The 58,131-nt window shown below is 46.7% G+C and overlaps 2 protein-coding genes across 4 annotated transcripts; one reads left to right on the forward strand and one right to left on the reverse strand.

The window, feature by feature from the left end:
* Window positions 1-5,589: 5,589 nt before the first annotated feature.
* LRIT1 (leucine rich repeat, Ig-like and transmembrane domains 1) lies at window positions 5,590-13,571 on the reverse strand. Its single transcript, XM_021700112.1, has 4 exons — window positions 13,450-13,571; window positions 10,585-11,051; window positions 7,624-7,929; window positions 5,590-6,563 (listed from the first exon to the last, which is right to left on the reverse strand). Exons 1-4 carry the CDS (start codon window positions 13,569-13,571, stop codon window positions 5,590-5,592), a joined length of 1,869 nt encoding a protein of 622 aa, XP_021555787.1.
* Window positions 13,572-16,222: 2,651 nt separating this feature from the next.
* Window positions 16,223-27,276, forward strand: RGR (retinal G protein coupled receptor). Of its 3 annotated transcripts, none has more exons than XM_021700097.1 (7): window positions 16,223-16,301; window positions 18,793-18,949; window positions 20,087-20,220; window positions 22,887-23,040; window positions 24,454-24,571; window positions 26,593-26,706; window positions 27,145-27,276. In XM_021700097.1, exons 1-7 carry the CDS (start codon window positions 16,223-16,225, stop codon window positions 27,274-27,276), a joined length of 888 nt encoding a protein of 295 aa, XP_021555772.1. The 3 variants fall into 3 exon arrangements, with proteins under 3 accessions (XP_021555772.1, XP_021555774.1, XP_021555775.1); XM_021700099.1 differs by having other exon boundaries at window positions 20,099-20,220; XM_021700100.1 differs by lacking the exon at window positions 26,593-26,706 and having other exon boundaries at window positions 20,099-20,220.
* The last annotated feature ends 30,855 nt before the right edge of the window (window positions 27,277-58,131 follow it).

Genomic DNA, 58,131 nt, shown 5'->3' on the forward strand with positions numbered 1-58,131 from the left:
CTTATCCTGGATCTCACAACTTTCCCTGAATGCTGTGTATTTCACACGATAAAAATTAGAGACTTGTGTTTTAAGGTGAGATGTATGTGATTTTGGATACTTGCTCTGTCACTTCTTAATCATTCAACAAATATTTATTGACCATCTTCATACACTTTCTAGGTGCAAGGACTTCACTGGTGGGCAAAACTTTATAGATCCTGTGCCATGGGATGTTCTTTCTAGCTTATGCTTCCTTGTCTTGAGATCTTTGGAAGGTCACTTAACCTCCACGAGTCTCAGTTTCTCCTCTGCAAAGTGAGGAAATTAATAAATACTTTATAGTGTTTGTAGGAAACTTTGAGGCTATATAAAATAAAGTACCTAACATACAGTAGTTAGGTTAATTCCCTTCCTACACCAACAGACTCTTGAAGAGCAGCAAAGTCTACTTCCCTATTACTTGGGGTACTTCTTGGTGAATATTGACATTCCATGAGCTCCCCTAAGACTCATGATATACATTATATCCTACAAAAGGCCTCAACGAAGAAAATCCGCTTAGTAGTTAGCCAGTGATGGGGAAATGGGTCACCAACTAAGCTGATTACACTCCAGGCTTTCCATCCAAGCCAGATATATTTGTTCAAGTTTCTTGTCTAGCTCTACAATCTGGCTAGATCTCTGGAATTCTTCTCAAGGTAAAAATCAAAACAAAGAGAGTGCAATGAGCACAAAGCTTGTGCTAGACATGATGTGCAGCCTAGCCCCCCTTCAAGGAATGGGTTGATGCTCAGCTGCAAAGATTGCTTGCATGAGATCATGCCCTTCCCAAAGCAACCCATATACAAAAACTGAGGGTGAAGAGGACCCAAGGGCCTAGCTAGTTTGGCCTGATGGGGGGCAACTCTGATCTTACTCCAGAGACTTGCACCAAGATTCTGTCAAGCTAGCTCTATGGAAAAAAAAAAAAGTGATTCCTGCCAAATCTAAGTTGGCCAAGATTTTGTCAAGCTAGCTTTTTGGGAAAAAATGTGATTCAATTCATTGCATCACAACCCACTAGTAAATTTTCCTCACCTCAAAATATAAGGACGTAAAGTGATCTCCATTCCCACAATTTCTTCTCTGTTCATCCTGTGTTATCTTCTTCCAGTGAATCCAGCTGAACCTAACCTTCCATCGGTTTGCTGAAAGCTTGAGAAGAACATCCACTGGCATGTCATCTATGGAATTATGCAGGCCATTTCTGCACTGCTCCTTCTCCTCTCCTGGCCCCTTCATCTTCTGGTTTCCTTATTTGGCATATGGGCACAGGGGTGTAGCTGCATTGCCAATTAAGGCAAGAGACTGGGACAATTAAATCTGGGTTATGTCATTTACTTTGAATAACTAGTGGTTAAGTGGTGTCCCTAAACTCAAGAGATTTAACAACAAGGGGAAGAAGTTTGAGAATATGACACCCTCATCTCCCTGCAGGATGTTTTCAGGAACTTGGCTCTTAGAGTTATTGATAGAGATAGTCGTGGGAGAAGGAGTCACTCTGTTTATGAAACAATTAGATATAAATAGCTTCTGGTGGTGGTTCCCTGGCTAGTTTTAATAGAACCTTAATAAGATGGTTTTCTATCTATTCATTTGGAAAATGCTACCCCAACATTAATAGAGCTTCGGGATGGCTTAGAGAACTAGGTGACATATCAGGAAGCAGACACGCTATCTTTCCTCTTTCTCAAGCTGGTGTTCTTCCTTCACTCCTCCCTCTGCTGTCAACCACATATGAGATGTCTTCCTGGCTACCCATGCTCTGTGACATGCCTGTGATAGACACACAGATGACTACATTCCCAAGCTCTCTTGAAATAGGCAGGCTATGTGACTGATATTCTGGCTAATGAAATGTTAGAGGAAATAATGTTTTAAAAGCCCCTACATGATTCTCTAGTTTCTCTTTCCCCTTGTTACAGCACCTGTTGACATTCCAGGTGGTGGAGTCTTCACCAACCTGGGTCCCTGAGTGAATAAATAGAGCAGAGCCCTCCCTCCAACCACATTTCCCACAGACTCAAGAGACCCTGTAAAAACAGGGTTAAATCTTTCTATGCTAAGCCACCAAAATGTGGTAATTGTTAGTATAGCATAAGCCTAACCTATCCTGACTACAATGCCTTTGCAATTAAATACCATGTTCAAGTACTTTTGAGTTTATTTTTGTCTCTACTGGATTACATGATAGTTAAAGCAAAAATTTCCAGCTCTAAGACCTCTAAACACACTGTTCACTGAGTTCCTTGAATGATAGCCTAATTTCAGTAGCCTAAGTCCACTTTCCAGGATGCAATTTCTGTTACTTGCCTTTTGTACCCTGCAACGTACATGTGTAATTTGAGATAAGTGACATCAGACATACCCCCTGCCTAGGTCAAAAGGAATATAACCATGTTGCAGTCAGAAAAAGACATGATGGAGATGCCACAATTCCAATCAATCTCCAAACAAGGCTTCCAAGGACAGCATGCGGTAAGATCACCATGGTGTAGACTGGACTTCATCACTGGGAGACCAGAAATTATTTTCCCTGGACTCTAAGCAGATTTTCAGGGACCAACTTATACTAACCAGACTCATATACCAAAAGACCAATATATAAACCAGACATCATTTTATTTTTTTACAATGGGAATTGATTTTTTTCTAGTTACATGAGTATTCATGAGCATAAACCAGGATGGTTCTTCTCTACAAGAGCAAACCAAGGAAAAGAGAACACACAAAGGAAGACTGACAGATGGATATTAGGAGGCTGACCATCTTGGGGGTCATTCTATCCAAACCACCAAAGTAGGTCTTAATGAATCATTGAAAAGTTTGAATTCTCTCTCTCTCTTTCTCTCTCTCTCCCTCACACACACACATTCAAGTGATATTGGATAAATACTAACAAATTCTTACTTTCAAGTTCCTGAATTTTCCTCAAACAAGGTTTAATAAAACTGGATGTTAGTTGCCTTTGGGCCAATAATTTCTCAATCTTGAGTGGCTCAGCCAATCACTTAGAGGAAATATTTTCACCATTTCAATAGGTGGTTGATTTCACCTATTGCACTTATATTTGTTCTAATTTAGGGAGTGCCTGTCAGTCTCAAATATCAAACAATCAGACTTGAGTCTTGGGTCTCAACAGCAGAAATACCTTGATAAATCTGCATCATGGGTTGGAAAACTACAGCCTGGGAGCCAAACCTGGCCTGCCACCTGTTTTTGTAGATCACATTTTATTGGAATACAGCCATGCCCATTAAATTACATATTGTCTGCAGCTGCTTTCACATTCCATCAGAGGAGTTGAGTAGTAGTCACAGAGCCTAAACTATTTACTGATTTTCTCTACAAAATATATGTTTGTTGACCCATGATGTAGACAGTGGTTTTGTCATCTTCCAACCAAATAATTTCTCTTACCAATGGCTATGGCCCATAAGTTATAGTCAGATGTACCCTCCAGGTGAAGGGCAGAAAATATCCGTATATGGAAATTCCATGCTCATCTGGACTGGTGGACTTATAGTTCTTATGGTTTTCAATGACTTGGAAAAATCCATTTCCATAGTGAACCTGCTGTAGATTACACTGCAGAGACAACACTGAATAAAGAACCTCAGCCTGGCAGAAAGTTATCATAGACTTAGACCCTCCAAGAAAAATCAATCAGTACTTTCTATAAATTATTCAACTCATCGGGCTTCAGTTTTTTCATCTGTAAAATCAAGTGGCTCAGCCTCCATGATGGGTTGTTATAAAGATCAAATGAGAGAAAACAGGAAAATATGTTGTAAGGTCATATGTTGCAAGGTCTTTTGTAAATATGAGAGGGAGTACAGTAGCTTTAGAAATCACTGCATTGGGGCACCTGGGTGGCTCAGTCAGTTGAGCGTCTGACTCTTGGTTTCGGTTCAGGTCATGATCTCAGGGTCCTGGGATTGAGCCCCAAGTCGGGCTCTGCACTCAGAACAGAGTCTGCTTGTCCCTTTCCCTCTGCTCCTCCCCCTGCTCGCTTTCTCTCTCTCTCTCCCTCTTCTCTCTCTCTCATAAATAAATAAAATCTTCAAGAAAAAAAAATCACCCCATCACACTGTTTCATATCTGGCAAAGGTTAAACACAATATGGGGCCTCTTAGTTGATACCAGCAAAATAGTTGCCTTGGATCACTTGCTGTCCCCAGATTTCTGCAGTTGTTATCTAAAGGCCTTGGTACCAAACACCCTGGATGCTCCCCTTGTTAGAGCCCAGTCCTGCAGACAAGACACAACATTGACCCTTTTGCTGGGAACATTCACCTGCACTTGTGCGCAGAGACAATATCTCAGCACTTTCCCAGTTTTAAGCAAACTGAACAGGAATCCCACTTTAAAATGGCTTCTCAAATAACTGGGAAGGCCCTGAGACACCCTCAGGAACCCAGGTAAGTTTCAGTCAAATAACAAAGGCTGCTACATGGGGACAGAGGTGAGCTGTATGCCCCACAGCATTGAATGTCCTGTGCCACCCACCATGAAGGATCTCTCAGACTCAGATTCCTTCAGCCTGACATTCTGAGAGTAAATGAGCAGGAGTCTCTTTGGCATCATCCAAACCTCTAGAATTTATTGAAAATCAAATGATTATGTAGGCAGAATGGCACTCAGAGAAAAAATGTTGGAATCCCTAAGCGTATACAGTGAGAGCACAGCGTGTGTTTCTGCGTGTATATGACTGTACAGATGTGGCTAAAACATAAAGAGGTTGCGTGTGTGAGTGTCTACAAGCCAGCATAAATGGAATCCAGATGCCAGAGAGAGGAGTGGTAAGGACTGTCAACTCTGGAACCAATTCCTGGTCCAGATTCCAGAGCTACTGTGGACAATGTAGTAGGATCAGACCACTGCTCGGCACACTATTTCCTGCCCCGCCATCACCTCCCTGGGGGAGCTGTCCTTGTCTGCTCTGTGAAAGTTGGCTTTGGCCATGGGACTTGCTTTGGCAGATAAGATAGGGGCGGCAATGGCAGTGTGCCAGTTCTAAAGCCGAGAACTTAAGAGACGTCGCTTATTTTTGCTCATTCCTCTGGTATCATCCGACCCCTCCAAGAAAGAAGTCTGTCCCAAGTAACCACTGACCCTCCATCCTGGGCCTCAAATAGAACTCATGGAGCAGAGCCACCCCGGTCAACCCGCAGACCTGTCATTGTGTGAAAATAAGGGCTTGTTGCTGTATACCACTGAGATCTGGCTGTAATTTGTTATACAGAAAAAACTGACAGATACAGGCAAGTTGGTTAGTCCCCCCGTTTCTTCTCCAGGAAAATGGGGAGAACACGTAGGGCCTGCTGCGAAGGGCTGCGATGAGAATGGATTAAGCTAATGTACATAAAGCACTTGGAACACTTCCCGGCACACCGTAAGTGCTTAGTCAGTTAGCAGTCGTGGCTGCGTGTAAATGTATGAGGAATCAGGTACCCGAGCCGGCAAGAGTGGGTGAGTGTGGACTCGGGTGTCCGGGTAAGCAGGTGGGAGGAGAAGAGGGAGAGGGGACGGCAGCAGGTGTGCGGGCATCTGGAGGGAGCGCCCCCCTCAGCAGAAGTATTCATTGATCCGCCGGCACCCCCTGGCGCCCAGGACCTGAGAGTCGGTGCTGGACCAGGCCGAGAGGAGCCTGTCGGCCTCACTGAGGCTGTGCTGGGACAGCTCCTCGGAGCCGTCCTCGCTGTGGCCCAGCCTCTCCAGGTTGACGTAGGCACCCGCGGCCTCGGCAGAGCCCCCCGTGGGGCACTTGGTGCAGCGCCGCTGCAGAGCCCCGCAGCACACGAGCAGGGTGAGGGGCAGGGCGATGACGACAGCCACACTGATCACCACCACGTTGATGAGCCGCTGGGTGGCCTCGGCGTCTACCACCTCGTCCGTGGAGAAAATGACACACTGCTCCTTCTGGGGCACCAGGTCCCGCACACAGACACATGCCACGTACTTGGTCTTGGGCACCAGCCCATGGATGGTGACGCTGGTCTTCCCAGGCGGCACAACCACCCGCCGCATGCTGCGCTGCCCAAAGACCGCATAGAGGACACTGAAGGTGGTCGTGTTGCCTGCCTGGGGGGTCTTCCACACCAAGGTCACGCTCTCGTAAGTGTCTCCCACCACCTTGAGAGACCTCACCATTCGGGCCTCCTGGCGTCCTGCCTGCCCACTTGAGCGCCCTCCTGGGATCCCCATCTGTAAGTGCTGGAGGGTCAGCTCCCCCTTCATGTTGGGCACAGGGGACCTGGTGGCCAGGACAGCAGGTCTGGGGATGTCAGGGACATGCCTGGCCACCATCTTGTTGTACGCAGCAGCTTCTGCCCCCTCACCAGTACTTGTCCACAGTGCCCCTGGGCTCCCACTCCGTTCCGTGGAAGCCTGAGGTTCAGTGATGGCCAGGGAGATGACAGTCTCAGAGACTCCCAGGAAGTTCTTGGCCTGGCAGATGTAGTCTCCAGAGTCAGGGGGGGACAGAGCAGGCAGGCCCAGCAGCGTCCAGCTCGTGCCATCGCTGGAGACTTCCTGGTGCACTGCAGGGAAAGAGGCATAAGTGGGAAAATGAATGGGCTCATCGGCCCCTAGCTTCCTGCCAGGGCCAAGTTCACAGCCCTTGGACTGTGCATACTCTTGTGTACGCAGCAGACCTTGTCATCCCAAGAAAACACTGAGAGTCATTCAACTGTTCTTAGACTAGCCAAGGGGATCAAGATCACCGGGGCTCAAAGTGGGGAGACCTAGGTTCAGGCCAAGTCTAAAGATGATCTGCCTTCTAAATCTGAGGTGGTCAAGCAATATTCTTCAGGACCCTGGAGTCCTACAGAACGGACTCCTCGGGGCAGCAGACAGCGCTTGGGGGGCGGGGTGGGGGTTTAGGTGCATCAGGTGAACATGAGGCAGAGGCCCAGATGGAAGTTCATGACCACCCTGTCCAGACCCACTGCCACCTCAATCCCAGCATTTTCAACTCTGTTTTACATAATGGAGATCCTGATCCAGTTTTGTTTGTGAGTTGATTTCAAACTCAGTCTTAGAGCAACACTTGCCAACCTAATTGAAGGAGACGCCGAAGAAAGTAACGAGAGACATGAGGTTTTCTGGTCAGGCGCTAAGAAATGATTGCTCCTCAACCCGCTTTCTGCCCATAGGTGGGCCGTGACTCCTGCAAATCCCACCAACCCGGGCCAGAGATGAACCATCTCTGTCTACACAGCAAAGGACCACAGGCTCTGCACTGTAAGCCAAGCATTTAGCCTCTCAAAGTCTGTTTACTTACAAAACAAGAAGGATAATCAGGTTGTTCTTTAAAGTTCAATGACACTGTGTGCCTAATATACTTAACACATGAGGAGCTCAAGTGATGGTAACTCATATGGTTAATTACTCCTCGTGATACTGGCTTAACAATTACAACTTGGACACTTACTCTAAATACTAAATATACTAAGAGTATCTTCCACCAAAATGGCAGCATCTTGTTCCTCCCAGGGTGGGCCCGGATAGAGTGGCTCCTGGAACATGTAGGACAGGTTGAGAGCCACTGTCCCCCGACCTCCCCCGACTCAACCTGCCCAGTCCCTGTGGCTCACACACCTGTGCCGTTGAGTGGGTGCCCGTTGGCTCTCCTCCAGCTCATCTCTGGCCCAGGGATGCCAGTGGCCCCACAACGTAGCAACACCGCACTGCCCAGCGGAGACCTGACGCTGGTCACCCCTGGGCGGAGCTCGGGACTCTGGCACTTCCTCAGTTCCAGCTGGCCGAAGTCCACTCCGGCCAGGCTGCGTGGGCTGGCGCACTTTAGCCTGGCCTCTATGAAGGCCAGATGTGGGGCCCAGCCTTCCAGGAAAAGGGCCAGGTCATAGAGGCGGCAGTCGCAGGCCCAGGGGTTATCCTGCAGCCCTGCAGGGGAGAAAAGGGAGGCAAGCGGTGAGCACTCGATATTCAGCTCCCCATGGCCAGCTCCTCTTCCCCCTCAGGGAGGACAAGGCATGTCCTGAGCTCAGAGTCAGCAGAACTGGCCTTCAGTTCGAGCTCTTTGCCTCGCTAGTTGTGGAACTTTAGGCTGGTTCTTAATCTTGAATGATAGCAGTACTTCCCTTTCAGAGCTGCTATAAGCATCAATAAAGATAAATCACACTAAGCATTTGGGTCAGCCATGCAGCATGCTGACAAAATCGGCAATTCCTGCTGCCATTCTTGGACTGATCCTTTCAGGCTACTGGTCAGGCAGTGAGTTTCAGCAATACCTGCCATATGCCAAAATCCATTTCTCAAACTGTTTCATGACCCCTGACCCTTGACCTCTGTCCTCCCAGCTTATGTGACACTTTCAGCATCACCCCAGCAATGAGGGTGACTGTTCTGGGCCATGGTCCCTTTGGCACAAGCTCAAAAGGGGAGGAGTGAGGAGGCCAGGAAATCAAATCCTATGTCATATCCAGCCCTCTTTACTTTAAAATTGAACTTCTTTATAGAGATGAAAGTAGGTCACTGTACCCACCCTGCCCAAGAACCTTCTACAGATAGGGGGCTATCATGTGTCCTCACTTCTACGACACAATTCCTTTTTATATGTTTCCATTTCTGAAATATGAAATGAATGCATTTAATGTGGTGTCTTTTTATCCTCCAAAGACTGTTATTAAATTCAATAGTATGTCTGAGAATCAATGGCTTATGATTTATTTACATACATATATTTGATACAGTTGGAAGGGGAAATGTCAAGGGTTGGGGTTGGGGGGTTAGATTCATCTGCTTGTACATCCATGACTCTCAGGTCCTTCTGAACACTAGCTGGGAGGATGCCAGCTCCTTTCCCCACCCATCCTCAACCCATCCCTCTGGTAGCTACCCTGTGTCACTGATTAAATGCATTTAATGATACATCTGCACCCCAAGAATCATCACTGCCCCGTTGTGGTGGTGAGCTAGCTGGCTTTCACCTGTTGTAACAGAGTCCCCAAAGAATTAATGCAAACAGCAAAGTGAAATGACAGGGAAAGGTTTACCCCTTAAACCGGCAAAAATTAAACGTTCCAACCCTTTTCATTATTAGCCTCATGAGGGAAGAGATTTTCATCTATCTTCTTTTCTGCTCTATCCCCAGCACCTAGAACTAAGACCCCACATTGATAGGCAATATACTTTCAGAGTGAGAACACCTGCATGGGTGGTCTCATGGACTACTGATGGGTTGTGAGAACTGGCCCAGCCACTTGGAGACTATCAGACTGATATCAAAATGTCTAATGTGCACACTCCATTACCTAGGATTCCCCTTTTCAGTTCCTATCCTAGAGAAACATTTGTCTGCGTGCACAAGGATGCATTTTCAAGAATGTTCTCTGTGTCATCATAAGTGTTAGTAAAATAATGGAAACAATCTAAAGGTCCATTGAAGGGAGAATGGCTAAATTAACTGTAGTATAACTCTACTATGGAAAATTATGCAGTTTACAAAAAATGAAATTGATCCATTTGCAGTAACTTAGATCTCCAAGACATATTTTTGAGTGAAAAAGTTAGTGCTGGTTAATATACACAATATGCTCTATACAATATGAAATTTTATGCAAAACACAGGCAGAATTTCTATGTGCATATATATATGCATGTAAATGCATTCTAAAAGATAGGGAACATGCAAATAAACATAACAGTAGCTACCTGTTAGAAGGGGGAGTAGGAATTAGAATCAGAAGAAGGAGCAAAAGAGTCTTTAGCTTTTTCTGTAAAGCATATATATATTTTAAAGGGCATTTAGTTAAATTTTATTTTCAAATAACCAGTTTTTTCCATGTAAATAGTATCCTATACACTATCCCTTATCAGATGAGAAAGTCTGCAGGGTGGATGGAGCTGAAATGGGGCTTGCTGTTCCCTGCCCTGCTTCCAGGCAGTAAGACCTCTAAATATTCCCTCCTCCTGAGATTCTCCTGGGCCTTAGGGCAGGAGCTGCCCCAAACCATTCTAAGATTGCTCCAGCCCCTGGTACTGAACCCCCATGAGCCAAGGCTCCAGGCACATCCTGCTAGGAGGTCTCTCTTCTACTACTACCCATCCACTCCCTACCACCCACCCTCTGCCACCATCCCCTCATAGGACAGAGGAAAGAGAACCAGTCTATCTGACATGAGCCTTAGGCCCAAACCACTACTTACTAACCCCTAGACTGTGTCTGCCACATGTACCTACCGTGAGCTAAGGGCTGTCTTTTTACCCACAACTCCAACCTTTTGAGATAGATATTATTATCATTCTCTCTTTACAGAAGGGAACCAAGGCACAGAGAAGCTAAGCAATTTCCCCAGGGACACACAGCTAGTAAGAGGCAGCACCGGGATTTGAACTGGCAGCAGCTTGAGCTCCAAAGCGGCCAGTGTGTGCCTCTCACCCAATCTTCACTCGAACCCCCAAGGCAGGCGTGATTTCTATTTTTCAGGTAAGGAACAGAGACTCAGAGAGGCTTAATAATTTGCCTAAGACTCCCCGCCCCCCTCCCCGCCCCGAAGCTCCCCAAGGTGGCTCCAAGTGAAGGATGCCGCCCCTTACCTAGCACCAGCCTGGTGCGGTGGCCGGGAAGGAAGGGCCCGGTCTGCAGGTGAGCCCAGGTGGCCAGCAGCTCCTGCGGGAGCCTCATCAGCTGGTTGTTGGAGAGGTCGAGGAAGGTGAGGTTCCCCAGGAAGCGCGCGGCCTCGGGCGGCACGGCGGAGAGCCGGTTGGCCTGCAGGTCCAGCAGCCGCAGCTGGGGGGCGTCCTTGAGCGCCGCCCAGGGGAAGGCGGCCAGGCGGTTCCCGGGCAGGCGCAGCTCGCGCAGGCGGCGCAGGCCCCGCAGCATCAGGGCGCTGAGCTCGCTGAGCGCGTTGTAGGGCAGCCACAGCTGCTCCAGGCGGCTGAGCGGCCTGAAGGCCTCCCCGGGCACCCTGCGAATGGCCGTCCGCTCCAGGCGCAGTCTGGAGGTGTCCGGAGGGACGGACGCGGGGGGCAGGGTCATGTCCGGGTCGCTGCACACCACCGTCCTGGTCACAGAAATGGGGGACATTGGAGCCAAGGTCCTGTCGGGTCCGAAATCCTCCCCCGCTCCCTCCCGGACTTCCCTTCACGAGGCCTCCTGGTCTGCACGGAACACCGAACCCCGGAACCCAGGCTCCGAGCTGCGGTGGGCTCTGGACATGGGCCGGGAACAAGCAGCCTCCTGATTTCCCTTCGCGGGCGGGTGGGGGACGGTTCTTGCTTTCAGACCCTTGCACGGAGGTCCCAGAGGGCCCTCTGGTGTCTTCACTGGCCTGAAGGACTCAAGCTTAAACTGTTATCTCCCATTACAGCGCACACTGCCTGCTGTGCACTAAGAATGAATAGTGTTCATAAATCCTGAGATCATTTTGTGCATTGCAGCACGGCACATAGGTGTTAAAAGTGTTCCTTTGTTAAATTAAACCTCAGTTTTGGTGACTGCTTTGGCTTATCTTCATTAAAAATATATAAATATAAATATATATATTTATCTCAGCGGGCGTCAGAAATGGAAGCCAAACACTGGGTACCTCAGGACTCCCCTGACTCAGAGACCAGAGATGATTAAAGCGTTTAAGAGCTAGGACTTTGCGCCCCGCAGTTGGATTCACATCTGGGCTCTCTGTTTGCTGGCTATGTGTCCTTGAGTATATTACATAACTTCTATTTCCTCAGTTTCCAATAATAGACTCCACCTCACAGGGTGGTTTTGGGGGTTAAATGAGGTCATGTTGTGTACCCGCTCTGCCTATCTGTCACTGGTAGGAGTGCAATGCTATTTATTGACCATTATCACAAATTTTGGTATTCCAGCACTGCAAGCTCCTTGCAATGATCCCTCAGCCCAGACAGGAACTTCCTAAACCTTGTTCTATTAAGCACTGGGTTTTAAGACCAGGTCTGTCACTGATGCTGTGTGACTTCGAGCCCTGTGCTTTCTGTTGGAGGTAGGGGCAGGAGAGGCTCTTCATCATCACCAGGTGATGGTCACACTGTCCATCACCATGGGCTATCTCCTGGCCCGCTCAGGGCTCAGCCCTGGCTTTCCTTGGGGAGAGGATCCTTACGTCTGCTGATCCATATGAGTTAGAGCATCAGAGACTTAGGTCAAGAATGGAGTTCTTCTTGTTTTTCAGACCACATGGGGTATCCTTTCTTGGGGGTGCCTCTCCATTCTCTCCATCCCCTCGCACCCAGTCAACACAACACCCATTGCCAGGATCATTGTAAGAGTCACACTGATAACTTGCTGCCCTGATCAGAAGACGAGGGGAGAAAGGGAGAATGCAATGCCAAAATGTTGAAAAGATGGTAGGAAAGGCCCTGAGCCGGGAGCTAAAATCCCTGAGCAAGTCAGGAAATGCAGTGGTCATTAGTGGATAAGTTGAAGCTGTCAGGAAAAAGATGGTGTAAAGACTGCCAGAGAGAAAAGGGAGAGTGAGCCATGGTGGAAGAGCGAGGGTCCACAAATCACAGTGGCTTTGGAACATCCCACGAAAGGGGAGGAGGAGAGGATGGAGATGCCCTCGGGGTTCAGGTGGGGCTTGGAGAAGTGAAAGAAAAGGCTGAGGATGGAGGGGTGCTTGCTTGCATGGAATGGGCACTCCTGGGCTTTCAGAGAGCCCATAGAAATGGGTTGAGGCCCGATGGACTCTGAAAAACAAACAGGGTTCTAGAGGGGAGGGGGGTGGGAGGATGGGTTAGCCTGGTGGTGGGTATTGAGGAGGGCACGTTCTGCATGGAGCACTGGGTGTTATGCACAAACAATGAATCATGGAACACTTCATCTAAAACTAATGATGTAATGTATGGGGATTAACATAGGAATAAAAAAAAAAAAAAGAAATGGGTTGAGGCCAAGGCTCCTGGGGGCTGGGCCAGAGGAGCCCCAAAGTGGGGAAAGCATGAGGAGGCAGGTGGCCGCATTATGGGTGGGGTGGTAAGAAATACCTGGGACGTGATTGTGTACCCCCAGGAGCTGAGGCAAGAGAATGGAAGAGGCCTGGGAGAAAAGGGGCTGGGGAGATATAGGGAGGATGGTGGAATGGGAGGAAGAAAGGAAGGAGAGGAAAAGAAAGAGGGAAGGGGGAGACCTCCCCTGCCCTTCAGAGGGTTCCTCGCCACCAGGATCATGGAAGATAACTCAGGACGGATTTCTTGGAGTGGGCACTCTTGTGCCCCACCCCCGCCCCCATGTGTAAAGGGACTTGGTACTTCCCACGCCCTGCTGGCTGCAGGACAATGCAGAGCAGACCAGCCCCCTAGGGCACCGGGTCTCAAGGGCCCAGAAGATGGAGGTCTCACCCAGCCATATTCTGGGGGCCCAGCATCCAGCCCTCCCAACCCAGCCTAGCTGCTACAGAGACGGGGGGGGCTACCGATCCCACACACCTGGTGCCGTACCTGGCCTTGCTGCCATCACCCAGGATGTGGAGGCTGCAGCTGCATTGAGAGGGGCAGGAGCCCTGGGCTTGGGGGTGCCCCCAGAGGGCCAGGAGCCAGAGCATGCCCACTGCCGCCCTCATGGCTCCTGGCTCCTCTGTAACCCGGACAGGGGCCTGTCCCTGGACTGCTCTGTCGTCCCAGCCCAGGAAGCCCAACAGCTGCCCACTGGCTCATCAGCCCCCCCCACACACAACCCCTCCCGAGGCCATCGGATAAACAGGGACAGGCTGGGGATTAGGGAGGGGAGCCCTGGGCACAGCACTCAGCGGCTTATTGCTCCTGGAATCACCCAGTCCTGGAGGGTGGGGGATCCTCTCTGGTGGCAATGGCCCCCGGCCCAGAGACGCCAGGGAGTGGCAAGGTGGGGCAGGTGGGCAGCCACCCAGGGGCAAGTGGCTCATGGACTGGCCAGCTTGGCTGTCCACCTGCAAAGTCGCCCCATGTCAGAGAGGCTGTGGGCTACACAGACCGTGCCAGGTGCCTGGGCTCACAAGATGAAGACAGACCTGGCCTATGATAAGGGCCACTGGAAATTCTCTCCTGTGAGTTTTATTGGGAGAAAGAAATGAGATGAAGGTGATAAAGACATTAGAAACAGCCAAGCTCAAGGGTCAGGGTTCAAATCCCAGGGTTCAAATTCAGAGATCTGGGGGACACCACAGAGGTGTGTTCCATGGACTCATGAACTTTCCCACTCTGCCAAGCAAGCAGCTGCCTCCCTGAATGTCCCCTGGACATCCAGTCTCAGAACACACTGTCCAAGCCAAGCCGTCATGGGCATCATCATCAATGCCAAAGGCGTGAGGTGTCTCTGTGTGATGGCAGAGAGCATGCCTCTCCTCTGGTTATCATACTCTGAGAAAAGTCCCAGAGCAGGATCTCACGAGTTCTTAGAAAAAGCACTTTCAGTTTTTGCTGATTGTTGCCTGCCTCCCACCCTGTACCATCATAGACATCATCCTTCACTCATTCATTCTTCACGTTTGACCTCATGGTTCTGCTCTCTGGTCAGGCATGCCCTTCCCGGTTCCTTCAGCTTTTCCAGAAGGTTCCCCAGGCCCTCGAACCTATAGGCTTAGGCAGGCCTAGACCAGTGAAGTGTGACCAAGCAGATACCTAGGGCCCCAGCGCACACATAAAATGCCTAGCTCTGTGCCAGGCCTGTTTTGACAATCTTGGCTTCCAGGAAATGTTGGTTTCCCTCTCTTCCTCTCTTCCAATCCAGCCAATATGATTTTCTCAATGTTTCCCACCTGTCCCTCCTCCTCCCCAAACCAAAAAGGGCAGCCTTTATTATTCCCACACCTGCCTTTTCCGCCTTCTGTTGGGGATGTCTTCCCATCTCTCTCTAGCCTAACGGAGCTCTACCCTTGATTCCTGGCCCTGTCCTGCTTTCCCTTGTCCCTTGAAGTCTTCTACGATCTTGTAGCCATGAAAAAAACCTGACATATGGTAATGACACATGGTAATGCAAGATAGAAATTAGGAAAAAGGGGTAACTGGGTTATCAAGAAAGGTTTCCAGAAGGATGTGGGCCGTCAGCTCAGCCTTGCAGGGTGGTTAGGCTTGATTAAGTGGGGACAAACAGCAGGAAAAGCATGGGAAGTAAACATTTGTGGAATAGAAGGAGCTGCTTGACCTGGAGTCCAGGGACAGGAGGTCGGGCTTTTGTTTCAGCTTCATTCACAAATCACTCTGTGACCTCAGGTCAATTCCTAACTGCTTTGAGCCTGCTTCCTCACATGAAATGCAAAGAATGATGGTCTCTAATTCATGGAGTTGCTGTAGGAATCATCCTCAGATCAGTTAGCACAGTGCCTGGCTCCTAGCGGGGCCTAAACATTAGCTTATATTGCTGATAGAGCTCCAGGCCTTTGGTTTCTTTATCTGAAAATGAGTGAAATCACTCTAGATCAGTGTTTCCAGGTGTAAATTGCATTGTTAGCCAATGCGTAACTTCTCATTTGTAGGAGTAAGGCTCTTAGCGGGTTGAGGGGCCACTAAGACATCAGCCCCTCTGTGCCAAGCTCATGCCTTGGGAGACTTTTATGTTTGTGTAGCGTAAATGCCCTGTGGGAGTTGGGAGCGACAGCCCTGGAGGCCATATCCATGACGTATTCTTCTAACCAAGACTTATGCAGGCCGTGGGAAAAGATGTTTGTTTACCTTGCAAAGGAGGAAACTGAGAAGACCCCAGTGGTTCCACCCCAGTGCACGTAGCTTGTTAATGGCAGGTTCAGAACCACAAACTCCATCTCTGGTCCCGGCTGGGATTCTTTCTATGACAACGGCTGGCTTGCCGATTATCATCCTTTCCCCTTCGCTTGTGAGGACACACATGGAAGGGCCTGGCTCCGAACCAATTCTCAGGCACAGCTGCCGCCTAAATCCCTCTTTCTGTTCCCCACCCCTCCCTTGGTTATGCAACTATTTTCTAATTTGGCTCTCAGCCACACACGGTTTGGATTCTGGGACCTTAATCCTGCCCGATTGGGCTGAAATGAATAAGAAAGCGTTCCATTCCAGCTTCACAAAGGCTGCACTGTCCAACTGCTGAATGCGTTCCTTCTACTTGGGCCAAAAGCACAGTTTAGGGAAGGGGGCAGCAAGAAGGAGCCCAAGGCCTAGCATAATCACCTGCATGTGCCAGCACGTGGAATGACCCTTTAAAAGGTGGGACCTGGCTTAAAGAGCCAAAGAAGAGCTGGGCTGGCAGGGAGAAGGGCCCAGCATGGCAGAATCGGGGTCCCTGCCCACCGGCTTCAGCGAGCTGGAAGTGTTGGCTGTGGGGACGGTGCTGCTGGTAGAAGGTGAGCCAGGAAGGGCCTGGGTGGAGCGGGGACCCAGTGGGCTCCCTGATCCAGGCCACAGCTATGGAGTTGACAAGAAGAGGCCCCAAACCCTACTCTTCTGTGCCTACACCCATGGGGCTTCTGATGGGTGCACCCGTGGGATGCAGGCTGCAGGCTGGGAGCCAAGAGAGAGAGAAGCCAGGCAAGGCCCAGGGAGTGAGGGACATCTGCCCAGAACATGACCAAGAACAAGGTTCAGGCCTTTTCTTGTCTCTCCAGCTGGGAGAAAGTTTAACCCACCCTCTGGAAATCCTGCTAAGAATCTCATATAAGCTCAGGCCTCTGGTAGGTTCTGGAGACAGACAGCTCTGTCCCTGCTGTCCATGTGACTATAACCAAGTCAGCCAGGTTCTCGGACCCCAAGTGTGTGGTGGTGAAGGTTTGAAGGGGTCATGGGTGTGAAGTGCTAGCCTCGATAGACACTGAGGATTTAATTTCATTTGCCCCCATCCTCTCTGGCTCCACATTGCTCCCACCATCTCCATTCCCCAGCCCTAAGCATTTCCATTCCAGGGGCTGCCTGACTCCCTGAAGTGCCTGCCTCAGCCCAGAATTGCTAAGATGCTCCCTGAGGCCAGAGCTGGGACTGGAGACCCTGGTGCTGGGTCAGCTCAGGACTAGGTTAATCAGGAATGCAGCCCTTGTTCACAGCTGATCCAGAGAAATTGTCAGCCCATTGCCTCCCCCAATGAGAATGCACAGAGGGGAGGGAGTGGCAGTCACTAGGCTGGTCCCCGAGGTCCCCAACACCATTGTCTGGGGGCCCTGCCCCTCTTCCTCTCTTCTAGGAACCCTACAAACCAGCACCCCTCTCAGTCCTTAAACATGCCTTGAAATTTTACCACTTTAGGTCCCTGCACATGCTGCTCCCCTTTTCTAGAATGTTCTTCCACACCCTGTCCTCCTAGTAAACACTCGCAGTTTTTTTTATTTTACATTTTTCTTATTTTATTATGTTATGTTAATCACCATACATTACATCATTAGTTTTTGATGTAGTGATCCATGATTCATTGTTTGCATATAACACCCAGTGCTCCATGCAGAACATGCCCTCTTTAACACCTATCACCAGGCTAACCCATCCCCCCACACCCCTCCCCTCTAGAACCCTCAGTTTGTTTCGTGGAATCCATCGTCTCTGATGGTTCGTCTCCCCCTCCGATTTCCCCCCATTCATTTTTCCCTTCCTACTATCTTCTGCTTTTTTTTTTTAACATATAATGTATTATTTGTTTCAGAGATACAGGTCTGTGATTCATCAGTCTTACAAAATTCACAGTGTGCTCACCATAGCACATACCCTCCCCAATGTCCATCACCCAGCCACCCCATCCCTCCCACCCCCCAGCACTCCAGCAACCCTCAGTTTGTTTCCTGAGATTAAGAATTCCTCATATCAGTGAGGTCATATGATACATGCCTTTCTCTGATTGGCTTATTTCGCTCAGCATAACACCCTCCAGTTCCATCCACGTCGTTGCAAATGACAAGATCTCATTCCTTTTGATGGCTGCATAATATTCCATTGTATATATATACCACATCTTCTTTATCCATTCATCTGTCGATGGACATCTTGGCTCTTTCCACAGTTTGGCTATTGTGGACATTGCTGCTGTAAACATCAGGGTGCACGTACCCCTTCAGATCCTTACATTTGTATCTGTGGGGTAAATACCCAGTAGTGCAAATGCTGAGTCATAGGGCAGCTCTATTTTCGAATCTCCATACTTACACTCACAGTTTTGAAGGCAGGATCCTTCCCCATTCCTCCCTTCCAATGGGGAAGCCAGGGTTCAGAGACCAAAAGGAGCAGCAAGTGAGGGACCAAGCGAAAGCCCCAAGTCTGGTCTGTCGGCTGCCTGAGGTTGCCCCCTCCAGCTCACCTCACCGCTTGCTGTCCCGGGCAGCCCCCGGCTCGTACCTCAACCCCCTTCACCCAGGCTCTCCCTAATGTTGCTGCACAGCTCTCAGAGTGGCATTTTGCAATTAAACAGATGTGAGTCTGAGTCCCACCTCCGCCACTCACCAGCTGTGTGCTTAGGGCAAGTTAACTAGTCTCTCTAAGCCTGTTTCCCAGCTGCACATGGGGAGGACAGCATCCAGGTGAAGATGGAACGGGAGGACCCTCAGAAAGCGCTCGGCCCAGTGCCCAGGCTGTGATAAGTGTCAGCAGCTGTCAGTGACTGTGACTATTCCAGCATATGAACCGTGCTGCGCCTTAACTGGTTTCTTCCTTATCTTTGAGTAAGGAGGGGGCAGGATGTGCATCTTAGGGCCTGTGGTATCTGAGAGCCAGCCTTTCTCAGCAATGTTTGACGAGCTGCGCCGACAAGGTAGCTGAGCGTAAAGGGGGCAGGTTGCTGAGGCTCCGTCCACCCCAGGCCCTGGTTCTGACCCCAGGCAGCCTCTCCAGCCCTGACACCGGCCTCCCCCTTCTTTCCAGCTCTCACTGGCCTCTGCCTCAATAGTCTCACCATCCTCTCTTTCTGCAAGACCCCGGAGCTGCGGACCCCCACCCACCTGCTGGTGCTGAGCCTGGCTCTGGCGGACACTGGGATCAGCCTGAATGCCCTCGTTGCAGCCACATCCAGCCTCCTCCGGTACCCGCTTCCCCCCACCCCACCCCTGAGCTCAGGGGCCCGGCCTGGGGCCTGACCTCTGGGCACTGGGCAGCCAGGTCAGAGGCATTCTTCCCACCTAGAGAAAACTGTAGGGGATAGGGTGGGCAGGCAGTACGTGGTTAAATCCGAATTCCACACTATCCCTGAAGAGCCATGGCTGATTTCTGGGGCACAGGAGTTGCTCAAAACCCCCACAGAGCTGGTTGACTGTAGGGATGAAGGGCACAGGCCCTGCAACCAGGTTGCCTAGATTTGAGTCCTGGCTTCCATGTTTCTATCTCTTGGCTTCTCCTGTAAGTTGAATTATTATTACCTAACTCGTATGGTGGCTGGAAGTATTCACTTGTTATTCTGTGGAAATAACTGAAAAAGATGCATGGCACCCAGGAAGCCCGACAGATGTGTTTGCAAAAGCCCACAGGATTTTGACAAGTGCCTAAAACCTCCTTAGGTGCAAACCAGAATCTTTCAACACGGTGTCCGGTGTTTACAGGATTGTTTTCTTAAGTGAACTGAACATTTCTGCTCTGGTTCCAGGCACTCAAACAGAGGCTGGAGCGCACCTGAGTGTGCTTGCTCAGGGCTGACCAGTCTGTGGGGTCAGAATCCATGAGGATTCCTTGCCCTGATCTCCTCCTGCCCCTTCCTGGGTTTAGTGAGGGGACAATGGAAGCTTTTACTTACGATTGCTTGGCCCATGGGGCTGAGAGCTGGGAGTTCTGTGGTCTACCCTCTGACCTTGCCTTCATCTGCTGTGTGACCTTGGCTCAGTGCCTTTTCTTCTCTGAGCCTCAGTTTCCCTATCTATAGAAGAAAGGCCTGGGCTTTCTTCCCAGGATGTCCCATTTCCTGTGCTGGAGGCTTCTGACCACACAGAGAGACCCTTTGGTCCCTCTGAGTGCAGAGAAAGACATGGAGCCCAGGGAGTTTGCAACGGGCTCCACCTGTTCACCCCAGGAACTTGACCTCTGGGGCCCCTGTTTCCTCATAGGAAAAGCAGACAATGAAGCCCTCTTCTGGGGAGCCAGGCCAACATTCAGGAGGGTGCCCTCCAAGCTCCGGAGGGGCAGGTGTGGGAGCAGGGCAGGGACAGAGGGAAGGGGTCACCGGCCCCAGTGTCTCCCACAGGCGCTGGCCCTATGGCTCGGAAGGCTGCCAGGCTCTCGGTTTCCAGGGCTTTCTGACAGCACTGGGCAGCATCTGCAGCAGCGCGGCCATCGCCTGGGGGCGCTATCACCACTACTGCACACGTGAGTCTGTGCTCCCAGCGGGGAGGGACGTCTACACAGCGAGGGTGAGCAGGTCAAAGGTCTGCTCGTCGTTTCCCAGTCCAGGGGAGTGTGGGTGGGCGAGCATGTCCGTGAGTATGCGGCGTGGGCATTCAGGAAAGGAGGGAGGCAGGGAGAGTGGGCAGGAAAGGTGCCAGGGCACATGCCAGAAAGGCTGCCCTCAATGTCAACGCAGCCTCAGGCAAGTCAGGAGTCCTCTCTGAACCTCTGTCTCCTCTAAGAGCAGATTTTTATAAGCAACCTCCCAGTTTTATTCTGAAAATCAAATGAGATCATGGGTACAGAAAATGCCCTTGCAGACAGGCCCCGTTGAGGCTTGTGTGTGTGTGTGTGTGTGTAGTGGGCGTGTATCCCTGCATTTCACACTTCCATGGGGCCTCCACCATGCCAGGGCTTCATGAAGACCAGTCCAGCCCCAGATTTCCCAAGCTGTATTGTCAAATATCACCTTCATAATGGGCCATGTCACTGTACCACCTGCTCTGTTATTTACTTGATTTTTTTTCTTAAAAGTGATTCGTTTAAAAAAATGTAAACACCTGCTCTAGTATCCTCCTAAACAATATCTCTGATGTCCTTATAATTTTAGTACACATTAAAATAAACATGTTCACCCACCGGCCGTCTAGAATCCCACTCATACTTTGGGGAGCGGTGACTCCTCTAACCCTTATCACAAACTCCAACTTGCAGACTGGGAAGCAGAGGCTCAGAGAAGTTAAGTTGCTTCCCAGAGTCACCCAGCTAGTAGAGGTCGGGGGGGGGGAGGGGGGGTGATTGGGCGTGGCCGGGATGTCTCCTGAGGCAGTCACTCCCTCCCAGGAAGGCCCCACATCCTGAAAGGTGACTCTGCCTGGCATGGAGGCTGCTGTGGGTCCATGGTCAGCATGGCCTGAAGCCCTGGGCATGACCCATTTGGGATCTGCTGGTCTTCCCTGACCCCACACGCACAGCGCGCCGCCCCCACCCCAGCAAAGTCGCACACCTCTCCCCAGGCCAGAAAGTTGATAGAAGTGATAAGAACAAAGATTATCATTTCTAGAGGCAGGTTAGCCCCACCTGCCCCACCTGACCTCGGAGCTCCTATCCTACCACTCCTATCCCAGTCTGACCCCCGAAGCTCCCTCAGACGAGTGTGTGCACACACACACACACATACACACTCACACACGTGCACATACACAATGCACACCTCCTCAGACAGCAACACGCTTCCCTTCCTCAATATAGAGCAGTTGATCCCTATTCTGGGGTCCCTAGAGCAAAGCCTTTCCTGAGCTGGACGGCACCGTGGAGAATATGAAAATGGGGGAGGGGAATGGAAGGGGCCTGAGCTTATCTACTCCATACTGGGTGACCCTGGACATGTCACCATGGTCATCCATTTCCAAAGCCAAAAAAGCAATATATGGGTCATGGTAGGTACTAATTATTGTGTCCACAGTTAGGGGGAGGGGTGTCTTTGTCAGCTTGGGCTGCCATAACAAAATACCATATGCTGGATGCTTAAACAACAGAGATGGATTTCTCATAGTTTCTCGATGCTGGAAGTCCAAGATCAGGGTGGCAGCCCTGCTGGGTTCTGGCGAGAGCCATCTTCCTGGCTTCTGGACAGCTCCCTTCCTGCTGTGTCATCACGTAGAGAAGACAAATCATCTCTCTTATGTCTTCTCGCATAAGGGCACTAATCAAATTATGGGAGCTCCAACCTTGTGACCTAATTACCTCTCAAAGGCTCTCCCCTGGAATATCATCCCACGGGGATGAAGGCTTCCACAGAGGAGTCTGGTGGACATTCAGTCCATAGCAGGAGGTCACATTCAAGCAAACTGCATCCGGGGCTTTTGTCAGTGGATGCGGTGTCAGGATGAAGGAGGGTGTAGATCTGCTCTTCTCTGCGGACCAAACCCCACACGGAGTCCTGCCCTCTGCCCTGGGGCCTTGTCCACAAAAGAACATGACAAATAAACCACAGACAGACAAGGCACAAGGGAAAAGCTTTCTGAAGCTGGGGCCAGGAAGAACTACCAGATGGGAGGGCTGGATGAGGCTGCTACCAAGAGGGGCATGGGAGGAGGGGACATGAAGGTGGTCAGGTCACTGGGACTGGTCACATGAAAAGATGCTGTTGGGACCAAGCCCCTGCCATCAGCACTGAGATGGCGCCCCTAGTCCTCAGAGGGTATCCTGGAAGCAGGGACAGTGGCTGTGTCTGAGCAACGCTAAGGATGGTGGGAAGTCCAGACTTTTGCTTCCCTCCCTCATGACCCTCACCTGAACCACTGCCCATGCTTCTTCCCTAGTTGACTTGGGGAAGCATCTCTTTCTTTGCTCCTCCCTCCTTCTCTGTCCTCTAAAGAAGATGGTAGAGAGTGTCTACTAGGAGGCCTTCACCACACATTATCTCTTTTATTCTTCATAACCATCCTCTGAGACAGGGATTATCATTCTCATTTCGTGGAGGAGAAAACGGAGGCTCGGAGAAACTTTTAACTTGCCTGAGACAATAAGCTAATAGCATCAGAGCCAGGATTTAGGAACATTCTGTGTGAGGATGAAGTCCATTCTTCTGCACCCTGCCTAGCTAGCGCCTCCTCTGGACCCTCCTCCCCCTCTCTCCCACGCAGGCAGCCAGTTGGCATGGAACACGGCCGTCTCCTTGGTGATCTGTGTGTGGCTGTCTTCTGCCTTCTGGGCAGCACTGCCCCTCCTGGGCTGGGGCCACTATGACTATGAGCCTCTCGGAACATGCTGCACCCTGGACTACTCCAGGGGGGACAGGTGAGGTGGGAGGAGAAGCTCCAAGGCTCCCTTCCTTGGGAACAACAGCATCACAGCTGAAAACCTAAATGGGGAAATGTCAACATTTGCCAGACAATCTCAACTCCTTGGTCATGATGCCCACTTGCAAGTTGACAGTGGGACTAGGGAAAGCCCACTCTGAAAGCCGGCCAAGTGATGGGCATGTTATGCAAACTGGGGAATAAAGTTGTGCCCAAGAAGGAGTATTACCCCCTAAGCTGTTGGTCTGTGTCAGTTACAACAGTCGCTGAGTCCCGTGACCCCTTTGCCAACTTCAGCACAGTCAGTTGTCCCAGCTCTGACTTGATCAGTTTCTAAGGGAGTTGTGTCCTTTGTTCAATACAGCCAAAGAACATTAAGGTCTTTGCATTGGGAGGGACCTCCTTGGCAGAGAGTTTAGTTCTCTGAATTTCCTGAGTATCTGCTGTGAGCCAACCGCTGGGCCAAGCCCTAGAAAAAGATTGATGCATGATGGCCCCCACCATCATGGAGCATATGTCTAGTACTGCCCCATCCATGTGGCTCTGGGGACACCAGGGCTTAGAGAAACCCTTTAGGGGACACCTTGGGGAGAGGCCACCTGGGCTTCAGCTCCCCTCTTCTACTAGAGCCATGTTGCATTCATCTGCTTTACATGTTTAGTCATGGTGCACCTGCCCCTGAAGACAGGCTTTCCAGGTGAAACCTACTTGAGAACCCAAGTCTGGTACAAGTGTCCTTCCAGAGCACTCCTTACAGGTATCCTCCCAGCCGGTGTCCAGTCCTCTGGCAGGCTTTCCTCCTACCCCTCCCTACTGGGCAGCACCCAGGCAACATGGTCTTCCCTTCACAGAATGGGAGTCTGCCTTTCTGTGACTCCCACCTGTTCCTCGTTAGCCCTCCCACTTTCCCATGACCCTCCCTGGGCGCCCAGGTCCTCCTGTGGTCCTTTCAATGATTTCTTCGGTGACACAGTGTCCAGTCTCTTTGTCATCTGCAGACCCCTTTCAAATCCCTGTGCCGAGCATTCCTTGAATGATCCTTCCTCTTGGTCCATTGACCTATCTTGCATTTGGTAAACATGTTTCCCAAACTGAAGTGTCCCATTCTCCATGCTTGGGGCACATACAGAAAGCAGGACTGAGCACTTGAACTGCCCAACAGGGAGTTGAAGGAGGACTCTCCCTCATCTCAGCCCTCCAACTCCTAAAGGTAAATTCAAGAAGGACCTAATGGCTCCCTGTCTCTAAAGGGAGTCTGTCTGGGACCCAGGGTTGACCACACTCAGAGTTTTTGTCTGATGAGAGCAGTTCCTCACATGTGGCTGTCTAGAGCAAAGGCTAATAAGCCTTCAAGGGCAGCTGATCTCCCCCCAAGAGATGGTCCTGACTCCTCGACCCGCTCTGCCTGCAGAAACTTCACCAGCTTCCTCCTCACCATGGCCTTTTTCAACTTCTTCCTGCCTCTCTTCATCACGCTCACATCCTACCGGTTCATGGAGCAGAAACTCAGGAAGACGGGCCACCTCCAGGTGAGGACCAACTCCCGGAGCTGAAGAAATCCCTCTGTCCCTCTCAGGGAACATGAATGATGTGAGAGACAGTAGTTAGGGGTTTTCTGTGTTTTCAGTGATCAGGAAAAAATTCAGCATTCACAGAGCTTGGGATGTCAGGGCAGGAATGCACCCTCGCCATTGCTGGGCATCGCCAAGACCTGGGAGGAAGGGTCAGGACTGCTCAGACTTACCAGACCCCATAACCTCAAGAGCCAGGGCACCCTGCTGGACCCCATCCATGCTGTCACATTTCATTCTTCCCAAGGATTTAAGAGTTGGCACAAAATGACACACTTTTCAAATGCTTCTTTTAAATTGCTCCAAAATGTTTAATTTAATCACAGGTGCAGACTGTTGTTATCCATAACATAAACTCACACCTGCAAGCACATTTATCCAAGAAAAACAATCCTTCAAAAAAGGCCCTCCTGGCCATTTCTGAATTTCTGTCTTAATATTCCCTTTCCACAATTTTCTTTTGTCACCTGGACAATCTCTAGCAGACGAGCCATAACAAGCACCAAGTTTAAAAAAAAAAAAAATCAGATACTAATACTACTTTTCTGTGCATTATGTCCATCTTCCCAACCACTCTCTAAGGAAGGTTTTGTTATCACTTTGCCACAGGCTAGAAAATTGAGGCTGTAAGGGTTTGTTAAGTAACCAGCTACAAGCCCTGAAAGTAGTAATAGCAGAGTTGGATCAAACCCAGGTCTGGGACTCCATGACCCAAGTGGTCTTAAGTGCATAAAAGAAACGATCTTTGTTGAGACACTTAATCTGCCACATTATTATTTTTTTCCCCCCCGTGAATTGGAAAAGGACTGTACAAATCGATTTTAGCCGGAGATCCAGGTTGCTCTGAGTCAGCGGGAGGACGAGGGCTGGGCCAGGACCAGAATCGTGGCTCTGGGCTCATGCTCCCCTTGCCCCTCACCGCCTCCGGGCTGTCCTCCGCGCTGCCCGCCCAAGCACGACCTGGGTGCTCAAAGTCACCACATTTATTGGAAGTTCAATCGGCCAGGAGACAGGGCTGCCACGCCGGTTTTCTCTTCCCTCCTCCCCCGCCTGACTTGAACCCATCAGTCCCCGCAGCATCAGCAGAGGTCGCTGCGCGTGGGCGCGGGGACCTCGGTCAAGAGCAGAGCGGCTCCGGGAGGTGACACTGTCTCTGCTGAGGGCTCCGTTCTCCTCCGGCCTCAGCTCCGCTCCGGAGCTCCTCCGTCAGGGCGAAGTCCAATTTTTTTTTTTTTTTCTTTTCTTTTTTGGACTGAGGGGCAATTCAAGAGAATAAATGTCTCCCAACTGACATATTTTTATTTCATCAAGAAACGTGTCCTCTTTCAACTTAAGTCACCGTCTCCGTTAAAGGGAGACGCAAAGAGATAATAGGCACTGATTTTTAGCGTCCGCGTTTTAACATCTGAGTGTGTGGGGGAAGCCTGCAGAGCCCCTTCCGTCCGGAAATTAAAGCGCAAGTCGTGCGCCTCCCTGTGGCCAGAGGCGGCACCACAGGGCCCGCCCGCGTCTTGTACCTCGCACCTTGGCGAGCCGCTTGGAACCCAGCGCAGGCCGACCCGCCGGGGGGCTGCGGCGGCCGGTTCTGGGACTAGGGCGTGAGGGCAGCCCAGCCTGGGGAGCCGCATCACCCAGCCACACCCACGGAGCCCAGAGCTCCGCAACCCGAGCGTGGACCAGGAAGGGAGCTCATTATCTGCCCCCTGGTCCCCGCCTCCAGGTAAGTGAAGCATTATCAAACCATTTTTGCAAGCAAGACAACTGAAGTCAAGTAAGGTTAAATGACAGGTTTAGGGTCACACAGCTTACACGCCAGAGAGGTCCATCTGGCCCCAAGGTCCTCCGCAGGCTCAGCGCCTTCCCACAGCCGGGTCACACTGCCCCGCCCGGCTGCGTGCCCACCTGGTCGCCCCCCGCGCGTGGGGCCACAGCCGGCTAGAGCAAGTCAGTGCCTCCCTCCCGTGACCATCTCTCGGCAGGTGAACACCACAGTGCCGGCCAGGACTCTGCTGTTCGGCTGGGGCCCCTATGCCGTCCTGTATCTCTCTGCCACCGTCACGGATGTGAGCGCCATCTCCCCCAAGCTGCAGATGGTACAGACGCCTCCGGGACCCAGAGTTAGAACTCTCTCCATCTCCATGTCTCTCCGTCTTGCCCCATCTCTTTTTCCTGCTTTCTGGCCTCCTGGTAGTCTCTTCCTCTCTTCCTTGGAACACTTCTATTGCACGGGGAATTTGCTTCTCTTGGGGGCCACACCGGGCTGCACCTTGACATTGCCTTGGCCTCGCGTGAGAGGACAGGGACAGCCACACTCTGGGACCAAGGCTAAGACTGGTGCTCAGGACGGGGTGTGCTTCCATGCGTCATCTGCCAACTGGTCAAGGAGGCCTTGGGAGTTGCAGAATCCAGCCCGGGACAGACGACTGGTGGCTGCGGGGTGGGGGGTGGGGGTGGGACTGGGGTCACCAAGTGGGACAGGGAGAGGAGCCGAGGCTGCGAGTCTTCTTCCCTGAACTTTTCTGTCCTAACAGGTGCCTGCCCTCATTGCCAAAACAGTGCCCACGATCAATGCCATCAACTATGCCCTGGGCAGGGAGATGGTCCACAGGGGAATTTGGCAGTGCCTCTCACCACAGAGAAGCGAGCTGGACCGAGCCCGGTGAGGTTGTCCGGGGGGCTGCTCAGACCCAGGCCCACCTCTGACACCCTGGACTGAGCCCCGTGCTAGGAGGCTGCCCCAGAGTCCTGCCCAGCAGCCTCAGAAGCCAAGCTCCAGACACTCGCTCCCTGCCTGCCTCGGGATGGCCCTGTTGGGCCTGGGCCTCGGTCGGACACGGGGGATTCAGAAAGCATCCAGGCTGCGTGGGAGGACCTGGGACTTTGGCGCCAGACAGATACGAGTTTCCATCACAGCCCTCCAAACAGAGGCTGAGAGACCTTGGCAAAGTCACTCCCTCTGAACTGAGCTTCCTGACCCATAACGTAAGGTCTCCACGGGGCCGCTGTGAGGTTTAAGCAAGATAATGTGTACCCACCACACACACGGAACCTCATTAAAACAGCTGTCAGGGCTCTGAGTCTTACACAGAAAGGCGTGAAAGCCCCCGGTTTCTTGTGGGAGGGCCATCCAGGCTGTCAGCGTTCCAATGCCACTTATTAAACTGAGATCTGGTGCAAGCGACTGAGTCTGTGTGTGCCTCTGGTTCCCAGCTTGTGAGATGTGGTGACGGGCATGGTGACTTCACCGTGCAGAAGGGACCAGAACATCACCTGGCGCATTAAGTGCTCACTGACAGCCACCAGCACCCGCCGGTCAGAGACAGCTAGCTGCGTGCTGCTGAGTTACCAGCATTAAAAATCAAGATAATGTATTTAAAAGTCCAGATGTCTGAAGATGAGGCCCCACCAGCCTGGAGGAGGCTCCCTGGCAACAGTCTGTAGAACTCAGAGCAGCTCTGTCCTTTGCCCGGCGCTTGTCCCCTTCCATTCCCCTTCCATCAGCTGTAGCTTGTATATTCCCTGCAGAGCCTGGCATCTGGGTTTGTGACAGTGATGGGGTCCCCATCCCTGGATGGACATCTGCACCTCCAGCAGAGTCAGCATTTCGGGGACAAGGTGTGGCAGGTGCACAGACCTGGGGGGACCCGTCACCCTAGAGGGAAATGGAGGTGGTGGGCAGGGAGGTGATGGGCTCTGCAGAAGGTCTGATGATGGAGAGCTGGCTGCCCCAGGGACCTCGGATGCAGGAAAGATGAAAGCTCAAGCCCCAGATGCGGAGCAGGGAGGAAACAGGTCCCCAGAGGGTGGGGATAGGATGGTCATGAGAACAGCATCTGGGGTCCCTGTGTACCAGGACCTGCCTCTCAGCTTTGCAGATGCAGAAAATCAGTCACATAAACGTGACTCACAAGAAGTCTGCATTCAACAGAGGCTGGCTCAGTCATTGGGCAAAACCAAGTGGAAGGGAGAAGGAAGCAGCCTTCCCACAGCACGTTTTCTAGACCACGCCCTGAGCTGGGTGCTGTAGAGACAAGATGCCACTGAGCCTCACTCCAGTGACCAGTTGGGTTCCTGGTCTTAGGCCTGCAGTGGGAACTGACTGGGGAAGTCCTGGGGCCTGAGCTGGGCTCCCATACAGGCTGAATAGGTGGCCACAAAGGTGACAGTGTCCAGAGCCCAGAGATACTGACCCTGCCCCCACAGTCCAGGAGTCCTTAAATTGTCTTTACTGGGGATCCGCCCTTCTCTCCACCATTAAAGACACTAACCCCATAAGGTGGAACAAGGGAGCGCAGTGAGAAGAGAGGTGACCCCCAGACTCAGAGAGGTGGGGGGGATGCAGGTTGGCCAGGCATGGTCAAGGACACCTATAGCTCCAGCCCTGCACCCCAAGCCTGTGTAGAGGGGAGAAGTTGGGCTCGGAGCATCTCCAGCCTGGACTGGGTTGGCAGGAGATGGCAGGGGCTGGAGCAGCGCCCCATGGGGAATGACCAAAGCCCCATGAGAAGCCCCAAGTCTACCCACACCCCCGACTCTCACTCATGGAATGAGTTTAGGGAGCCTTGCCACCTTCGAGCTTTTCTGCCCATGTCCCAAAGCACTTTCAGGATCTGGAGTCCTTGTGGACACTGTGCAGAGGCTCTCCTCTGCCCTCCTTGCCACCACAACCCTACCCTGCCCTTCCACAGAGCAGCTCACCTCCCAGGCCAGAGGCACAAAGGAGGTGGCTGGGTCCTTTCGGATACCCACCTCCCTGCAAGCCCTTAGCACAGGCACCGGGCTGGGAGAGGAATCAGAGCCGGTGCCTGGAAGACAGTCAACACCTGAAAAAACTTAGAGCACTGCCCCCAAAGCCCTGGAACCTTCTGCAACTCCCCTGCTCTGCCCGGCCCCCACCCAGGCCCATACACAGCCCTCAAACTGCCTGCTGATCTTCTCCATGCTCACTGTAGAATACGTCAGGAACTTTAACAGTCAGGAAAACATATGAAGAAAGCAGTTACTTCTGTCTCCTTGACGCATTTGTTTCCTGGCCCCTTCTGTCCATTGATTTTGGTGAGCGTCCCTCCCCTCCCTCCTCACTCTGCTGCCCCTTCAGGCTCCTGTTGAGCAGTCTGCCCCAGGCCCCTTTCCTCCACGCATGGAGGGGGCCCCCAGGGCCGCTAGTAGGGACAATGCCCTGCTCCCCCCACACAGACACAACGGGCCTGGGGGGACATGCCAGTCGGTCCCCCAGCCCACGCCATCCATCACTGTTGCCATCATGCTCTCCCTGAGCTCCTGCTTGGATCACCTGGTGGCAAAGATGCTCTGTCCCCGTCGGACACTGGGCTGATGCGGTGAGACGGGTCCGAGATCCTTTCCAGTCACCTCAGAAAAGGTCCACGCCTCCTTACCTCTTTCTGGCTTTTGTGAGTAAAAATTGTGCTAATCTGCCTAAGAAGGTTCAAAAGTAGAGACTAGGGTCCCAGCTGTGTCCACGCAAGTGGAGTCACATAGTCATCAGCATTATCGACATTACCCAGAAGTTTCCTTCAAAGTCTCCGCAAGTCTCTACATCAAAACTAAACTCTTTTCCCTCATTCTAGGTAAATTAAACATGCCCTCTGAGCTCCACGGTATGCTCGGTTTAGTCACGGGTTTCAACAGAATTGTCCCCCCACTGACTTTGAATGTGCAGAGCATGTCAGCCCCATTCTGCATTTTCCTTTAAGTGGCTGTGGCTTGACTTGGTAACCTGTGTGTCTCCATTATTTTAAAAATGTAACCTACGGGGGAGGGGAGCCCCGTGCACGCCCTCACGTGTGGTGCTGAGGCTCCAGCCCTGCCATTCTCTCACTGGGGGGCCCTGGGTGAATCCCACGCACTCTCGAGCCCATTCTTTCTATTCAATCTGAATGGGCTCCGACAAGGGCACGAGGTTTTCAGACTCTATCAAAAGTCTAACTCTTTTTCAAACAAGATGTATGTTATGGATTGTATGTTTTTGTCCCCTCCTAAAATTCATATGTTGAAGCCTTAACCCCCAGCGTGACTATATTTGGACATAGAGTCTTTACAGGAATGATCAAGATGAAATGAGGTCATAAGGGTGGGGCCCTGACCTAATAGGACTAATCTTTTTGTAAGAAGAGATACCAGAGCTCGCTCGCTCTCTCTCTCTCTCTCTCTCTCTCTCTCTCTCTCCCCCTTGGGCATCAGGGAAAGGCCATGTGAGGACACAGATGTCTGCAAGCCAGGGGGAGAGCTCTCACCAGACACGAACCCTGATGGCACCTTGATCTTGGACTTCTACCTCCAGAACTGAGACAATAAATGTCTGTTGTTTAAGCCACCCAGCCAGGGGTATTTTGTTACAGCAGCCTTAGCAGACTAATACAATGTTACCCGAAAGCTCATTGTTTAAAACAGATGGAGGGCCCTGCTGTTGCCTCCTGCTCACCAGCACCCAGAGTACCCACCCAGTCTCACTTCTGCAGAACCGGGAACTGCATGAAACCCAATTTAAAAGGCACAAAATTTGCCTTCTAAGATCACCTACCGTTCTCAGATCCATTTATTTCAGAGTTTATTTTTGTAAGGAAATTAAGTACAGTAGAATAAAGCCCCCGCCCCTCCCCATCTTCCTGCTGGGAAAGACGGCTCTGCCTATTGACAAATGGACTTGAATTAAAGTCACAAACAAAATAGCAAGTTATCTCTGAGGTATAGGAATGGACAATCCCTGGCCTCCCCCTCCCCCCAAAAAAATCCCCACTGGAACAATTTTTCTGGGGAGGGGAGGGACTGTGTGCCTGATTGATTAGCAAAAAAAGGAAATATAAATTAACTATGGCCTAAACTATGTCTATATTTTTGCTTAAAAAGTAAGGGGATTTTTGAAAATTTTCCACATAGAGAAATAAATTCAATAGCAATGCGGTAACAGGCCTCATTTATTTGTATCTTTCTCCTTGCCATGAAATTGGTAGGATTTCATGTTGTTTTCTCTATCAGAGACATTCCTGGTTCAATTTGCTCACTCCCCCTCCCATAAAACTGCCTCCAGTATTATTTTCCCTATCTCAGTAAATATCATTACTCTCTGTCCTGTCATACAAGCTAAATGAAAAGAAAATGAGGGGAAAATGCAAAGATCTGACACGCATGAATACTTGGTAGTTTAGGACCACGCAGTGGTTAGCTTCTACCACGAGGTGGCAGTGTGAACTCAATGATAAATTCATCCTGAGCCGTTTCCCTGGAGGTACCTTTCAGAAGAGCCTGGGAGTTCCCTGGTGAGGTCCTACGGGTGAATTCCTGATTCCTGCAGGATCTCAGGCAAGCTTTCTTTTCTGCTCTTAGTACAGAAGCCTGATGTCTAGCTGTTTTCTACCTCAGATGATGATGTGATTCCCCATCTCTCCTTGAAGGGAACAGAAATTGCATGCCCACTGGCCAGAGACCGCCCAGGTGGCCCTACAGCGTTGCCCCTTTCTTTGCCTGCAGAACAGTCACTGGAAGTCTACCAAATATAAACCTCTGAAGTCTTCCTGCACAGAGGATTTGATTAGGAGGGCATTCCAAGTACTATGCTCAGAGAAGCAGCTCGAGCCTCCTCGAATGTGCAGTAAATGGCATTTGGTGATGGTAATGTTTCTAAGGTCACGAGTGCTGGAAAAGCCCTGGGTGAAGGCCAAAATCATAATCCCTAAATCTTCCCTCTCCTCTTGGTTGTGGTAACTTGCTGTTCCCCTCGTAAGCCGTTCCCTGGCCCTGACAGCACACACCTGTTCTTTCCTCTAGCTGCCCCTACAATGGCCTCCATTGTCTCCCTGCAAGGCACCCTCCGCCCAGCTGCCCCTCCCTCTGCAGCTGTGGGAACACATGCAAGTCCTTCCCCTTCTAGGTAAGAGGCAGCATGGCAGCTTGGAAAGCACGTAAGTGTGGGCATTGGAGAGACGGAGGCATGAATCCAGGATTTGCCTTTTTTTCAGTGTGTGAACAAGTTGGAGCAAGGTTCTTATCTCTGAGTTTGTTCCGTGCCCACCAAAATGGACTCACCGGGTGGCATAATTTAAAGCACATGGCACGTAGGGGGTGTTCAACAAATATTTCAATTCCCTCCATCAGGGACCTTATCAGCTCTTCCTTGCTATCCCCTGATTTTTCTTATTAGTCACTCAAGAAAGGGGTATATGGGAAAATTACGAGTGTTGGGAGACAACTATATGCAACATGCATCAAATCTACTACCTCATTTAATTTTCTGCACATCCTTAGAAACAGTTGTCACACTTGTCTGCACATTGAACCATCTGGGGCTTGGTGATTCAGAGTGTGGTCTCTGGACCAGAAGCAACAGTTCCGCCCAAGTGCTTCTTAGAAATATAGACTCAGGCTCCACCTCAGACCTCCCAAACCTGAATGTGCTTTTTAACAACCCCCCACCAGGTAATTTGTGTGCACTTAGAGCTTGAGAAGCATGGTGGAGCTTTACAGACTACTGGTGTCTGGGTTCCTCCCACAGAGACAATGATGTAATTGGCCTGAAGAGCTGGCTGAGCTTGAGACTTTTAAAAGCTCCCAGGTGATCCTACTGTGCAACCAGGATTAAGAACCACTGATGGGGGGGATTACCGACGTCCATTTTACAAAGAGTGATTTAGCTGTGATTTCTCAGTCATCTCTGAGACTATTCTCTGCTGTTTTATATGCACATATAACATATATGCATATAATATTACATACATATACATAGATGCATATATAACAAATACATGCATATGCATATTAATATATACACACACCTGTACATTTATATCTATGTACACATGTGCATATATAATATATACACACATGCAGATATAATATATGTAGCTTTGCATATTAATATATATGCATATGCATACTAACATACACACCTGTGCATATATAATATGCACATGCATATTAATATACACGTATGTGTGCATATTAATATATACACACATGCAGATATATGTACATATGCATATATTACAGACATATGTGTATGCATATTGATATGTACATACATGTGCGTATATAACATATACACATGCATATTAATATATACACACATATGCATACACATCTCCCTCCAGAAGTCCTTTATTTTTACTTACCTCCATCTTATCCTATGGCTTGCTTTCATCTTTCTCTTACTAATTCCCCAAATCCCAAAGATCATAGATGAGCAGGAGATCCTCAGCCCAAAGCTTTTTGTTTAATCACCATGATATCATTTACAAGATAATAGGGTCAGGTCTTGTAAATAATGGAGAGACTAAGGCATAAAAAGGTTGAACACCTTGCTGAAGGTCATAAGTGCCTGGGGAAGCTTCCTGGCTCAGAGATTTTCGGGTTTCAGTGCAGGCAGTGCATTTTGAGGTGGGAGAAAGAGTCTGGCTTCTAAACCATAAAATGCACAGGATCATTTGGGAATCTTGTTAAGTGCAGACTCTGGTTTGGTAGTAACCTAGAGTCTGCTAGGTCTGGGGTGGGGAGGAGAGTCTGCATTTCTAACAAGCTCCCAAGTGAAGGGGATGCCTCGGAAGCTGTGGTGTGTGTGGCCAGAGCAGTGCACTATAATGTGATCCCAGCTGCCTGGCCTTCACGTCCCAGCAGCTGACTGGGGTGTTTGTTCAGTCTCTCTCACCTGGCAGATGATTCAGACCCATGTTAACGGTGTGTCATTGGCTGTGGAGATCCACTGATCTCCATGCCAGGCCTCAGCCCACCACTGGGTGGCGCTCTGGGAACACCTCCCTACAGGTTTCTTGTTGCTGAGCCCCTCTCGGGTGTTCATTGAACGAATGTTTATTGAGCCTAATTATAAATCAGGACACAATTTAAACAAGACAGTCAAGGTCCTCATGAGCAGCTGACATTCTAGTAACAATCAACAAGTAAGTGTATAAAGTAGATCATTACAAATTGTGATAGGAACCCCAAAGGAGATAAACAAGGGATAAGACAGGAAGGGACTGGGAGGGTGGTCAGGAAAGAGACCTCTGAGGAGGTCATATCTGAGCCCAGACTTAAAGGATGAGAATAAGGCAGTCATGTGGAGGGCAGGGGAAAAGCATTCCAGGCAGAAGGAACAAGCAAGTGGGAAACAGCACGACTGTTCAAGGAACATAAAGATTCGTGAGGCTAGAGCAGATGGACTCAAGAAGCAATGAGAGATGCAGGGACCACGTCCAGCAGGGATGCAAGGTAGGATGGGTAGGAGGTGGTGGATAGAAAAGATGGATTAGGTTTTTTGGTGTTTTTTTTTTTTAAAGGTTTTATTTATTTATTTAAGAGAGAGAGAATGAGAGACAGATAGCAAGAGAGGGAAGAGGGTCAGAGGGAGAAGCTGACCCCCTGCTGAGCAGGGAGCCCGATGTGGGACTCGATCCCGGGACTCCAGGATCATGACCTGAGCTGAAGGCAGTCGCTTAACCAACTGAGCCACCCAGGCGCCCAGTGGTTTTTTTTTTTAAGAACAAATTAAAGTCTTTGAAAGGTTTTAATGAGGAAGTAGCCAGATCTGATTTCCATTTTTAACTAGTCTCTCTGACTGCTGTGTGGAGACTACATTGGAGTAGCCAACAGTGGAGGTAAGAAGGTGAAATGGATACTGTTATGCTAGTGAGGGCTTCAGGTGCTATTGCCTTGAAATGAGGAAAGTGATGGTGGTAATGTTAAGTGAACAGATATGATATATGGTTTTGGAAGCAAATATAACAATTTGCTAGCAGTTTGAATAAATTCATTAGTTTGGTTCTTTTGATTTCAGGAAACAAAATTCAATCTTAACTTTCTTCAGAAAATAAGGACAATTTACAGACATAAAAATGAAAACTGATAGTTGTAGGCTTCAGGCAAGGTTGATCAGGGCTCTAGCCTTATTTTTCTGATTCTCAGACCTGCTCCATCTGTTCCCCACCCTTTGTGTGTCCATTTATTCTTAAGCTGAGTCCATACATGGTTGCAAGAGGGCTTCAAGAGCAAGATACATACATGGTGGCAAGATGGTTTTATTTGCATGGAGGAGAGGCAGGTATCATTTCCAACAACTATAAAACAAAAATCTTGATTTGGGGATTGATTGAGCCATCTCTGAACAAATATCTATTGCCAGGAGAATGGATCAGAGAGTTAGCTTAAAACCCCCACTATACCTCCATTGCCAGTGGACTGATTAGCTTTGATGGGAGTTACTAGACACAATCAGCATGGATAAGGAATGAGATTACCTTAGTTGGCTTGGACCAATGAAGGTATGGGTGTGATCCATCCTACCCAAATGACACAGGGGCTAGACAGTGGGGAATAACCACATGGATGTTGAGGAGAAATGTACAACTTCCATTATTGTAAACTGTATTAAGTTTGAAGGCATGAAAGAACATGAGGATGACACCTAAGTTTTTGGAGGTGTCAGGCAAAGATGGGGAAGACCATAAAGCTTGGAAGGGAATAAATACAGATGTCTCTTGGTACTCAAGTATCTGAGTCAGTGAGCATTTGGAAATATGAGCAGGAGCTAAAGGGAGTTGTCCTGGGTGGAGTCACTCACATCATATGGCATTCCTGTAGGTGTGGGACAGAGTGACAAACTTCAAGCCACTGATGCAGTCTCTCCTTGACTCCTAGCCCAGGGATTAGCATGAAGAGAGGGGTGGCCTAGGATTCTGATTAAAGAGTTAAGACTAGGGATTTTCCAAATCAAATAAAGCCACGAGTATCAGTATTCTGCTACTAAGGAAATAAATGGTGGATCTTAGTAAACATGTGGATAAAAAAAATTAGAATGAAAAATCTTTTTCATGTCTTCTATTTCTGTGATAGTTAGAACAACCAGAGGAGGGAAGTAGGAAGTGAATTTGGAGCCCCATTTTTTTCGATGAAAACAATGATTCACACAGGTTAACTGATGACACCAGATCTCGTGTTTGAACCCCATCCTCTTGATTCTAAATCTAACCTCCAAACCCTGTAGATCCAAGTATCTATGGTCAGATAAGTTATTCTTGGAGATGAGATATGTGCATGACTCAAGACAGGGGAGATAACTTAACACGGTCACAGCAGATAAGACGGAAAAAATCCTGGACTCCCAGTCAGAACATCAACCTTGGAGCTTTGCTGCTTTCTTCCTGTCTGATCTTGGGTGACTCATTGAATTTTTCTGATCTGCATTTTCATCTATCTAATAAGGGGCTTGGGGTAGGTTAGTTATTTTCAGAGTTTAAAAAAAGAAACCTTTTTTTTCCCTCAAGAAAAGCCATACTAGGAAGTGTAAATAAATTAGAGAGATCCAAGTACAACTTGTCCCCTACCCTCTTCCCCCAAGACCATCATCCTGGAAGGTCTGAGGACCCCTCTGTTTTGCTTTTCAGGAGTCTGTAGGGTTGCTCCCCTTTTTACGTAAGTCCTGGGGTTGCCTACCTTCCCCAGCTTTAAAGCCTCCAGTCCTCCAGGAAAGCTGCCTCACAGTCCCTGTCTCCATACCTAGCCAGTGCCACAGGGCAGCAAGTGTTTTCTGTGCATAGCTGTTAGTGCATGAGCCTTGTGGATGGAGCACCTTGGTTGTCTTCCCTGCATGGGTTTCAAGGAAGGCCTTTGTGGAAGCTCAGGTATGAGGGAGTTGAAGACAGCATTGTTCATCAGTTGCTGTTAGCAAGTGCATTTGCTAAACCCTTGCTCAAATTAAACAGAAATGATTAAAGTTTCCTGGAGTTAGGAAAGGCAAGAATAATAAACACTCATAATTATGAGCAGCATTGCTGTACACTGTGTTTTGGGCTTTATATGTGTCATCTCAGCCAATCCTCTGAACCATACTAGGATCACATTATTATGATCTTAAATATTATTATCCACATTGCATATATGGAAAACTGAGGTTCTAAATGATTATGAAAACTGCCTTAGGACACTCTATTAAAAAGTGATACAATTGGGATAGAAATTCTCAGAACTGTCTAGATACAAATACAAGAATAGTTTTTCCAGAATTCTCTAGGATTAAGAAATAAGGCCATAGCATCCCAAGTCAACATAAATTTTTTCTCAATGGTTACCTTCTTTAGGGGTTCAATCACTCATTGCTTCAACAACAGCCTGCTCTTTGCCAAGCACCTGGCTTTGCTCTGGAAGGGAAAAATAAGGAGGCGAGTAAGACACAATCCTTTCCCTCTAGGAGCTCACAGCCTAGCAGGGGAATAAAGTAGGTCATACATACCATTTATTATAAGTGCTATAATAGAGGTTAATTCAAAATGCTGTTGGATGTCAGCAGAAATGATAGAATTAAGGGCCTCTGAAAATCTCCACAAAAGCAATGAAAACACTGGTAAAATATTAGAAAATCAGTCTTATCATAACCCTGGACATTAACAAAATCTTCCAACAATCTAAGAAGTGTTTATTAGGGAAATTTTCCTTAATATAATTTTCAACAGAAAATTATAAGGCATGCAAAGAAACAAGAAAGTATGTCCTATATCTAGGAAAGTAAGTGATCAAGAGAAACTGTTTGAGAAAGTTCACATATTGGATTTACTAGACAAAGACTTTAAATCGGATATTTTAAACATGTTCAAAGAACTAACAGAAACTATGAGATCAATGTCCCACCATCTATAGAATATCAGTAAAGAAAAATTATAAAAAGAGTTAAATAAAAATTCTAGAGTTGTGGGGTACCTGGGTGGCTCAGTCGGTTAAGTGTCCGACTCTTGATTTTGGCTCAGGTCATGATCTCGGGGTTGTGAAATAGAGCTCCGTGTCAGGCTCTGCACTGGGCATGGAGCCTGCTTAAGATTCTCTCTCTCTCTCTCCCTCTATCCCTCCCCCCACCTCTAAAACAATAAATAAAAATTCTAGAGTTGAAAAATACAGTAACTGATATGAAAAATTTACTAGAGGGGCTCAACAATAAATTTGAGCAGGCAGAAAAAAAGGATCAGTGAACTTAAAGATAGACCACTGGAGATGTTCTAGTGGAAACAAACAAAGAAAAAAGAGTTAAGAAAAATGAACAGAGCCTCAGAGACCTGTGGCACACAATGAAGAATATCAACATGCACATAATGGGAGTCCCAGAAAGAAAGACAAAAGAGAAGGGGGCAAAAACAGTACTTGAAGAAATAATGGCCAAAATTTTTACAACTTCAATGAAAAATATTAATCTATTATCTAATAGACATAGGACAAGCATTTAACAACAACAACAAAAAAACCACAACACTTTCTTATGATACAAACACTCAACAAACTAGGAATAGAAGGGAACTTCCTCAAACTGATGAAGTGTATCAATGAAAAACCCACAGTTAACATTATACTTAGTAGTGAAAGGATGAAATCTTTCTGCCTAGGATCAGGCAAGGGTGTTCACTCTCATAACTTCCCTTCAACATTGTACTGGAGGGCAAATAGGCAAGAAATAGAATGCATCCAGATCAGAAAGGAAAAAGTAAAACTTTTCTATCTGCAGATGACCTGATCTCATATATAAAAAATTCTAAGGATCACACACACACACACACACACACTCAGAGATAATAAACAAATACAGAAAGTTTGCAGAATACAAAATCAGAATAAAATTAACAATTGCTTTCCTATACACTAGTAGAGAATAATCTGGAAAATTCAGTTAGGGAAACAACTCCATTTATAATAGCATCAGAAATTTCTAAAAAATACTTAAGAATAAATTCATCAAAAGAAGTGCAAAATTTGCACACTGAAAACCATAAGAAATGTTGAGAGACATTAAAGAGGACCCAAATAGATGGAAAGACAGGCAGTAATCGTGGATTAGAAAACTTAGTATTGGTAAAGTGGCAATAATTTCCAAATTAGTCAACAGATTTACTGCAATCCCTATCAAAACCCTGGCTGACTTTTCTTTTTGCAGAAACTGACAATCTGATCCTAAAATTCACATGGAAATGCAAAGGACCCAGAACAACCAAAATGATCTTTAAAAAGAACAACATTGGAGGACTCACACTACCTGACGTCAAAACTTACTCTGGGATGCCTGGGTGGTTCGGTCATTAAGCATCTGCCTTCTGCTCAGGTCATGATCTCAGGGTCCTGGGATCGAGCCCAGCATCGGGCTCCCTGCTCAGCGGAGAGCCTCCTCCTCCCTCTCCCTCTACCTGCCGCTCTGCCTACTTGTGCTCTCTCTCTATCTCCCTGTCAAATAAATAAATGAAATCTTAAAAAAAAAAAAAAACTTACTCTATAGGCGCCTGGGTGGCTCAGTTGGTTAAGCAACTGCCTTTGGCTCAGGTCATGATCCTGGTGTCCCGGGATAGAGTCCCACATCAGGATCCTTGCTCAGCAGGGAATCCGTTTCTCCCTCTGACACTCCCCGCTCTCATGCTTGCTCTCTCTCTCTCTCTCTCAAAAATAAATAAATAAGCTCTTTAAAAAAAAACTTACTCTAAAGTGACAGCAATCTAAACAGTGTGCTACTGTCACAAGGGCAGACATAGAGGTCAATAAATAGAATCAAGTCCAGAAATAAATCCTTACATTTATGATCAACTAATTTTCAACAATGATGTCAAGATAAATCAAAAGGGAAAGAACAGTCAACAAATGTGCTGGGACAACAGGGTATCTAGATGCAAAAGAATGAAGTTGGACTTCTACCATACTCCATATACAAAAATTAACTCAAAATGGACCATTGATCCAAATATAAGAGCTGAAACTATTAAACTATTAGAAGAAAACATAGACATAAATCTTTGCGACCTTGGATTAGGGACTGGTTTCTTAGATAGGATACCAAAAACACAAGCAACAACAGCAAAACAATGGACAAACTGGACTTCATAATTAAGAACTTTTGTGCTTCGAAAGATACTCAAGAAAGCAAAGGCAACCTGAAGACTGGGATAAACATCTGCAAACCATATATCTTATTAGAGAGTGGTATCCAGAATATATAAAGAGTTCTTACAATTCAACAATAGAAGGACATATAACCCAATCTTTTAAAACAGGCAAGATATTTTTATAGACATTTCCCCCAAGAAGATATGCAAATGGAAAATCATTCCATGAAAAAATGCTCAACATCATTAGTTATTAGTTAATAATACCAAACCATAAGGAAATATCATTTCTCACCTACTAGGATGGCCATAGTAAAAAAGATTGACTACAACAAGTGTTGACAGAGGTGTGCAGACATTGAAACCCTCATACATTGCTGGTGAGAATGCTAAATGGTGCAGCATTTTGGAAAACAATTTGTAAGTTCCTTAAAAAAAAAGTTAAATGTATAGTTATCATATGACCCAGCAATTCTACTCCTAGGTATAAACCCAAGAGAGTTGAAAACATATTTCTACACAAAATCTTGTATGCTGAGGTTCATGGCAACATTATTTGTAATAGCCAAAATGTGAAAATGATCCAAATGCCAACTGATGAATGGATAATATAGTGTATTCATAAAATGAAATAGGATTCAGCCATAAAAAGGAATGAAGTACTGATGTATGCTACAACATGGATGAATCTTAAAAATATTATGCTAAGTGGAAAAAGCGAGACACAAAAGACCACATTATATATTATTTCATTTATAGGAACTATCCAGAATTGGCAAACATGTTGAGATAGAAGATAGATCAGTGGTTGCCTGACTGGGGGAAACATGGAATGGAGAGGGACTGCTAATGGATACAGGGCTCTTCTGGGGATATTGAAACTGTTCTGGAATTAGATAATGGTATTGATTGCACAACTGTGCGAATATGCTAAAAACCACTGAACACTTTAAAAGGGTGAATTTTATGATGCGTGAATTATATCTCAATTTATATCTTACCCTATGTCTTAGTTTTATGGTCTGTGAATTGAAAGTGCTACAGGAGCTCAGAGGAAAGTTAAAAGTTAACGGGAGGATCCAGGAAGGCATCTCCAAGGAAGTGACACAAGTTGTCCTTTTCCTAGCTCTCAAGTCTCTGAATATCGCTGGCTTACAATCATGTCCCGAAGCAATGTCTCTTCAGAGCAGTAAGGTCCTCTGATATTCCTTCCTAGTGCCTTCCTTTCCTCTATACAGGCTTTACATCACATCCACACAATCCAAGCCTCATTTGTCCACCCATGTTTCAGTGGATGTTTCTTCTACATCTGAATACATTATTTTTCATAGTCATTTTTATTTCTTTGACCTTTCATTGTCATTTTCTTAAAAAAAGAAGTATAGTTGAAATACAATATTTTATTGGTTTCAGGTATATGACATAGTGATTTGACATTTACATGCATTATGAAATGATCACCATTATAAGTCTAATTGCCATACAGAGTTATTACAATATTCTCTAGCCAAATTAATAACAAAGACACAGCCTAGCAAAACAGAAAACTCTTAGACAATGACTGCCCCCCTTCAATCAAACACCATGGAAGAAATTATGGTCCCCTTCCCCACCCACACCAGGAAAAACTGAGTGAGGAAGCTATGCTTACACTCTTGTGAGGGTGTAACCATACTATCCCTGCCAAGATAGCATCAGGGAAGGTCAGGAAGGGAGCAGGACTTTCCTCCTCAACTAAATCAATCCCTCAAGTATCAGTGGAGAACATGGTGGGAGCCTGAACATTCACCTCTCCCCAGCAGCAATGGAGAGCCTTCTCCCCACTTTGAACATCAATAGAGGCCAGATAGAAAACCTGAACTCCTTCCTCCACCTATAAATAACAAGGAGGTGTCACCGTCCTCTGCCAGAGGAAGCCAGATAAAACAGACTCAAGTAAGATCCAGAGACTCATAACATAATAGGAAAATGTCCAGCTTTCAGTTGAAAATCACTCATCATACAAAAAACCAGGAAGATCTCAAACTGAATTTAAAAAGATAATCAACAGATACCAGCACCAAGATGAGACAGAAGTTGGGATTATTAGACGAAGATGTCAAAGCAGCCATGATAAAAATGTTTCAACAAGCAATTACACACCTGCTTGAAACAGTAAAAATAATTAGAAAACCCCATCAAACAAACAGAAGATATAAAGAGAACCTCATCAAACAAACAGAAGATATAAAGGGAAAACAAATGGAAATTTTATTTTATTTTATTTTAAAGATTTTATTTATTTATTTGACAGAGAGAGACACAGTGAGAGAGGGAACACAAGAAGGGGGGAGTGGGAGAGGGAGAAGCAGGCTTCCTGCTGAGCAGAGAGCCTGATGCGGGACTCGATCCCAGGACCCTGGGACCATGACCTGAGCCCAAGGCAGACGCTTAATGACTGAGCCACCCAGGCACCCACAAATGGAAATTTTAGAACTGAAAAATATAGTGACTGAAATGAAAAGTTCAGTGGATGGGCACTGCAGCAGAATGGAGGGGACGGAGGAAAACTTTATCAAAGGAATTCAGGAGTGGCTACATTCATGTCAGATAAAGGGGATTTCGGAGCAAAGAAAATTACCAGAGTCAAAAGAATTTTATATCAGAAGAAAAGTATAAATTTCTCCAAGAAGACACAGCGATCCTAAATGTCGCACCAAACAACAGAGTTATAAAATGTGTGAAAAGACACTGATCTGACAAGAGAACTAGAAAAATACACAATTACAGTGGGAAACTTCAGTGTCTCCCTGTCAATAATTGAGAGAACAACTAAATAGAACATTAGCCGGGATGTAGAGGAACTCAACACACCATCAAAGAACATACCTGATCAACACATATAGAACACCCCTCTCACCAACAGCAGAATACACATTCTTTTCAAGGGGTCACAGAACATTCACCAAAGTAGACCATATCTTGGGCCATAAAATAAGCCTTAACAAATTTAAAGTAATGAAAATCATATACAGTATTTCTCTGATCACAATGGAATCAAATTAGCAATCAGTAACAGAAAGCTAACAGGAAAACCTCCAAACACTGGGAAACTAAACAAAACACTTCTAAATGATCCATGAATCAGAGAGGAAGTCTCGAGGGAAAATTTTAAAGGGCATTTAGCCCAGTACAACATAGGAAAATGTGTGAGACACAGCTAAAACAGTGCTGAGAAGGAAACTGATAACATTAAATGCATTTATTAGAAAAGAAGAAAAGTGGAAATCAGTATGGATCTCAAAAAATTAAAAATGGAACTAGCATATGACCCAGAAATTCTACTTCTGAGTATTTACCCAAAGGAAACAAAAACACTAACTCAAAAACATATCTGCACCCCTATGTTCATTGCAACATTATTTACGATAGCCAAGCCCTGGAAACAACCTAAGTGTCCACTGATGGTTGAATGGATGAAGAAAATGTGGTATAGATATATAATGGAATATTATTCAACCACAAAAAGAAGGAAATCTTGCTGTTTGCTACAACATGGATAGGACTTGAGGGCATTATGCTAAGTGAAACAAGTCGTAGAGAAAGACAAATACCACATGATCTCACTTACATGTGGAATCTTAAAAAACAAGTTCTAAAAAATTAAACCAAGCTCACAGATACAGAGAACAGATTGCTGTGTGCCAGAAGCAGAGGATAGGGGGTGGGCAAGATGAGTGAAGGTGGTCAAAAGTTACAAACTCTCAGTTATAAAATAAATAAGTCATGGGGAGGTAATGTACAGTGCAGTGACTATAGTTAACAATAGTGTATTGTATATTTGAAAGTTACTAAGAGAATAGATTTTAAAAAGCTCTAAACACAAGAAAAAAATCTGTAACTGTGTGTTAATGGATATTAACTAAGCTTATCGTGATGATCATTTCACAATATATACATATATCAGATCATTATGTTGTATATCTGAAATGAGTGTAATGTTACATGTCAATTATCTCAATTAAAAAAAGGAGAAAAGGTCTTAACTCACTTATCTAAGCTCTCACCTCAAGAATCTATGAATAGAAGAGCAAAATAATGAGCAGAAGGAAAGAAGTAATAAAGACAACAACATCATTGAAATTTAAAACAAAAAAATATAGAAAATCAATAAAACAGATTTTTAAGTCAATAAAATTGACAAAACTCTAATAAGAGTGATAAGAATAAAAGAAAGAAGACACAAATTATCAATATCAGGAATGAAACAAGGATATTACTACAGACTCAGCAGATAGCTGAAGGATTAATATGGGAATACCACACACAACTCTATACACATAAATTTCACAACATAGATGAAATGGACCATTTCCTTAAAAAGCACAAAAGACCACAACTCACCCAATATGAAACAGATAATTTAATAGCCCTACAACTATTAAGGGAACTGAATTTATAATTTAAAATCTACCAGAAACAACATCTTCAGACCCAGAGAATTCTATCAAATGTTTAAAAAAAAATTAATACCAATTCTATGCAATCTCCTCTAGGCAACAGAAGAGTAGGGAAGACTTCTCAGTTCATTTTAAGAAGCTATCATTACCCTAATACCAAAACCAAAGACAAAAGAAGAAATCTATAGACCAATATATCTCACTAATATAGATGCAAAAGCCCTTAGAGTATCAGTAAATAGAAATCAGCAATACATAAAAACAGTTTTACATCATGATCCAAGAGGGTTTAATTCCCAGAGATACAAGACTGGTTCAATATGGGAAAATCCATCAATGTAATCCACCATATTAGACTATTGAAGGATAAAAATCACACAATCACATCAACAGATGTAGAAAAAAAAAGCATTTGATAACAGCACCCATTCGTAATAAAAAGTCTCAGAAAAATAGGCATAAAGGGGAACTTCCTTACCTTGATAAAGAGCATCTAAAAATCTTAGAGCTAACATCATACTTAAAGAAGAAAAAATAAATGCTTTATCCCAAGACCATGAGCAAAGTAAGGATGTCCACTTTCATAACTCTTGTTCAATATAGTGCTATAAGTTCTAGCCAGTGTAATAAGGGCAAGAGAAGGAAGTAAATACCATACAGATTGGAAAGGAAGACATAAACTGCCTCTATTTTGCAGATGACAAATGACCTACATAGAAAATTCCAGCAAATGTACAAGTATACTCTTAGAACTAACAAATATCCTACAAGCAAGATTGTAGGATAAAAGAAAAATGTACAGGGGTGCCTGGGTAGCTCAGTTGGGTAAGTGTCTGACTCTTGATCTCAGCTCAGGTCTTGATCTCAGGGTCATGAGTTCAGGCTCCATGTTGGGCTCCCTGCTGGGCGTGGAACCTACTTTTTAAAAAAATGAAAAAGAAAAACTTACAAAAATCAATTGTATTTCTATATATTAGCAACTAGCATGTGAAATTAAGATACAATGCCATTTACAATTGCTCAAAGACAATGGAAAACTTAGGTGTAAATCTAACAAAACATATATAGGATTTACATGCTGAAAATCGTGCAATGGTGATGAAAGAAATAAAAAAAGACGTAAGTAAATGGAGAAACACATCTTGTTCACGAATTGGAAGACTCAACACAGTAAAGGTGTTCATTCTCCCTAAATTGATATACAGGTATAATGCAATTTCTACTAAAATCCTAGCAAAATTTTTTATAGATATAGGTTTTAAAAATTGTATATGGAAAGGCAAAGGAACTTAAATACCTTAAAATTTTTGAAAAGGAAGAATAAACTGGAAGGAATCCATTTACCCAATTTCAAGGCTTATTATAGAACTACAGGAATCAAGACTGTGTAGTATTGGCAGAAATTCAGTCACGTAGATCAGTGGAACAGAACAGGGAACTCAGAAAAAGACCCACACCAATACGCCTACCTGATTTTTTTTTTTTTTAGAGATTTTATTTATTTATTTGAGAGGGCGAGCACAAGCAAGGGGAAGGGGTAGAGGGAGAGGGAGAAGCAGACTCCCCACTGAGCAGGGAGCCCAATGCAGCAGTTGGTCGCAGGACCCTGGGATCCTGACCTGAGCTGAAGGCAGTTCACTTAACCGACTGAGCCATCCAGGCACCCTGCCCACCTGATTTTTGATGAGAGTGCAGAAGCATACATAAATGGTGCAATTGGACATCTGTAGGCATAAACAAACAAATAAATGAAAATGAAACTTGACCTAAGTGTCACATTTCATATAAAAATCAACTTAAAATGGGTCATGGACATAAATATAAAGTGTAAAACTATAAAACTTTTAGGAAAAAATCTACAGGCTGTAGAACCAGCCAAAGTATTCTTAGACTAGACACCAAAAGGATGATTCACAGGAGGAAAATCTGATAAACCTGACTTTATCAAAATTAAAAACATTTTCACTGCAGAAGATCCTGTTACGAGGAATTTTTTATAAGAACACATTTAACAGTGTCTAGGAAGGGACAGGGAACCTCACTTCAGGTCAATAGAGATTGTCATTTGGGACCCTTTGAAAACAACCAATGACGACTATCCCTATGATACTGTCATCCAGCCCCATTCCTCCTTCTGTCTTCGTGGTAATTAGGAGTTACTCACCTTGTGCCTTGCTGAAGTCCAGACACCACTGTGTAATGCAGTTCTTTAATCTGCCTGTCTAGTGATCCCATGACAAATGGTTCAGTGGAGTCCAGCACATTTTGTGCATGGTGTGATTTTCTACACGGTACACTTATTATAGGTGGATGGGACAAATCATCTAATTAATAAAGAAAGCTACTTTCAAAGCCTTCTGTCCCAGACCCAGCTATATGTCTGTTAGGAGGAAAACACATTGCATTTTCTATTTGAGAACCTTTGGAGTTAAGTCTTCAATTTGGGCATTGGAGGGAATACGGAGAAGATGTGACATCTGTTTTATCCAAATATTTTTACAAGGTGAAGATTTATTAACCAGTTATTGTTTTGAACTCTCCATATTAAAGTTTTGAGTGAAAAACACAGTCTGTGATATGAAAGGTCCAGTATCTTCTTACTTTGGAACTCATTTGTGTCATTTATACTATCAAGGAATCAAATGTTAATAATCATAAATACTTTGTTATAAAAACTGCTTTCACCTCTGCTGCCTTCACTATACACTGCTCTGAAAATGTTTCAAATACTTCCAAAGACAACTGCCTCGGGAGCAGTCCCAGAGCATTTTCCCTCCACCTGGATATTAACCTGGCAAGCAGCTGCTTCAGAATTATGCACTTGTGATCAAGCCAAATGTGGTGGAAGCATTTACCCTTGGCTCTTCAGAGGCAAAGAAACTCTGTTTTGCACATCAGCCTTATTTTTTTTTTCTTTGCTCTCTGCTCAGAGATCCAGCCCCACCCCATGAAAAGGCTGTCTATTCATCAGAGAGACACAAAGTTGGCTTGTGCAAACCAAGCATAAAAGACACAAGAGCAATTTATTCTGGTTAATAAGCTAGGGGGAAACATGTAGAGGCCAATTGTACAGTGAGCACAAGAAGGGTTTCTTGTCTGGAGAGTGTATAATGTGGCAGACACTGTCATTTGTTTGCCCATCCAATGACCATCCCCCTTTTTTATTGCTTAGGAAAAAAAAAAACTATTTGCTACAGAATCAGGCAGGTGGCCATGGGATTTAGGAGAAAATGATTTGCTGCCAGTCCTTGTGGATGAGCAAATTACAATTTCTCTATACAAATTTTGGTAGGCAGCCTTCAAGATCTTCAAATAATTCTTGCCTCCTGGTATTTACACCCTCCTGTAGTCCTCTTCTATATAAAATAGGGCTGATGTGTGACCAAAGGGATATTGTGGAAATGCAGAATTTAAATCTGACTTTCAAAGCTAAGTCATCAAACACATTGCAGGCTTTATCTTGCTCTCTTGGATTATTCATTCAGGAGGAACCCAAGTCTCACAGGGTAAAAACCTTCAAACAATCTGATGATAAAGTTCATGGGACCAGGAACTGACGCCTCCTGCCAACAGCCAGTATGAAGTTGCTGGTCATAGGAGTGAATAAACTTTGCTCAGATCCTCCAGGTCTGGCTTCAGACAACTGGAAATCCAGATGACATCTTGCCTGCACTTTTATAAGTGACGCCAAGCCAGAACCACGCAGCCAAGTCTCTCCCAAATTCCTGGCTCAAAGAAACTACGAGTGATAAGACATACTATTGCTTTAAGCCAATAAATTTCAGGGCAATTTGTTATGCAGCAATATATAACAAATACACCAATCCTGTTAATTCCCACTTCCCCGGTGTGGTATAGAGGTAGCCAGAAAACCACCAACTAAAAACCAGAGGCATAAATGAGAGACTTTGACATTGCCTCTATCTTGTTCTGACAGCCTGGGCCAGTGGTGTGCTCATAAGCCTTATTTCAAGAACAATTTAGAAAGCCCTGAGTCTTAGTACTTACCTAGTTCTGTGGTATAAATATTCCCACCATGGTTAAGCTCCTGCTAGCACCACAGTTGGGAAAAGTTGCACACACTTAGCTCTCTTGAGCCCCTATGAGTCAGCTCTAGCAGTGGAGAAAGAATTTAATTCCAGGTCTCTTTCAAGTCAAAGCTCCAGCTCTTTATACTCTGGATGCTGCTATTTCCAAAAAGTTGATAGCACTGAAGACCCTTGACCTAGCTAAGACGAACTAAAGAGCATTTGGATTAAGTAATAAATACTTTTGATTACTTATTATTGTAGTGGTCTGATTGAAGCCAGGGGATACTGCTTCTTCCATACCCACTTCTTCAGCCTTAAGGGGAGCTCCGCTTGGTGCTAGACAGAGCCAGCAAGTAGCTACATTCCTACTCAGTGGGAGAAAGTAAGGTCATCCCTGAAGACGTGGACTGGCAATGTCCTAAGACAGTGACTTAAGAGTGCCAATGCTTGACAGCAACCTAGGGATTTCCTGATGTGTGGTTAGGTCCCCAGTGAATAGAATGGGCTTCACAAACTAAGACCAGGAGCCTCCTTTGAAGCCTAAGATATGGTTGGTTCAGGATTAAACAGACTTAGGGAAGGAACTTTTTATGGTAAGATAACAGCATGGTGGTCAAGTGTCAACTCGGATTGTCCGCATTCACACTGTTTCCGCTAGCTGTGTGACTTAGGGGCATTTACTTAATTTTATAAGCCTGGGCTTTCCCATCTGTAAAATGGGGATAATAGAGTTGATTGTATACAATTATGTATGTTATGTGCTTGGCCTATGGAAAGTATTCAACACAATTTAGCTATTATGAGTAGTATTATTATCATGCCATGCCATGATGCAGGTCACTGAAAGAAAAAAATGCAAATTTTTGACAGTAAAAGGGAGACACTGCTTAGCATGTCTCCATATTCGCAGCGGTGGAGCTGGAAAGACAAGATGGATAGGGCCTCAGTGCCCCAGGCCCTCCCCATGGACGTGTCAGTGATATTCTTCCTCAAAAGCAGCCCCACCCATGTCCTGAAATATTTCCAACCAGGACAGGAGGACATCACGGCCTCACCCACCAGCTGTGCCACAGCTGGACCTCCTGTCAGGTGCCCACTGAATCCCTGGCTACCCCTCCTCTTGTCCTTGTCTATCTGACCTGGTTTCCAACTCATTTGCTCTGCTGGACACTTGTCTGGGGCTGGAGTCCTACCTGGATCTTGTGGGCTTTGTCAAGAGGTTGGGGGAAGAGGATCCCACACCCTGAGATGACAGCTGAGGTCCCTCCTGTGTGGGTACAAATGGCCGAAGAAGGGTGGCATCATCTGTTCAATGTGCACCTGTCCCCGTGACTCCCTCACCCAGATGAGGACTTGCCACCCCACTGTGGATCCACAGCTGCTTTCTAGAGAGGCTCTCTAGTCCCATGAGACCTAACCTGGCATCCTAATCTTTGCCACAATTTGATATTCCTGAAGTTTCTGTGGGTCTTGTAGATGTCCTCACAAAGGACATTTCCACACAAAAGAAGTTTGTTGTAATTAAACAGTCCTGTTCTTCAGTTCCTGAGCCCTACCTCACACCAGCCTGCAGCCAGCTGTCTGAGTTACCCACATGAACCAAGGGGATTCAGAAGTATCCCCGTCCACACTGAAGTGCAGTACAGAATGGAAGGTGGTAACTCTAATGGGTGGGAACACCTCTGGGAGGAAATGCACCCATGTGTTGGCAGTTGTTATCTCTGGGTATGGACATAGAAGTGATTGTTTTTCTTTTCTATACTGTTCTGCATTTTCTTATTTTAAAAAAGACATCTACCATGAGATGCTATCTAACAAATGTTTTTAAATATTAAAAAATATCTGCCTATCTACCTACCTATCTATCTATAAAGTAGCAGGAGTAAAAGGACCCATCTTGAGTTTGAATCACAGTCTATTCTATTTAGGTCTATTTAGACACATCTGACCACCGGGGTGTTAGGAGCAGAGGTCACTTTGCAAGAATGGGCACCCCAGGACGGCAGAGACTGGTCACTGTTGAATGCCCAGCGTCTAGGGCAGTGCCTGGTGCATAATGGGCACCCAAAGTATGTTTTTAAAATGCACTGGTGAGTGAATGGGAAGGGAGGAATTCCTGCAGGTGGAGCCTGATCCAATCAGGAACTTGGTCATCAGGGAGGAGGCCAGACCTGGCACCTCTCAGCTTTGTCTCTCAGCCCCATGTTTAATATCCGAGTGCCAGGAGAACAGGATGTTGTAAGTAAAACTTCTAGAGACAAACACCCTGCTTTATAACTACACCAAGAAAAGGCATTACAGGAGGTAGGGAAAATATATTCATTCCCCTGTTTCGTCAGAGACCACACAGAATCTCTGGCAAGAGGGACTTCCCCGTGAAACCCAGGCAAAGCCCATCCCAGTGGAGCTGAGGTGCCTGGGGAAGCAGCCAGCAGGGTGAATGGTTCTGAGTGGCTTAGCTTTCCCAGCATGGGTAGTGGCAGTTTCTATCTTCTGATTCCATTTTTAGAGAAGACAATTCAGAGGAGTCCTTCTCACTACAACCCTTCTCTTTATAACATAGAGATAAAAGTGAGATGGAAAGTATTTGCTCCTTGACCTCAAGTGGACATCTTATATCCAGAGACCCATTGGTCCAGGGACACCTGCCTCCGTCACACTGACTATTGAGCAATAACGTTTGGCAAAAATGGTAAGAATACCTATACAGTCATCACAAAGCTATTTGGAAGTAAGAACAAGGACAAATTAGGCCACAGACGTAACAGTCAGGGATGACTGAAGCAGAAAGTTCCACTTTCCATTATGGTTTTGTCTCCTGACCCTCAAGAATGAGCTCTTAGACTTGGCAAGTTGGGAAAAAAACAAGAATAGAAACTGCCACTACCCTCCCCCAAAAAGGAAATTTTAAGAGAGCATACTGCTGTCCTGCTGAATTCTAATGACAGTACCCCATGCCAGGAAAGCTAAGCCACTCAGAACCATTCACCCTGCTGGCTGCTTCCCCAGGCACCTCAGCTCCACTGGGATGGGCTTTGCCTGGGTTTCACGGGGAAGTCCCTCTTGCCAGAGATTCTGTGTGGTCTCTGACGAAACAGGGGAATGAATATATTTTCCCTACCTCCTGTAATGCCTTTTCTTGGTGTAGTTATAAAGCAGGGTGTTTGTCTCTAGAAGTTTTACTTACAACATCCTGTTCTCCTGGCACTCGGATATTAAACATGGGGCTGAGAGACAAAGCTGAGAGGTGCCAGGTCTGGCCTCCTCCCTGATGACCAAGTTCCTGATTGGATCAGGCTCCACCTGCAGGAATTCCTCCTTTCCCATTCACTCACCAGTGCATTTTAAAAACATACTTTGGGTGCCCATTATGCACCAGGCACTGCTCTAGACGCTGGGCATTCAACAGTGACCAGTCTCTGCCGTCCTGGGGTGCCCATTCTTGCAAAGTGACCTCTGCTCCTAACACCCCGGTGGTCAGATGTGTCTAAATAGACCTAAATAGAATAGACTGTGATTCAAACTCAAGATGGGTCCTTTTACTCCTGCTACTTTATAGACAGATAGGTAGGTAGATAGATAGAAAGATAGATAGATAGATAATAGATAGATAGATAGATAGATAGATAGATAGATAGAAGATAGATTTTTTTAATATTTAAAAACATTTGTTAGATAGCATCTCATAGTAGATGTCTTTTTTAAAATAAGAAAATGCAGAAAGTATAGAAAAGAAAATCAATCACTTCCATGTCCATACCCAGAGATAACAACTGCTAACACACAGGTGCATTTCCTTCCAGTTTCTTTTTTCCCCAATATATGTAAAATTGGGAACATACCACACATCCCTGTATGGGAAGAACTGGCCATTATCTCCCTTTCCTTCAGAAGGATGTGGGGGACCAAAGGCTCTTGGCTGAGAATGAAATGAAGACATTGTTGGAAGGGTCATTTCACGGCCCCTCTCCGGGTAACCCAGGGGGCCCCCTCCAAAGCATAATATGGCTTCTTTATTTTTCAGGCCAGCCCCAAGGAGATCAACCAAACAGGACATCCCATAACAATGCAGCGTACTGACTCCCAGGAAAAAGAGAGGTGTCTTACTAATTACAAGACCGGTCAGGGAAGAGCTCTTTCCTCTTTGTAGGTTTGGGCACTGTCCCTGACAATTAGCATTGGTATTCATCCATGGAACATGTGGGTGTTGGCACTGGATTTAATGCGTGCATCATTTGAGGAAGCAGAAGAGTCCAAGGTCATGCCAATAGGAATGCGACAAAGGAAAGCTGACCAATGGCAGGCAGCACGCACCTCCATCACTGGCCTCTGAAGACCAAAGCCCCTCCTGGCCCCAGGATTCACAGGGCACTAGGTTATGGGGTAGGAGTTCCCCAGAGGGCTGCTTGGGATGGAAAAACCCAGATTTGGGGAAAGGTGCTGGAGCCATATAAAAGGATAGGCGTGGAGAATGAGGTCTTGTTCCTCAGATGGGGGTGGGGGGTGTTGCTCAAATGGTGGGTTTAAAGAAAGAGACATCACCACAGTGAGGCAGGTGCAAGCAGGAGGCCCACAGCAGGATTAGGACATGGGTCGTGCCCTAGGGAGCCTCCTCCCCTCAGGGAGGGTCATGCCCTGAGGGGCTCACCTCCTCAGTGTTCTTTGGATTCTAGGGAGAAGTGCTAATTGCCACCTTCTATGAGACAAAACTTCTTCCTCCACTGCCCTAATCAAAGCCTCTGAATGACATCCCGGGCAGCAGGCAGAGTAGACAGACATATGCCCTGGGAGGAGTCTCTATGTCCTGGAAAAAAGGGAGGTAACGCCATACCTCATACCACGAGGCCTTGTCTTTGTGGTTATCATTTAATGAAAGAAAAGAAAGCATGTTAGGACGCAGGAGAGGAAGACACAAAGCTATACAAGAAAGGATCTGTAGTCATAACACACTCCCCAGCTCTACAAAGAACATTGTCAACGTAGACATAATAAGGTAGCCTCTGTTTATTGATTTAACCAACAATAGTAATAGAGCTATATTGGGAGAATGGAGGGAAGAAAAGGTGACGTAAGAGAGATAAAATCTATAGCAGGCAGAGAGAATGTCTAAGACTAATGCTGGGATTAAAAGTGGTTGTCCAGGGAGAGCTGGGGTGTGGTCAGAGGTGCAGCAAGGTTTTGCTTTATCACTATCATCATCATCCTCTTAGCACTCGTAGCCATGCTTGTGCATGACTTTAAAAAAAACTGTTACCTCTATGAAGTTATTTAGAAAATGGAAGTGTGCCTGCTCTGTATGGCAGGGGTCTCTGGAGAGGAGGCCCTGGGGACTCTATGGGCGTGGGAGAGGAGAGGGGCCTCCGACACGACCCCACCATCTCGGTGCTGTCCTGGATGACAAGGAGCAGCCAGGGCCCAGGTGAGCTGGCAGCAAGTTAGACCTGACATTTCAACGTTTAGCTCTCTCTTCGGTGTTTCTTATTAGAGATAAATCATCCATCAATATTCAGTCTTCTACTTCTGAATGAGGGATCTGGATGGATGGGAGCACAGCTTGCACTGGGGACATGGAGGGGCAGGTCCTCCTCAGGCAGGTCTCCCAGCTGTGTACTTTGCCACATCTGGCTATGGGGTCCAGCAGGCACCCGAAGTCTTTGCGAGCCCCTCTCTGCCAACTGAGACTCCCACTCCCAACTCCTCTGAGTCTAGACACTTTCTCCATCCTCCTCCTGGTCGGGCTATCTTCACCAGTGTTTTTCCAATTGCAGCATGCAGAAGAATCCCCTGGAGAGCTTGTCAAAACAGAATCCTGGGCACCACACCCAGAGATTTTGATTCTGGGTTCTAGGATGGAACCCAGAGTTTGCAATTCTAACAGACTACCAGGTGAGGTGGGTCCAAAGGCCATACTTTGTGGAGCCCTAGACCACTTCTCCACCATGGCTTCTACTTTGGGGTCACTTTGTTCTCACGGTGGTAGTCCTATGGCTGGCTCATGTGGTTCTCAACTCAGCTGCCTACCCCACATGTTCCTGGGAGCTCAAGAGAATTTCTGGAATCCTTGCATTCCACAAGAGAAATAGTCCTTGCATCCCACAAGGGGATGAGGGAACACTTCCTCTAGCTGTCCCTCCCTCTGATGAGCATTCCATGCCACCTCCTGTCCCCTAAAAGGATGTGGGAGCTCCCTGTGAAAGGCATCCTTCTAGAGTACCAAAGGGGAAGAGAAATACAAGCTCCCTTTGTTTTAGGCTTTCTACAGGAACGGGTAATTTTTCCCTGCCATCTTCCCCCATTTTAACATTAGAATCCAAATGTGGAGATGGGTAAACACAAGGACACTGGCACCTGACATTAAATGTATCTGTCTCTTGTCTCTTTCCCCCCAGAACCAGAAAGGCTTTCTTTGATTTCCCCTCTAGTCTGGAAATTGCTTCTCCATTGTTAGTTCCTCCTTCTTCCTGTGGTGGACATTTGGCCACGTTCCATGGAACCGTAATGGCAGGGCTGCTGCTGGGGAACATGAGTTAGAGAATATTCAGAAATACTTTGTCCAATGTTTTCAAAATATTGTCCTCGATACATGTAGAAATTATGTTATCCTTTTTCTTTATTACATTTGCAGGACATTCTTCTATTTGTTTATGCTTCTTGATTTGGGTTTATTCATTAATCCTACTTTTTTCCTATTTTCAGATTGAATAATTTTGTTACCTTTATGATGTTTTTCATTTTTAGCTTTCTTTGTTATTTTTTCTAACGTCTCAAATGGAAAGCTTCATTGGTGTTCATCAACAACGTTAAAGGTGTATTTCACAATCACATAGAAATCTTTAATTTTACATAAATGGGATCATGTCATATGTGCTATTTTTATTGCAGACACCTTTACAAGCCCCTGGCTGTATCCCCTTCCATTAGTACCGCCCCTTGCATAATCTTTTCCTCTTATATAATAAAACATTTGAGGACAGAAGTTTATCTTTTTATATCATTTGGCTGGATTCCACTGGTTCAACATGTAGCATGGTCACTGTCTTTAATTTCTACAGACATTAAAATCCTGCCATAGATAATGTGAATTTGGACATAATCCCAATTTAGATCTATGGAGATTGGTGCTTCTTTTCTTCCCTCTCTCAGCTCTCCTCTTCCTTTTCAAAGGAGGCAAGCTAAAATTCTTATCTTCCTCAGGGGACGGGGGAAATGTCAGATTGGGCTGTGAAGTGAAGAGAATAGCACCTCCAACTTCCTGGGATTCCCCTGGCCCATTCACTCCAGGTCAGTTGGATAACAACCAGCTAAGAGATCCTGGGCTTGTCCCTCCTTTCTTGGATGTCTGAATCAGCCACAGAACCCAGAATCAACCCTGTAAGTATTTAGGTTGAGACAGCCATCTGCTAGCAGGTGGCACCGAATGCAGCCAGGACCTGGATAGGTACATGGTAAAGCTCCAGCTAAAGAGACTTGTCCCTCATCCTGCCCTCTCATTAAAACTTGCAGTAACATAACCCTGTGCATTTTACAAAATTGAGTATTTGGGGCTCTTCTAAGTGAATTGTGGTGAGGTTTTCCCGGGGGAGGAAATACACCAGAGTCTGCTCCTACCCCCCTTCATTGTGAACACCCAGCCCAGAAAATGGCTCCCTGTCTGTGATATTCTCCTGCTCCTGCTCTCTTTTGGGCTTGCTTCCATCACGCTGTCTGGCTCCCGGCTTTTCTGCACTTCATAGCCTTGGCTCCTAATTCTCTGCCATTTCCTCCCTCAATCTTTCTTGCTTCAACCAATGATTCTGGTAATTTCTTCTTTGGTTGTGTATTACTATTACATAATTTTTATTTATTTCCTATTTTGAGTGGTATTTTTTTAAGATTCATTTATTTATTTTTGAGAGAGAGAGCACCCAAGCTGGGGGAGGAGCAGAGGGAGAGGGAGAGGGATAGACTCTCAAGCAGACTCCCCGCCGAGTGGGGAACCAGATGTGGGACTCATCCCCCAACCCGAGATCATGACCTGAGCCAAATCAAAAATCAGACGCCTAACCGACTGAGCCACCTAGGCGCCCCTTGAGTGGTATTTTTTTTTTTTTTTGAACATGATATAACATTGAAAAACTGCACAAGGTTCAGGGGGGTGGGGTGGTCCCTGGGTGGCTCAGTCAGTTAAGTGTCTGACTCCTGATCTCAGCTCGGGTCTTGACCTCAGGGTTGTGAGTGGAGCCTACAAAAAAAAAGAAAGAGAGAGGGGAAGAAACAAAGAAAGAAAGAAAGAGAAAGAAAAGACTACACAAGGGTATAGAGTGAAATAAAGTCTTTCATTCCACATCTCTTAGTAACAGAATCCCCTTTAGGGATGTTAACCACAGTTAACATTTTCTTGAGTATCTTCTAAAAGATGGCCTTTGAATTTAAAAATATTTATGGATATACATATATTTATTTTTCCCTATGCAAATTGTAGCATACTATACATACTACTCTGTGCCTGGCTTTTCCCTCTTTCTATCATGACTTGGAGAGAGCTCCATTTCAGTACATAGAGAGCTGCTCATTCCTGTTAATGCCATTACATTTCTTTGACTTTTGGAAAAGTGTCTTAGGTCATTCTGAGGACCCCCCCAACCTGCCCTCTGTTCCCCATATTGCATCTTCCAGTAAGAGGTACCCCCTGAGTCCTCCCATCCCCCAAATATCCCCCACCCCTTACATCCTCCACTCAGCAGCTGGCACCTTCCCTGAAATTCTCCCTGCTTTCCTGCCAGTGGTGGACAGGAATGAAGCAGTTCTAACCACAGCACTTTAATTTCTCCCAGAACAGCTGAGCTGAAAAGGGAAATGGCTGTTTCTGGAAGGGAGTCTGTGGACCTTCAACAATGACATGCTGACATCTGGCAAGGAGCCCAGAGTCACAAAACCTCCCCAGCCATAGCAGACAAATAGCATTTATACAGCGAGGGCAAGGCTCAGCAATATCAAATCAGCAATCCTTTCTGCTTTATCAGAGTGTTTATCGTGTGAGATAAACAAGGGGTTACATTCCACAAGGAACAGTCAGCATCTTTCTCAGGGCCCAGGGCTGTAAGATATCTCAATTTCCTTACCCCTTGATCATGCAGATTATTGCATTATCACTCCCTAAAAAGTTAGCCTTTTCCTCCCCAATTCAGCTAATAGTTTTGAGTGCTTACTACATTATG

Source organism: Neomonachus schauinslandi, chromosome 6 (genome assembly GCF_002201575.2).
Source record: "Neomonachus schauinslandi chromosome 6, ASM220157v2, whole genome shotgun sequence".
Classification (NCBI taxonomy): domain Eukaryota; kingdom Metazoa; phylum Chordata; class Mammalia; order Carnivora; family Phocidae; genus Neomonachus; species Neomonachus schauinslandi.

Coding starts and splice junctions, on each gene's coding strand:
- LRIT1 (XM_021700112.1), bottom strand. CDS start 13,571: ATGAGGGCGGCAGTGGGCATGCTCTGGCTCCTGGCCCTCTGGGGGCAC. Junction 7,930..10,584: donor CCGCACCAGGCTGGTGCTAG/GTAAGGGGCGGC, acceptor TCTCCCCTGCAG/GGCTGCAGGATAACCCCTGG. Junction 6,564..7,623: donor GCACCCACTCAACGGCACAG/GTGTGTGAGCCA, acceptor CTTTCCCTGCAG/TGCACCAGGAAGTCTCCAGC.
- RGR (XM_021700097.1), top strand. CDS start 16,223: ATGGCAGAATCGGGGTCCCTGCCCACCGGCTTCAGCGAGCTGGAAGTG. Junction 16,302..18,792: donor GACGGTGCTGCTGGTAGAAG/GTGAGCCAGGAA, acceptor CCTTCTTTCCAG/CTCTCACTGGCCTCTGCCTC. Junction 20,221..22,886: donor CTATCACCACTACTGCACAC/GTGAGTCTGTGC, acceptor TCTCCCACGCAG/GCAGCCAGTTGGCATGGAAC.